The sequence below is a fragment of the Vicia villosa genome, linkage group LG4, assembly GCF_029867415.1.
Source record: "Vicia villosa cultivar HV-30 ecotype Madison, WI linkage group LG4, Vvil1.0, whole genome shotgun sequence".
NCBI lineage: Eukaryota > Viridiplantae > Streptophyta > Magnoliopsida > Fabales > Fabaceae > Vicia > Vicia villosa.
Window position 1 is genome coordinate 184,083,470 of NC_081183.1, and position 72,089 is coordinate 184,155,558.

The 72,089-nt window shown below is 32.8% G+C and overlaps 6 protein-coding genes, 1 long non-coding RNA gene, 1 other non-coding gene and 1 pseudogene across 14 annotated transcripts; 7 read left to right on the forward strand and 2 right to left on the reverse strand.

Moving 5' to 3' along the window:
- Positions 1-1,618, reverse strand: part of LOC131596317 (F-box/FBD/LRR-repeat protein At1g13570-like) — a 2,880-nt pseudogene extending 1,262 nt beyond the window's left edge.
- Positions 1,619-3,589: 1,971 nt separating this feature from the next.
- On the forward strand, positions 3,590-5,345 carry LOC131600503 (protein ENHANCED DISEASE RESISTANCE 2-like). The gene has a single exon (XM_058872654.1). It carries the CDS (start codon positions 3,861-3,863, stop codon positions 4,893-4,895), a length of 1,035 nt encoding a protein of 344 aa, XP_058728637.1. The 5' UTR covers positions 3,590-3,860; the 3' UTR covers positions 4,896-5,345.
- Positions 5,346-5,415: 70 nt separating this feature from the next.
- On the forward strand, positions 5,416-7,204 carry LOC131596321 (uncharacterized). 6 transcript variants are annotated; one of them, XR_009282278.1, is made up of 4 exons: positions 5,467-5,889; positions 5,977-6,172; positions 6,734-6,825; positions 6,948-7,204. It is a non-coding gene; the product is annotated as an uncharacterized LOC131596321 (long non-coding RNA). The 6 variants fall into 6 exon arrangements; XR_009282276.1 differs by having other exon boundaries at positions 5,420-5,559; positions 5,657-5,889; positions 5,977-7,204; XR_009282277.1 differs by having other exon boundaries at positions 5,461-5,889; positions 5,977-6,825.
- A 6,564-nt stretch (positions 7,205-13,768) lies between these two features.
- LOC131598492 (uncharacterized) lies at positions 13,769-15,224 on the forward strand. The gene is made up of 6 exons (XM_058871087.1): positions 13,769-13,896; positions 14,035-14,295; positions 14,376-14,642; positions 14,732-14,822; positions 14,906-15,033; positions 15,112-15,224. Exons 3-6 carry the CDS (start codon positions 14,432-14,434, stop codon positions 15,222-15,224), a joined length of 543 nt encoding a protein of 180 aa, XP_058727070.1. The 5' UTR covers positions 13,769-13,896; positions 14,035-14,295; positions 14,376-14,431.
- A 2,490-nt stretch (positions 15,225-17,714) lies between these two features.
- On the forward strand, positions 17,715-18,287 carry LOC131598493 (uncharacterized). The gene is made up of 2 exons (XM_058871088.1): positions 17,715-17,841; positions 17,953-18,287. The coding sequence occupies exons 1-2, from the start codon at positions 17,715-17,717 to the stop codon at positions 18,285-18,287; spliced, it is 462 nt and encodes a 153-aa protein (XP_058727071.1).
- A 7,388-nt stretch (positions 18,288-25,675) lies between these two features.
- LOC131600504 (uncharacterized) lies at positions 25,676-29,367 on the forward strand. 2 transcript variants are annotated; one of them, XM_058872657.1, is made up of 6 exons: positions 25,676-25,869; positions 25,950-26,045; positions 26,312-26,434; positions 27,642-27,681; positions 28,731-28,833; positions 28,954-29,367. In XM_058872657.1, exons 1-5 carry the CDS (start codon positions 25,747-25,749, stop codon positions 28,802-28,804), a joined length of 456 nt encoding a protein of 151 aa, XP_058728640.1. In that variant the 5' UTR covers positions 25,676-25,746; the 3' UTR covers positions 28,805-28,833; positions 28,954-29,367. The 2 variants fall into 2 exon arrangements, with proteins under 2 accessions (XP_058728640.1, XP_058728639.1); XM_058872656.1 differs by having other exon boundaries at positions 25,677-25,869; positions 28,731-29,367.
- A 7,761-nt stretch (positions 29,368-37,128) lies between these two features.
- On the forward strand, positions 37,129-43,032 carry LOC131596322 (probable monogalactosyldiacylglycerol synthase, chloroplastic). The gene is made up of 8 exons (XM_058868944.1): positions 37,129-37,900; positions 38,654-38,826; positions 39,942-40,103; positions 40,192-40,333; positions 41,913-42,131; positions 42,267-42,329; positions 42,415-42,489; positions 42,602-43,032. Exons 1-8 carry the CDS (start codon positions 37,355-37,357, stop codon positions 42,836-42,838), a joined length of 1,617 nt encoding a protein of 538 aa, XP_058724927.1. The 5' UTR covers positions 37,129-37,354; the 3' UTR covers positions 42,839-43,032.
- Positions 43,033-47,756: 4,724 nt separating this feature from the next.
- On the reverse strand, positions 47,757-47,829 carry TRNAR-ACG (transfer RNA arginine (anticodon ACG)). The gene has a single exon. It is a non-coding gene; the product is annotated as a tRNA-Arg (tRNA).
- Positions 47,830-64,209: 16,380 nt separating this feature from the next.
- On the forward strand, positions 64,210-69,265 carry LOC131596323 (uncharacterized). Its single transcript, XM_058868945.1, has 5 exons — positions 64,210-64,524; positions 64,627-64,780; positions 65,206-65,303; positions 65,676-65,741; positions 68,901-69,265. The coding sequence occupies exons 1-5, from the start codon at positions 64,345-64,347 to the stop codon at positions 68,937-68,939; spliced, it is 537 nt and encodes a 178-aa protein (XP_058724928.1). The 5' UTR covers positions 64,210-64,344; the 3' UTR covers positions 68,940-69,265.
- The last annotated feature ends 2,824 nt before the right edge of the window (positions 69,266-72,089 follow it).

The window sequence follows — 72,089 nt, forward strand, 5'->3', positions numbered from 1 at the left end:
AACAGTGTTAGGCAAGTCACTTCCACAGTCAAATTCAACTTTCAAATGCTCAATCATTATACCTTTAAGAAGTAGCCGTCAATATCCAAATGTTGAACGTGATGTAGATGAGCAAAAAAATTGAGCAAGTTGTTGGTGCTTCCATGCAATCTACTTTGATTGCTCTTAGAGTTCAAATACAAACTTAAATCAACAACTAGTTTAACTAATTGGAAAGTGTTGTCAAAGCTGATGTCCTCAAATTTACCGTCAATGTATAAATCCTTGAGATTTGGTGCGTGAATGTTGATTTGGGTGAAACCATCAAGTTCTATCAATGTCAATTTTTCAAGCATGGGGCAACCAGATATCAAGCTGTCAAAAGAATCTTGAGCCATTGTAACGCGATGCAATTCCAGACTTTTCAAGTTCTTAAAACCTTCTATCATTGATGGAGGTTTAAGCAAACAATGATTTAAATTTAAATGATGTAAACTTTGGCAAGAAAATAAGCACCAAGGTAACTTATAGCGCTGCCTTTCCGGGACTCCCAACGTAAGATCTTTAATAGACCTTTTAGTAACATGAAAAATCCACCTATCAAGAGCTCTCATACTCATAGTACTGATACCACAAAAACACAGCACAATCCTGTTGATTGGCCCAGAATGAAGTAAGAGTACAGATCAATAATTGTCAAAAGCTCTCTCTCGATAACTGAAGATTGTTCGGATGCAGTAGAGACACAATCTTTAGTAAACACAAGATTTGGCATTGTGGCCCATTTGTACCTCCATTTGTAGGATAACACACTTGTTCTCACAGCATCCCTAAGTGGCAAACAACTAATTCTATCCGGCTCCGCACCTATCACAGTTGGGCGAGTAGACTTTGATGATCTTGTTGCCTTTAGATAGATATATTGATATTCAAACAAAGGGAGCATACACGAATAAGAAAACAAACTAAGTCAGTGTATAAGCACTTATGTATACATAATTACATATACAAGAATTTTTGCTAGATCTACCGTATAGAGCCTTGAAACACAAATTACTCTTCCAAATTCAAATTACAAATCGGTGTGTGATTACATGGATCATATTACAGAGTTGTAACTTTGCATTAAAGCTAAACATTTTGCAAGCTAATAGGAAGAAACTGGAAAGTGATAGGGCCATATTAGAGACAGATAGACAGGAGATTAACATTTTTTAATTAAAAATTTGTTAATAAAATTATAATACTGATTTTTCTCCTTAAAGAGAGCAAAAAAACCTTAAACTAAGCTTTAAACAGCTGTGCATGCATCTATGTACTCTGTTACTACAATACAACATTTCAAACATACTATGGTACAAGACAAGATTTCAAACACAGAAGATGTTTCAGAAATTACCATGCCAAGCTACCGTAGTTCCAGAGAAAGAAGGTGATTTTGGAAAGTGATTACTTCAACAACAAAAATTAACTAATTATAGTAATGACTAATAAGATAGAAATAATAAAACAAAAAGGAAAAGATGCATAAAGACCATGGAAGAAAATAGTGGTTAATGATTGAAGTGTCGAAGCTGGAGATGAGGGAAAGTTAGGGTTTTTAAAATCTCAAATTTTGCTGGTTTGGGGATATGTGCTGAGAAGAGTGTGGTTATTTCCGACACTGGCTATGTTATGTCTCGTAAAAGGGGTCATAGATAGCCTAGCGGAGTTTTTTTGTACTATCATTTACTTATCTAATCTTTCAAATTAAATTTAAAATGTAGTGTAAAATTAATTGTTGAATTAATTATTTTTTTTACTAAAAAACAACATTCATTAATATGTAGTGTCAAATTCATTCAACAAAATTGCATCTAATAGATACTATTAATTTATCAATCTAAATTAAACTTAAACTACAATTAGATGGAAATTCAATATATGTTGCACCAAAACAATTCATGCAACGAATAATAAGAAATTGTAAATTTGTCATTCGGATGTCATCTCCACTATCAATGAAAACTATTAGCTCTAGATATTTCTAGGAATAGGTTTTGATTTTGTTGACTTTTGGAGGTATGAGCCTTTATATGGCAAAAAGTTGCTTCAGTCCAGGTTCATTTTCTCGAATAACTCCGAGTATATGATGTCACAGGAGTTGTCGTTGTTGATAAGGATCTAAGATACATCAACAATGATCACGAGGGGAAATTTTCGTTGGGAATGCTTCTAACTTTTTCTGAGTCACGAAATCCCACCAACGATCGAAGATTTTTGCCGACGTGTTACCCTCATTGCAGTAGACAACCATTATTTCTGCGATTTTTTTCTTCATGGTACCCTTGGATGGGAGGTTTTGCCCGCGATACTCCTTCAGTTATGTCTGCAATATATGAGAGCTTGCCTTGATTGTCTCCTTGCTTTCTCCGCTTGTCCCGGCCAACACAGTCTTTGAGGGAAACTTACCCTTAGGTAACTCTTCTCTATCTCGCTTGCGTCCGTTGACATTTTCATTTAGCTGACCCTTCTTGATTAACTCTTCAAAGGCATCATTCAATTGGATGCAATCGTTAGTGTGGTGGTTGTGGCTTCTATAGAAGCGGTAGTATTTTGATTATTCTGTTTCATATGTCTTTCTAACGGAGTAAAAAAGTTGAATTCCCGCTTTACGGAATTCGGTATTTGCTCAGTCTTGATAAATCTTCTCACAGGAGACAGTTAGTGGAGTATACTATTTGAATTTTCCTAGCATTACTCGGCCAGAATCATCTGTACGCCGGTGTGACTCCTTCCCGGGCGGGAGGCTGGAGTGAGAATCGGTGAAGACAAGATTATAAAAACGCATGGATAGTTTCTCTTTCACGATGATCATGTAAGGATTGACCAATGTTAACATTTCTTGAAGTGGTTTTACCTTTCTCTCTCCTAAACTTTGCATGAAAAGGTGGTCCCTCAGAAGATCATTCTCGAAGATCCAACACAGAAGTCCTTCTTGAGTTCCTTCTACATCAATAGAGACTTGTGTGAATCGGTCTATATATGACCGCAAACTTTGTCTTTTGTCCTGCATGATCCCGCTTAGAATAGCTTCAATTACATGTCGTTGCTTTCGAGTTGTGAACTATGAGAAAAAATTATTTATAGAATTCCGTCAAAGAATTAATACATTCGTCGGGAAGGCTATTAAACCATAATCGAACTGGCCCGGCCAGGGTTAACGCAAATAGCATGCATCGTCTGTACTGAAGTAACTCACTCGATCATCTACAAATTGCATATGCTCATCTGAATTTCCTTTCCCGCCATAATCGCTCAATTTGGGTGGTTTCTCCATAGACTTCTAGATCCTACTCTCTAGTATGCTTACTGACAGGTGTTCCAATTGTCATAATTATTTCTATAAATTATTTAATGTCGGACGAAATGCTCCTTCAATCAAATAGTTTTATTAGAGGTGGAGATATTGAGTAAATTACGATTGCAGTTATTATAAAATAAGTGTTTGACGATACGGACTCCAAATATAAGGAATATGAAATAGCTCCAACAAAATTACATTAAAATCATTCATAATTCTAAAATTACTAAAAATAATTAATTTTAATAATAATATCTATTTAAAAATTACACGTATGATTTTTTTTTTTGACATAAAGTTACTCGCATTTTGAACCTTTTCATTAAATTAAACTTAAGAAAACTTGCTTTATGGTCTCAGGTTCGAAACCCGCTAGGCACAAATTACTTATTAAAAAAAAAAAATTGTATAGTCGAGCATTAGCTGGCTTTGCCTTGCCAGTATAAAACATGGGCTCTCGATTATGGTTTCTCGAAGCAGTGTAGTACATTTTAGAATCAATCTTTTTCATTTTTGCACCTCCCTCCCCACCAGATAGATGGAGTTTAGTTCTGCACAGTGTGCACCCTCCCACAAACAAAAAATGTACCCGCCGACGACCACTCGCCGCAGCTCCGGCAACAACGCCGCCGAAATTAAACACGATTGGATCTCCGAAGCAGTAAACGGTGGTTCCCTCCGCCACGTGGACCTTAACACCGGAACAAACGGCTGGGCCTCACCTCCCGGCGACCTCTTCTCCCTCCGCTCCAACAATTACTTCACAAAAAGACAAAAATCCCCCGCTGGAGAATATCTCCTCACCCCCGCCGGCATGGACTGGCTCAAATCCACCACCAAACTCGACAACGTACTCGCACGCGCCGATAACCGTATCTCAAACGCGCTAAGAAAATCACAAGCTCAAAATCAATCCCTTAAGAGCTTCATCTTCGCGGTAAACCTTCAGATTCCCGGCGGGAAGGAGCATCACAGTGCAGTGTTCTACTTCGCAACAAACGAACCGATCCAAACCGGTTCACTCCTCTACAGATTCGTAAACGGCGACGACTCGTTCAGAAACCAACGGTTCAAGCTAGTGAACCGGATCGTGAAAGGACCGTGGATCGTGAAAAAAACCGTCGGTAACCATAGCGCGTGTTTGTTAGGAAAAGCATTAACATGCAATTACCATAGAGGATCGAATTACTTGGAAATTGACGTTGATATTGGAAGCAGCGCAATCGCAAACGCGATTCTTCACCTTGCGCTGGGTTATGTAACTTCTGTTACGATTGATATGGGGTTTGTTGTGGAAGCGCAGACGGAGGATGAGTTGCCGGAGCGTTTGATCGGTGCTGTTAGGGTTTGTCAAATGGAGATGTCGTCGGCTACAGTTGTTGTAGATTCGTTGCACGCACCGGTGTCAGTGGCGCGTGGAATTGGGTTGGCGAAGGTTAATCACCATAAGTCTGAAGACGACGACGAATCCAATCTACTTCTACTATCTACCCAATACTATAGTATTGGCCAAACTCCCCATTTTACCCTTCTACATAATTTACTTTACCCTTGCAAAAGGTTATTGAAGTAATTAACAAATTGAAAATTTGCACTTGCCATGTGTTGTTTGCTCATTCGTCTACTTTTACAATTGTCTACTTGCTTTTCTCACTCTTCATTTTCATTGTCCTCACTCTTTCTTTCTTAACTTTTCATTTCCAAGAACACAGAGCTCCTCCTTTGCTCTCAATTGCAGGTCTCCGTCCCCTCATTCTTCATTCTTTTCTCTCTTCCTCTCTCCCAATAATAAACCTACCCAGACATTCAAGAGCCAATCACCATTTTTATCGCACCAAAACTAGAAAAATGGAGAATCCCAAAAACACCTTCCAAGATTCATATACTTTACCCACAACTATCAAGACCCTCAAACAAAAATTCCAGATCTTCATCCTATTTCCAGATCTCCATCGCAACCAACCCAAATTATTGTTTGTATTATTGTTATTAACTTCTCTCAATCTATAATATATATATATATATATATATATATATATATATATATATATATATATATATATATATATATATATATATATATATATATATATATATATATATATATATATATATATATATATATATATATATATATATATATATATATATATATATATATATATTACATGTTTTTTTCCAGGAGTATTCATGATAGCTAGATATTTGGGTCGTTTACTTCAAAATTCAAATTTAAGGTGCACTATATTTTCCTCTCCATCTTTTAATTTAAAATTAATTTGAGTTATATATAATCTATGTATTTTATATGCAAATAAAAAAATGTATTTTCAGTAAACTTTTCAACTGTGATCTGTGAAAAGTCTCAATTTGATGGTGAGATACATGAAGTAAATAGTACCCATGCTCGATTGATTAACGTTTGTAGTACAATTTATCTTCCGACTGCCATGGCATACTATACCTTCATTGATAATTATGGTTTTCACCATAAATATGTATTTTCAAGAACTCCAATAAGTTCAAGGACAACTGTGGCTGAGAGATGAAGATTCTTTATCTTAGAGGTTAAAATTCACTTTCCCCATCTTTGAAGTTTTCTCTTGATTCATTGGTGTTTAGGATTTTAATATACAACTAATGTTTGTTTCCAGGTTGTCGTTTTTATAATGCATTTTGCAACAATTGTACAAGATATCAAGGTTGTCATGATTATGTTGATATGTTGTTTATATTTCTCATAAATTACATTATTTGTGTGGTGGCAGTCTGGCAGAATAAGATAACATAAGAAATGGAACATAACTTCACCTATGCAAACAATTGAACAATAACCGACATTGAACGTTAGTGAGTATTTTCTTTTTAGTTAAAATTATAATTTTAAGTTAAAAATTAGCAGCAATAAAAATACTTGTGGAAATATTTTATTTATTTATTATTTAGACTTATAGAAATTGGTTATTAATATTATAGAAGTCATGTGGTTATTAATATTATAGAAGCAAAGGAGTATGACACCGTTGGAATTTTCTTATTTGTCACAATTTGAAGACATTTTTGCCATTATCATTAGTAGTACAACCAAAGTCAAACTAGCAAAATAATGAGGGATTGTATAAAAAAAAATACTACTCTTTTATATCATTTATATTTTCTCTTCTGCAGTATTCTTTCCATATATTTACTGTTTATAGTTCATACATTATACATTATAGAGTTAAGTAATAAACCAAATACCTGTTGGAACATGTTTCTTTGCCTAACCCGTTCTTAGGAATTATAGAGTGACTAGCAATGTATTGTTTTATGATTTTTTTAATTTCCATAAGTTAGTACTTTTATATAAGTAAATTGAAGTTTTCATTGAGGACTGCATATTTTCCTAACCTGTTCCTTTCCCTGCTACAGATCAGTATTACCTTTTGACTTTGCCCAACATTTTGGGAAACACTTGAGTACAATGTCACTTCAACCTTAAATGCTATGGCGAGTTCCGCACGGTAAGCCCCTGCATTTCTTGCTTTCTCCAACAGTGCTGCCATACATTTTGTAATATTATTTGTACCTTTTCCATGAAACGTCAGAATTTTACATGGATTAATGTTATTTTTCTGATGCACAGCCGAGTAGCAGTGTTATTTAATAGAGCATACTGCTACTTTTAATTTGCTAGCAGTCTCTTTCCACGATTTTACTTTGGTCTGAAGTGACTGGATAACTTTGAATTACTATGCATTTTCTAAACATGAGTTGTATCGGGACTGTCAACTATATCTGTCAATTTATATAGAATCGTTGAAGAAGCTACTTAGACTTTTGGCCTAAGAGATATAATTTGCACCGAACGTCAAAACTATGGAATTCAAGTATTTTCTATTATTTTGTGGTTAATAAGACTCTGTATTTATTCTTAAATTTTTTTTTATTTCCCTTTGTTTTGTAATGTGTCTTGTGCCTGTCTCCAAACATTGAGACTTGAGACTGGCTAGAGTGATTTTCTTATTTTGTTATTCATGCTTTAGAACATTCTAAATAGATCTCTCTATTAACATAGCCTCAGACAAAAATAGTTTCTTCTTGAAAAATATAGAAGTATTTCTTAATAAAGTTGTCTTAATATTAAGAAAATATTCAGTGATTGTTAATTAGTTTTAATTAAAGTTTGCTTATATAGACTCTTATTAACAACAAAATAGTAGGATTTAGTAGTTGTTAATTAAAGTTTTATACAATTAACCTATATACAATTAACCTTGCATGCAGTTTTGACCTCCCGCAGTTTTGACATACATTTTAAAAAGTTATAGGTACCTTTTCCATGCACAGATTTTTACATTAAATAATGTTAATTTCCTTATGCATAGCACAGCCGAGTACCAATTTTATGAGGTAGAGCAGACTGCTTTTTTTTTTCTACCAGTCTGTCTCTTTCCACAATTTGTCTTTTTCCTGAAGTGACTTGATTACATCTTGAAGGACATTTACATTTTTTAGTTCAGTATACTATGAAAATGCAATTGTTAGCCTACTGACCTAAAGGAACTTAATTTTGCATTTTCTATTAAAGGAACTTAATTTATTTATATCACGGGTCACTATCAACACATTATCAAATTGAATTATTTTATTTACCTCATTAAGTAATTAATCTATTTTTTAACTTCAATAAAATTAAAATTGCATTTTATCTCATTGAATAATAATATATAGTCATCCACACAACTATCCAATTATTATTTTTATTTAAAGACAAAATTATTATTTTCAAATACACTTAAATCTTTATGATTATTGTTCAATTTACAATTAAGTAAATAATTTTATATTTTTCATTTATATTTTAAATTTTACATTTACATTTCTTATAATATTATTTCCTATAATATTATGAAATTAATATTCTATAAAAATTTATACTTTTTTATGTCTAATTAATTTATATAATAATTACAAAAATTGCTCATAGTGGCATTTAATATTGACTTTTATATCATTCAAAATATACTAAATCAAATAGACGAATACCCGTGCGGCAGCACGGGTCTCTTACTAGTTTCTAGTTATTATAACTGTTTATTGTTTATTTTTAATTTTTAATTTAATTACACATAAATCATTTTTTAAGTTTTAATTATTCTGCAAATAATTATTTTGCTTGGATTAATTTATTACACGATCTAAAACTGGTTTAAGATCTTAATTTGCACATTTAACTTTGAATTAGAAATTTAGTGTGATTAACTTAGAGTTAATTTAGAGGAATTTTTACGTGACTGGGAAGGGAAGAGAAGGATAACTGTAAAGTGAAGTTTGAGACTATTGTGTGGAAATTGGAATTCTTTGCTTAATACTATATTAATAAGGTTAGTAATTAATTTTGTTTTTTTAAGATAAGCATTCGTTAATTAGATTCATAAGCTGGCTAGTGTTCCTTAATTTTATGAGATTTGTTTAATTTGAACTTAATTAGCCAAACTGATTTATAAGTTGTAAGGAATCAATGCCAAAGCTAAAACAGATGTACAAGTGTAGTGGTTTGATTCTACCAGAGTGGGATTTTTATGTAACCATTATCAATAAAAAAATTAATTTGTTGATTGTTTCTCAATTTATACACTTGCTTTGTTGCAGAGGTTATTCAAACACAGCTATTATAATTTTTGTTTGTTTATCATAAGAAATTTGTTGAAATTACGATGAGGAATTCTAATTTTACAAAAGTATATATGAGAATGATATCAAGTATTCAAATATTTCATGGTTTGTTTGGCCAAAAAAAGTGTTCGGATGTAGGATGAATTCAAAACTTTTAGAACAAATCTTTTGGGTAATAAAAAGAACTTATTAACCAGCTCTAAGTTTTTGTTATAAATTCTCACAAATAAATAATCATATAAAATTTATATTATTAAATATATTTAAATAAGTTAATGTACACAAACTTTTAACTTCATTAATTTTATTGATTTTTTAATTAGTTTTTTCTTTTTTTGACAATTTTAATTAGTTGATCATAGCTGACAAGTATGTCAGTTATAAGAAAGATGAGGAGTGTGAATAAAAAAATCTAATTTATTAAGTTGAATAATTAATTATTTGTGAAAATAGATTAGATCGAATTAAATTTCTAAAAACTTAAATTTAGTCTTCTATGAAATCAAAAAGTAAGTTTAACAACATGTAATTTATCATTAACTTATTTTAATGATAGATTAATTGATTTATTAACTTGACTTAAAAATCTATTTCATTTTAAAATATATGAAAGTAAACAAGTCAATTGATATTAAAATTGATTAACAAATAAAAAACACAAGTAAACAATATCATCCTAATAGTCTCACCTACTTCAACATTGTTTGCAATGTTTATAGTGAGCTCTTTCATTTTAATCTTATAACCAAACAAAACTCTGCAAATAGATGTCTAGTTGGCCGTTATCTTTTAGGGGCCGCAGCAAAGTTGTTGAAATCATGAAAACAACACATGAAGTCACTATCTTCCTTTTTGCATTTAAAAACATCCATGCAGTGCTAGATTCCAAACAGGACAGTTAAGCTGGGTTTTTTAGTTGAAAATAAAATAAAGCTGGAAAATATGTTGATATAATTTCTTTTGGTGTATACCTCATACTACTCCTGTCACAAAAAAGAAACTAAGATTAGTTTACTAGTGCTAATTGAAGATTAAGCTAAAGATCAATGATAATCTGTTGCTATTTTTTATGTTGGAATCTTCTCTTCTTGATAATGGCTTAATGACAACCAAGTTCAGGTTGTTTCACCACAAAATAAATAAAGTTGATGGAACATTTTCATAATCAACATAAATAATAATTTATATTTTCTATGACAAATAATTCAATGTTGAAAGTGCTGAGGACAAATTGAAAATAAATAAAATCTAATAATTATTGTTAAATTTAATTAAATAAATTATTTATTTATTATGATTAAATTACGGAACTTTTAAAAATTTGACACAACCAAGATTATAATAAATTGAATTATTAAAGAATGATGAATTTAACTTGAAAAGATAGATTTTCACAATTTAATTAATAGAAGTTTGAAATCGAGCTAAGTTAAATATTCACATTTAATATTTAAAAGTGTCAGTCCAACACATAAGAAATTCTAAAACAAACTTACAATGACATTTTTGAAATCCCATAGTCATGTTTTTATAAAATTATAAGTTTCTGTTCTGACTTTTCTTGCATTGTAATCTTTAATTAAATAAAAATTATCTATTTTTCTTATTTTTTAAATAAATAATAAAATTAATCAATTAAATTTTTATGAGATAATATTAACTTTAAATTGAATTTTGTTAATTCTAATTTTTAAAACTGGAGAATACATTTTTTTGTAAATTTTAAAAAAAAAATCACTACAAGAAAACTCTTCCCTAGTCACATGAAGTTGTGACGTGATAATCATGTGGCTAAAAAAAACTGTTGCGACGTGATAATCACGTCACTAATTTTTTTTAATAAAATAATGAAAATAACGTTATATTTCTTGGGTGTTAGAATTTTATAAAAGAAAAAAATTTGCGATGTGGAAAATACGTCGCTATAATAAAATTAAAAATAAAAAATAATAAAGGCGCTATGTTCAGAGAGAGAGAGAATTTTGAATTTTTTTTTTTTAAATAGTTGTGATGTGGCAAACACGTCGCAATGTTTTAGAGGGAAAAAAGTCTTAGACAGAATTGACGTGGTGCAGACAGGGCAATAAAGTTTTTTACTGTTGGCGTGTGTTGCAACGTGAAATACACGTGGCAAAGTTGCGATGTGAATTTCACGTCGCTGATTGGTTTATATGAACACGCGTTCCTGACTTCGCAGTGAGAGAATCTTTATTTTACCGCTAGCGTGTGTTGCGACGCGGATTACATGTGGCAAAGTTGCGACGTGAAATTCACGTCGCTGATTGGTTTATATATTTACATGTTCTCTTTCTTCCTCCAGACCCATCGTCTTTCTCTCACCCTTCGGTATTTCTCTCTTCCATTCTTATACACATATTCATCACAAACCCATTTTCATATACCTTTTAATTTCAAATTTTTTCCACAAATTTCTTTTATTCTTGTGTTAAAGGTAAATTACATATATAAATTTTGATAATTTCATTTTTATAATTGCATTAATAGATTTTTATGTTTGTTAATTTATGTTTTAATATTTTTTTTAGGTTTTGAAAAAAAATTATATTTTAGTGACATGAAAATCACGTTGCAACTCAAGATTCTTTTCCCGCACCTAACCTGCTACACCTGCTCTGCCTGAAAGTGTGTGAATATCTGTTCCAAGGTTTGCGACATGATTTTCACTTCACTAAATAGTGAAGTGAAAATCACGTCACTACTGAGTTGCCACCTTCTCTCCTGCGGTGTAATTTTTCACGTTGCAAATTTTGGTTTGTGATGTGTTTTTTCACTTTGTGGCGTGATTTTCACGTCACTACTGAGTTGCCACCTTCTCTCCTGCGGTGAAATTTTTCACGTTGCAAATTTTGGTTTGTGATGTGCTTTTTCACTTTGTGGCGTGATTTTCACGTCACTACTGAACTTTTTTTTTTGTAGTGAATATAATTTGGAGCATGTTTGGTTCGTATGGAAAATTCAAAATTACATCAAAATTTTCACCTTAATGCTTCTAACTTCCTAAGATTAGAATATCCACATCCATTACACCCAGTTTGAGTTTTTAAATTGACTCCACTTAATTTTTTTTTATTATTACACACTTTCAATTATTTAAACACTTCATCTGCATTTTTTAAATATTCATACAACATTTAAAAAAATTCTAAAATAGGCCCCGCTAAACACTACATTACACTATATATTTAATTATCTATTATTTTTTAAACTAATTTAGATGAAAAGCACGTTGTGTTGTTTTCTATAGACATGATCTCAAACTAAAGCACGATCATGCTACCACAAATATCTAATAACTCCTGACACAACAGCTTTGACAGGAGTGTAGAAACGATGCAAAGAAGTCATAATGGTGCTCTTAGGGTCTGCGTCATAATGGTGTTCTTAGGGTCTGCTTGTTTCCAAAGAGATAGAGAGAAGTAAATTTGTGAAGAGAGAGTATGAGAAGAAGTGTCACATCACTATTGTTTGGTTTACAAAGAAATTGAGAGTACAAATAATTTGAAAGTATAGTTAAGTTGTTTAAATAATTTGAGAGTATAATATAATGTAAAAAAATTAAGCGGGATCTATTTAATAATGAGAATGATAAATGTAAATGCTATTATCTCACTTTTGCATTGGAATATGATACTTTATGTGGAAACATAGATCCAAACACATTGAGTTTCACTCCCAGCCTCTCTTCAAGTTCTTCTCTTTCATCTTCTCTCTCATCTTGCAGAAGCTTTCTGCCGCCGCCACAATTTCCTTCCCAAAATCCAAATCTTTGACTTTAGCATGTAGCTAAGTTATTGGTGGTGCGATGAGGTCCTTCCTCCGTGCCACCGTGTTTCTTGGGAGTTTTCCGTCGATGACTTTCAAGTGACCGCCATCTTGTGTTTTATCCTCATGGTTACTCTCTGTTCTATACCGCTAGAAAGTGGTTGTTTCACTATTCTCTCACACAACTAGCTTGTTCACGTCACCGGATTCTGGTTTCCTGAGTATGAGTACTGGTTTTTGGAGGTTGTAAAAGCTTGCATGCGTGATGAGTTGTTGTTTTCTTTCTGGATTTAAATCGTTTCTCGATTGCGGTTCTGTTTTCGTGGTTGGTGGTGGTGTGCCTCACTTTTGATTTCTGATTTGTTTTAAATTTGTTGAGATCTGCTGTTATGGAAGTGTTTGGGTTGATGCTACGACAAATGATTTTGTTCTGTTTCAGAACCTTGTCTTTGTAGTTCCTTGTTATGGTTCGATATGATATTGGTTTGTTTAGCTTGAAAGAGCTATTATGCTTGCTGTGATTTTTGCAGAGAGTTGTTGGTACGTAAATTGGTTCGTGTTGGCGGTCGATTCGTTCACCATTAATTAAAGTTCTGAAGATACACACAATACCTTTCTTTTGCTATCTAGTTTCGTTCTTGTACGCAGCTTTGCTAGATAGTGTATATTGTGTGTGTCTTTACTTCTTTTAGATCATTGTTGTAATAGTTGTATTCTGTTTAGAATGCTAACTACTTTTGATATGGTTTGACTGAGTCAGATTTTGCCCCCTCAGTGTATTTTGTACTATCTTTAATTTTCTTTATTAAAAAAAATAAATCCAAACGTAGTAGTACTAGTAATGGTTTAAGGCCACCTTTTGAGAAAAAAAATATTTTGTTACTTTTTCTTCTTTTTTGTCTTTCCAATTACTTTATCTTATGTCTTATTCGGGTAAATTTTTGTTTCAAAAATTAAAATCAGTCTTTGTTTTGAGTTTTAATTTTTTTTAAAAACTAAAATCAATTTAAATCTATAATATAAGAAAGTTCTATCTTTTTGAACTTTCTATGTGGTGCTGCCAAGTGGCTTAGTCTTAGAGCAGAATTTGTTTCTTCTTGATGCGCCATGTGTAATTTTGATGATTAATGAAGGTATGTTGTTCCATATTCCACCATTGATGTCTCATATCATTGGCATTAAGTTCGGTTTGTCCATGCAGCTTCTATGCTCCATTATTATATGTTACAAGCAGAACTTAATGAGGACTTTATATGCTTCTTTCCATTCAGCTTCAGCATCGGTTATGGTTATGTAATGAAGAGTGGAATGAAGAGTTTGTAACTCCTACATGGTTTTGTTATTTATAGTATTGGTTGGCTACACTTTTCTGCAGTATCATACCAGTGTTCAATATGGCAAGACCATTAGCAAAAATATGTGACATCAATGACAGCAAAGAACTTTGGAAAGTTTCTGTTCGTGTGCACCACAAATGGACAGTTGTTTCGAACAAGAGGGAGCATTTTGAGATGATTTTTGTTGATGTATCGGTAATGAAGTGAATTGTTTGGTTGTTTTTACATATATTGTTTTTGGTTTGTTGTATGTTTGATTTTAATGTTTTTTCCAGGGTGGTGACATACATGTTGCTGTTCCTGCACCGCATGTATCTCTTTTTTCTGAAAAATGGTCTTGGATCATAGTTACACTGTTTCCAATTTTAAGGTTCAGGCTAATGTTGCGGCTTTCAGACCTTCGTCTCATAAGTTTATGTTGAAGTTTACTGCTGGCACTACGGTTACGAATGATAACAACGCTGAAATACCTCCAAAGCCGTTGGTGTTTACTAAATTTACTGATATAATAAACGGCAACTTTAACAAGGATGTGCTAATAGGTAGAATATTTTATCTCTATTCTGTTTGACTGGATTTGTTTTTTATGTGTTGTTTCATTTTAAGGTTTTTTTGGCTGTATGTGTTTTAGATGTCATTGGTATGGTGGAAAGTATTGGGTATTCACAGACCACATCAGGTGCCCGGAAGCAGCAGATTAACATGATGCTGCGTGACGGGGGGTTTGTATTCATATTTATTGTATAGTTTATCAAACATATCTTATGTGACTATGTAGATGACATGGTTTGTATTATTTCTTCAGTGAGAATACTATCAATTGCACGCTTTGGGAATCCTATGCTGAACAATTCATGAAGTTCAAGCAGGAGCGCGGAGATGATTCTGGTCCTATTTTTGTCATGATCCAATATGCTAAAGTCAAGGAACAAGGTTAGTAATTGATCAAGTTTGGTGTTAGATATCCTTGTATTTTGATATAGATGGTTATGTAACATTCTATTTGAATAGGTAAGTTTCCACTGTCCGTGACAAACACGTTTAATGTTACCGTCCTTGGTCTGAATACTGATTTGCTGCCGATGAAAGGTATGCTCCTTGGATTTGCTCTTGTGTGGTTTTAATTTTTATGCAATGTGATTGTTACATTACTGTCTTCCCTTGACAGTTTTCCGAAGGATTCCATGATTACGTTGTCTGGCCAGGAGGGTTCCAATTCACAGCTTTCAGCACAGAACTCTGAAAATCAACAGATGACTCCTGTACAGAAATTGCTTTCAAAGGCTGTTGTAATGCCTATTGGGGATATTATAAAACTTAGAACTGTATGTTTGGAAGTTGTTGGCCATTTATTCTGATTTAGTATATATTGCCATTTTTCCGTTGCATTTGACTGTGTATCGTATTAACTTTTGGTTCCATAATTGCAGATTACATTTTGTGCGACTGTTGGAGAAACTAAAATGCTGGTTACCTCTCCGTATAGCTGGTATTATCGTGGTTGTCATGCTTGCTCATGTATTGCGCGTGGTGACAGAGCTCCGTTTGAGTGTGAGGCTGGACATTTCACTGAGGCAGAGATTTTTAGGTTAACATACTTGTCACATGTTTTATGTTATTTCATTTATATGTGTGATTGTCAAGGTACTGAACATGACCTTTTGGAGTGCTCTATGTATACTGCGAATGTAGGTATAAGATTGAGATTGAGGTTACTCATGTCGGGAATAGCTGTAACTTTCTATTTTGGAACCGAGAGTGTAAGTTACTTTTGGGATTGTCTGCTTCTCAGCTGCGTCATACAATGATTAAGGTATTTCCGTTTACATACTGTTGGAAAAACATAGACAATTATGCCAGAGTTAACTGATCTTTGTCTTGCAATCTCCTACAGGATGGCATTCATGATCCCTTGGAATTCCCACTGGCATTGGATCAGATGTTGGATTGCAAGATGGCTTTCAAAGTTAAGTGGCAACCACGTTGGAAGAATGCCTCTGTCGTTATGCTATTGAAGAATGACCATTTTGTGAAAGAGCTTGTTGATCAGTTTGACACAGATGAAGTATTTGAATTTAATCTTTGCATGTGTTATGCAACTTAAAATCATTGTAAACTGACTTTGCGCATATTATGATTTTGTACTATCTTTCGAATGATTTGTAGATGAAACAACCTGCTGTCGAAGCAATGACCACTGTTCGATCCGAACCTAATTTTGTCGTCGTAAGGACGTTTACTGTATTGAAATGTACTCCACTTTTAATGTACTGTTGAATATTAATTGTGTGATGTTTGTTCACTTATGTAACAGGATCTTGATGTGAGTTCAACGCACAGCACAGATCCAGTTACTCCTACTGGAAAAAGACACTTTCCAGGCGTATCAAGCGAGTCAACAACCTCGGATGCCACGTGTGATGGAGAACTTTCATCAAACAAGTTAAAGAAAATTATAAAAATAGAGAAGATAGATTAGTAGTTCCTGCATAATTTTATGTATGTTTTGGTGTGTTTTTGTTTTATGGTGTGGACATGTTTTATTTCCTTTCCACTTTATTTATTTTTTGTTTGTATTGCCACATAAACAAATCAGACTTGTAAGTCTGTTTCTTTTGGTCTGGTAACAACTATGTAATTTAATTTCTGTTATCTTAATATAAGACTTTTCTGTTTTTTCTTAATCATCTATTCAACTGCTATGATATACTTTGTTTTTTACTCATCTCCAATATCCAAACTAGCATTACATGCTATTGTAAAAACATATTGTCACAACTAATAACAACCACAATTTGCAATATTGGTTACGACTACACAGGTAAAAGACACTTAAACCTTATTCAAAAGTTACTCACGTGAAAATGAACTTGCATTTTTACTGAGAAGTCAACACAACTAGCATGCACCGACCAAAGGCTCCGTTGAATGTCATAAACGTATTAAAAAGTTCCTAACATGAAATTGAACTTGCAATTATGCTGAGAAATCAACACACCGAACATGCACCGACGAAATGCTCCGTTGAATGTTATAAATAATCAAAATTAATATAGTTGCGCATATGACATTGTATGTATTCTCTTTAATTTGTTGACATTTATCTGAGCACCTATGGCAATTGGATTGAATGAGATCACCTACTGAGTTAAATAAAGGTACACATGAGAGTTAGAAATATGTTAATGTCCATTCATGTTGTCATTAATAAGGACTGTTATAATTGGTAATATAAAGATTGTACATAACGTTTTGAAATTATAATGACAAGACCTTCCATTTGCATTGTATAAAGTATATAGCAGATAATGCTTCACTTATTGCCTCATCCCAATCAACTTTCCAACATACCCCATTAATATTATATCTGTTTGTTTCATAATAGCTGTTATCACTTGAGTAATGTGAATCCATACATTTTTATATTGTAGAATTCATACAGTTTAATATTGTAATTGGAATTGATATTATTACTTCCAGGAGGTAGAACTGCACATTCAAAGTTCAGGATACCAATACCAACCATGGACAATTCTACTTGCAAGGTTGAATTCAACGATGATGTTGCAGACATGTTACGACAGACAAAGCTTATAATATAGGATGAGGCACCAATGGCGCATAAGTATGCAATAGAATCGCTTGACAGAACTTTGAAAGATGTTATGAGTGCAAACAAAAATTCAACTGATGTATTTGGTGGAAAGGTTGTTGTTTTCGGTGGCCTCTACACTGGAGATTGTTGATCAGATCAATGACCATATACTTAACTTAATGCCAGGTTAAGCAACAAAAATATATAATTTAATGGATTATATTAATCGATTTTATGCTTTTACTAATTCTGTTCAGTCAACAATGCAGGAGAGATTCGTGACTACTACAACGCAAATTCAGTTGACAAGTCTGAGATTCATGACCCAGCAGTAGTTGATATCCTCATGCCAGAATTTCTAAGTTCCCTCCGAACATCAAGTTTGCCAAACCATCACTTAAAACTAAAGGTTGGGACACCTATAATGCTCATGAGAAATATAGATCAATCTGAAGGTTTGTGTAACGGCACAAGGCTGTGTATAACAAAGATGGCAGCCCATGTACTCGAGGCTTCAATAATGGGTGGTAAAGGTTTGGGAAATTTGGTTTACATACCTCGAATGGACATGTCACCATTCCAATCACCATGACCATTCAAACTGAATAGGAGACAATTCCCTATTATAGTTTCCTATTCTATGACAATCAACAAATCACAGGGACAATCATTGGATAACATTGGTTTGTACTTACCAAAAGATGTATTCACACATGGCCATATTTATGTCGCATTGTCAAGAGTAACAACAAAAAAGGGATTCAAAATACTGATACATGATGAAGAAAAGAAATTCAGGGGGAAAACTAGAAATGTTGTGTATAAAGAGGTTTTTAACAATGTCTAAGTTTAAAAAATTAATCACGGTAAATCTGTAACAGCAGTAATATATATTACTAACAGCATATTAGTAATCCAAGTAACAGCAGTAATATATATTACTAACAACATATTAGTAATGCAAGTAACAGAAGTAATATATTTATAGCATAACATCTAAATACCAAAATCATATATATTAATATAAAGGTGGAGCTAAGTCCACCAGGGAATTACAAAATGTTTAATAGATAGATACTTATAACAAACTTTTACATCATTTTTCAATTTTTCAACATTGTTACAAGTATCTCCTTGCTGACGGGATCCTTAATGCTGAAACCCATAGTGTCTCCATCAAGCAGGCACCTTTCCTTGGCAAATTTGTACCAACCACGCCCTAAGAACATCTGACCCTTTTCGGTATGATGAACTTCACATTCATACTTGACTTCTCTTTCCCAGTCAACCAAATCTACAAACCTTGCTCCATTGAGCCAGCGACTTGCCACAATATGCTCAGGAATTTCCTGCAATATTAATATAAAACAGCATTAGATTATCCCATTAACTGATAGGGAAAGACAATAAGCTTAAAACGAATAATAACTTACAAGAAGACATGACTGAGCCATCTTCCCATTGGCCACATCTTGCTTCCAGATACAATATCGTAACTTAGCAGGCTGCTCTGCATGGCAACTAACATCCTCACCATCCGGTTCATGGCATCTGAAACATAATACAAACAAACAACATGGTCAATAAATAAATGTGTTATCAAACATTCTAAATTCAAGCATAAAAACGTATACTCAACATAAGCTAATTCAAACATACACAGAGTTATCAGAAGTGACAGCTTTCCCCATAGCCATTTGGTTCACCGAGTTTTCTTCACCTGCATGCAACCATATATAACTTTTAAATTCAAAATGTAACAGAACAACCATTCAAATGATATGTTTACCTTTACCTCTCATTGCTTGATCAACTCTTCCTTCCATCTTTTCAGAAGTTCGCAGCTTAGACTATTGGTTGCAGAGTAATGATGACTGCTTCAGTTTTTAGTGCTTTCAAACTTCCTACACATTACTTATATAACACTCTAAATGGACTCTTCACATACCTGCAACTTTTCCACCGTCCAATAGAATTCAATGCAATTGTTCAATTAGTCTTCTTTGCATTTACATCACTTAAAAACAGTTTTCATTTTATTTATATTCCTCACGAAAAACATTAACTACCCATAACCCAATTGATCTTTCACATCCCAATATAATATAACACATTACAACTATTTTATAACCATTTAAGATTACCATACTACTCTTTAACATATACTATTAAATTGAATTTTCAACTATTCATAAGTCCATTGTTGTATGTTCACCATTTAGATTTAATAGCCTACCATTTACAGGACCCATACCCCTACTTATACCAACAATAATGAAATTAGGAACCCTATTCTGATCAATTTTAATAGAAATCCTGTTCAATACTTATAATAAGCAATACTTAATTTAAAAACAGATTGGTAATCAATTTTGCATATAAAACCATGGCAGATTTGGCACATTCGATGAAACTTAAAACCAAAATTGATAATATTTAATTTAAAACCATACATAGTACCATAATTGTTAATCTTTGTTCACATCCACCATTACAACAAAAAAACAAAACGATAATTCCCATACAAACCAAACTGCCAACAAACGGTCCTATACATCCACCACAAACATTGCCTAACCAACAGCTCTATCAACGATCACCACTGCGCTCCACTGTTACCATAATATCTAACACTGGCGGGTAATAAATCACAAAGTGCACTTTATCTCCTTCTTTCAATTCAGCTGCCCTTACATAATCAAACCATTCTCCATACAAATATGTTTCATTTTTTTTGGTCCTCTTCTTCACATTGCACTCATATGGGTACCCGTTGTCCACATCATTGAGGGTAATCTCTGACATTCCAGCAAGTCCACATTTGTCTACTATTTCTGCAGGAATATGCTGCACTCATTGACAGACAATATCAGTTACATTACTTCTGTGTATAACACCATTGTGCCAACAACTATAGACTTTGAACACTGCTTACCATAACATTTGAGCAAAACTTCTTTACATCATGAACTTCACGAGTCCAGTACGCTTCTTCCAGCTCCTCCTGTATAGGACTCATTTCCCTGAAATTAACACAACATTTACAACAAAGTGCCAACACAACAACATCAGTATACCTATAACTATAATATATTCCCTATCACTTATAAATAAACGTTACCTCTCACTATCAGAAGATATCATTATGTATTCATTCAAATCAACAATATCTGATAATCCCACAGAACTTCCTATCCCATCTCCATCATTCCTTCAACACAATAACATACAAACTATTCATTAAACTAAGTTGTAACACATTATTCGGGAAACACATTCAATTTTGTGGAGGTTAAATGGAATTCAATGCAAAAAATAAAATAAAACTATAAGATTACCCTTTATTTTCGACAACACTGGCAGCCTCTACAGAAACTTTACCAGCATCTTCGACACGATTCAATCTTTCATGTTGTTTCTTCCATTCCTCCATAACATCCTCATTCTCATGTGACCCACTCAGTATCCTCTCAACTGTGAGCCGCTTCCATGGTGTTTGCAACTCCAACCGATCGGGTGAACTGGAATCAAAACAACATTGCGACCTCTAAATGGATGAATATCTTCTAATAAACTCTGCAAACAACATAAACAGTAACACATGCACATACCTCATTTGGAGAGAATACCTTCTTGGCTGTGACATTTTGTTCTTCAAACTTATCACCAAACCTTGCGTTTCTTACAGCAACAATGCCAAACACAGACTTAAGAAGACACAACCTTTGATTGCCAACACGTTGAAGAGTTATGAAGTCCAACGTTTCTTTGATTTTAAATGCCAACGTTATGTAACAATAACAATAATAGGATTCTTTTGTGGGCCTATTAACATATTAGGTATAACAATTAAATTAGGTATTCTGCACCAAGGCTAACCATCTAAGGCCCAATAAACTTTAATGTCCTATTAACTTACATATATTAACCAACTATAAGGCCCAACATATATTTTTAACCTATTTAAATTATTTTACCTTATTATATTAACTTACACATATATATTTATTTTCCCTATTTTATTTAAGTGCCCTAAAACCTAACGCGCAAGACCGACGGGTACCCGTGCGAACGCACGGGTAAGACACTAGTTTTTACTTATGAAAGTTTTAAAAATAACAATCAATCTCAAATACAAACTTAAAAATAAATATTTATGATAAACACATTTTAATCTAAATAATTGTCTTTGTAAAAATAATTAAAATATTATAAATATATAATGTATATATCGGCAGATGCATGCCATTAGGGCTGGAAATGAGTCGATTCGAGTCGAACTCGTTTCAACTCAGTTCGACTCGTTAAAAATTATTCGAGTTCGAGTTCATCACAAACATTTTTTTCACCTCAAACTCGACTCGTTAAGAATTGGTCGAGTTTGAGTTTGAGTTCTAGTTCATCACAAACTTTTTTCAGCTCAAACTTGACTTGTTAGAAGTTCACGAACAACTCGGTTCAACTCGTTAGATTTAACTCGCTTGTTTCACGGATTTAAAAGTAATTTTTAAAGTTAAATAAAAATAAAATATATTAGAATAAAATTTATACGATGTTGATTTTATTTGTATAATTATTTGTATAAATATTTTGCTCACTTGAGAATATAAATTATCAATTAAAACCGTTAGACTAAAAGAAAATATGGGACTAAGATTTGGAGCATATAATCGAGAATATGATCGAGCTGACTCATGAACCTAATGAGTCGAACTATGTATAGTTCAAGTTCAGCTCATTTAGTTAACGAACTTAATTTTTAGCTCATATTCAACTCATCTGATTCATGAACCTAGTTCAACGATTTAATTTTTGAATCGAATTTTGAACTATTATCGAGTTGGTTCGGTTCATTGTCAGCCCTACATGTCACAGTGATTATCGTTGATCATTAGAGTGATGGTAACTGGTGGTTGTTGATGGTTTACGATGACTGATGATTTTAGTTGTGGTTATGTTGGGTTATAAATTTATTTTGACTCACATGATTAATAAAGTGTTATGTCTGTTTTAGTTTAGTGGTATAGGCTAAGAAAAATTCTAGAGATGTCTATTCTAAAGTGTTCTGTGCATATAATTTTATGCTTTTGTTTTTAAATTATCAAATTGTTAAGTGGCAATTTTTCATGACGCCTTTTGTTACTTCACTTGTTTAACTAAGGTTAAATTCATTTCGTATGCGAGGTATTATGTGGTTTTTTGTAGTAGTGTAAAGTGATATTTCGTCATTTATCCATTGATGCAAAGGAGTTAAGGAAAGCCCTAATCAACCAGATTTGGTATAGAAACAACTTATTGATAGTATTTCTAAGAAAATTGAAGTAAAATCCACCACATGCCGTGGAGATAAGCCAGGAAAAATTGGAGGAAAAAACCGTCACTACAAATCTTAAATTGAAACGGAAAAAAACAAGTTAAAAAATTATCATTAACTTTAATTTATATGATTTAAAATATTATTATATTAATATATTTTATTAATGAAGTTTATACAATTAAAATAATGTTTGCACAATTAAATATTAAAAAAATTATTTGTTATTGATGTCATTTCACAAATATATGTTGTAAATGTAAATAGGAGAAATATCGACCTTTAGTTGATAGGATAGTTGGAAAGATTAAGCATTGGACTGCGAAATTCTTGAGTTATGCAGGGAGGAAACAATTATCCGTAGTGTGTTGTTTGCAGTTACCTCATACTGGATGCAAGTATTTCCTTTGGCAAAGAGTGTCTTGAGACTTATAGAATCTATTTGCCCGAGCTATCTGTGGAGCAATACAGAGGAGATTACACGAAGAGCACCAGTTGCTTGGGATAATGTGTGCAATCCTTTGAGAATAGGTGGTCTAAACATTACTCCGCTACGGGAATGGAACACAACAACAATTGGGAAACTATTGTGGAACTTACAATCTAAGGCGGACAAGCTATGGGTCAAATGGGTCAAATGGGTAAATACATACTATTTCAAAGGTGCAGACGTCATGGAGTGGCAGCCAAACACTACAACATCCTGGATCTTGAAATCTATTGTCAATTGTAGGGATGATATGCGACATCTGAGATATTGGCAACAAGTTATACAGACGAGAAAGTATAAAACGACAAAAATGTATGCCTGTCGGATGGGATAAAAAGAGATTATGAATTGGAGACATATCCTCATTAGAAACTTAGCACGCCCACGGGCTATCTTCATAGTATGGTTGTTTTTTCTAGGCAGACTGAACACGAAGGATAGGCTAACACGGTTTGGAGTAGAAACTGATAATACATATGTGTTCTATGGAGACCCTGAGAATTTGGACCATCTATTCTTTGCGTGCCATGGTACCGGAGCAGTATGGAAGAACATTCTTGGCTGGATTGGGTATAATAGGCAACCAAAGTCGTGGTTGGATGAAAAAAGCTAGTTGATGCAGGAATTAAAGAGGAAAGGATGACGTAGAACTCTGCTCAAACTTGCCTTGACTGAAACAATCTATACTACTTGGATTGCAAGGAATGCAATTTATTTTGGGAAAGAAATACATACCAATATGGAGCAAGAGATTAAACACAACATAATGCATAGAGGTAGCCTCCATAGAGTAGTTAGCACCCATATTGACAGAACAAACATGCTTATAGGATAGGATAGTTGTTTTATGTTGGATGATTTTGATGTACCTGGATCCCAATGGGATCAGTTTGTAACCCAATGCTTTTTGGTTTAATAAAGTATCATTATTAAAAAAAAAAGGGAGAAATATATATATATATATATATATATATATATATATATATATATATATATATATATATATATATATATATATATATATCCACGGGAAAAAAATGTATTACTTATTCAATTGTAATATATTACTATTATTTATAGTCAAATTCTATTAGTATCACATTTTATTGATTCAGATATTTTTGTAAATGATATATAAACAAAAATAATATTTGTATAATAGAAAAAAACTAATTATTGTTCTAAATATATTTATTTACGAAAAATTGTATTTATGATCCAAAAAAAAATTATTCAAAAAAGGTATACGGGAAAAATTATTATTGATCTAAATATTTTTATGTAAACGATACCTAAATATAAATAATATTTGTATATGGAAAAAATCTATTAATGATCTAAATATTTTTATATATGAAAAATGATATTTATGATCCAAAAAATTTTTATTCAAAAAAGGTATACGGGAAAAAAAACTATTATTGATCTAAATATTTTTAAATACGAAAATTTACAATTGATTCAGATAATTTTGTAAACGATACCTAAACATAAATAATATTTGTATATGGGAAAAATTTATTAATGATCTAAATATTTTTATATATGAAAAATGGTATTTGTGATCCAAAAATTTTTGATTCAAAAATAGTATACGAGAAAAAAAACTATTATTAATTTAAATATTTTTATATACGAAAATTTACTATTGATCTAGATATTTTTTAAATGATACCTAAACATAAAAAATACTTGTATACGGAAAAAAATCTATTATTAATTTAAATATTTTTATATACAAAAAATGATATTTATGATTTAAAAGATTTGATTCAAATTTTATTTTTAATTTAAAATAAATATATTATATAAACAAATGCGCGTACCAAACCAACCGTGCGTATGCACGGGTTTGTTACTAGTTGAAAAAAAAAAGTTAAATTTTATACAAACCGAATTTGACTTCTCGCTACCAAAAACATGTGGATTAGTTAGAAATAGAATAAGTAACACTCCTATATTTGTTTACTTGCTCAAATATGATATGAAAAATATAATTTTACTAAAGTATTTTAATAAGAAACACACTTAAAAAATCTTTAAAATCTTGCGTGCGTGAATAGAAATAAAGACAAATAAAATCTTAAAAATTTTTTTACTCAAAAAATAAAGTTTCTTTAATGATTAATCAAACTTTTTAAATAAATAAATTGCCTCCAAAAAGAAGCATTTCATTTTTGGAAAATTTGAATTTAATCTCCACATAGCACAAAGCGCAATTTGAATTTCCAATCGAGAGAAAAACAAATGGGAAATGAATACAGTGATGCAACCCATGAACTTGTGAAACTCTTCAGAAAATCAAACCAAGATCTTGATTTTGTTCACCACCGTCTCGAAAACGAGTTTCAACACCTTTACCCTAACAATGTAAGTATCAACCCTAATTACATCTTTATCCATTTTTTTTTTGTTTGTGATTAAAACTGAATTAGGGTTTTTTTTTGCAGGCAAATCCTATGAAGCTTGCATCTAGGGTCAAAAAGGTACAGGAAGATGTTTCATCTTTGAAGGAAAAGTACCCCGAGCTTCTTGCTGCTAAGCAGGTGATTGTTTGTTGTTTCTGTAGAATTGGATTTGAATTGGATTTTGATTTAAAATATTTCATATGTTCGATGTATGCCGAATGTTTATGTTTAATCACCTTCATTTTCGTATATTAGTACCGGTGTCAGTGTCAGTATCATGTTTGGTGTCTCTGGGACATAGTTACAAAGTGTTTTTATCAAGTTTAGTGGCGGTAATAATAATATAGACCCGTGCATGTGAGATTAGAGGTTTTGAAATGGTGTTTGATTGTTGATTTGTGCAGGATTTGATTGATAAAGCTCAGAGAGTTTTGGTTGAGAGTAGGAATTTATTGAAGCGTATGAAATCGTCTGTTGGTATCCCCTTTACCTATGAAGATGAGGATGCATTCACTAACTTCAAACAGGTTATTGTGTGTCTGTGTGTGTTTGTTTGGCTGTGTTTGTTTTTTATTTTTCAGAGGTCTGTGATTTTAGAAATATGTGTTATGTTTGTGTCTATTTAAGAATTTTCACTTTAAACAGATTGAAGGATAATTTTCTATAACTGAAGTGTGTGATTTCACGGTGTGTTTTTTTTGTGGCATTTCAGTGCCTTTGCTCATACATGTATGCATGATAATTGATGTTGATTATATCAAAATATTCTTTTAATACTTTAAACAAACAAGACTCCTCTTGGGAGTTTATGTATAAGTTATTTGTATGATGGAAGAAAGATTCTGAGTAAACTCTATAAGACCTTTATAAGCTGTGTCTAATTTATAAGTTATTTGGGGAGCTTATGTGAATAAATTTAAAATGCATAAGCTGCAAAAAGTGAGGTGATACATGTCTTATGGTTAGCTGTTATGCGAAAAAGTGAGGTGAGACATGTCTTATGGAGTACCCTTATACTCTCCCTATTGTAAAGTTTTGCTTAAAAAAGAAAAGTTGAAACTAACTTGTGAATTTTGTTAATTAGTATGAACAATTATGCAAGCTCTTCCAAAATCCTCGTTAGTATTTGTGCTAGATTTTGAATTCACAAGAGAAAAAAATTTTAACATTCAAACTCAAAGCCTCTTCTCTATTATGGAGAATAGCCAAGTGAAGAGTGGTGTTAATTTATACATGAATCTTTTTCTATTCTCAATGGTTGCAAGAGAAGAGAAGAGCCTATCTATGAATAGACCCATTGGACAACCCACTATCCAACTACTCAGGTCACGCTAAAGATCTTCGTCCTGAGCATTAGGGGGTGTGGTATGAGTTCCTCATTGGGTGACATATAACCTAAAAATATGTTTATAAGTAGGGAACTATCCCTCATTTACAAGCCGCCGGTTTTGTAGGGCTGAGTTAAATCCAACTCAAATTTTAAGAGATCCTATTGGTTTTTCTTTGCGAGAAAGTGGGAAGAGAGAGGTAGAATACAGAGCATGCATTATAACATTATCAACTAATGAAATGGCTCAAAGTGGAAAAGAATATATTTTGTTTTTCATAATCTCATAATTCTGTCATACCAAGCATCTATAAAGAGATTTTCGTCCCAAATTTTGAACTCTCACAATTTACACAGTCAACTAAGTAATTGTAATGGCTTTGACACAACTTTAACTGATTGTGCAGGTGATTGATGAATGGACAGATCAAACAAGATCAAAAACAGGTGAGCAGTTTCAATGACTTTTTCCTCTGCCAATTTTCCATTCACGTACAGTACATTTGACACCCCTATTTAATTGATACTAGCATGTAAATCATCCTTCCTGGATTAGCAAAATACATCTGTCATGTTTAGTACAAAGTGTTGTCAAATAGGGCTATTGCTCTGGAGCACAATAGAATTTGAGCAAATCGCTTTTTCCATAATACATTATTTGATACAAGTTGTTGTCAGATATCTGCTATAGCTGTACAACTTAAACAAGCAACTATTTTCTGCTATCCGGGATTAACAACACTGGTACACAATGTAGTAAAAAATTAGTGTTGGGTCGTAAGATCTTACGTGCTGGGGTGGTATTTTAGTGCTAGGATCTGGGAAAGATCGTTTTTGGTTGTCGCCGTAGTCAAGATCGAGTTTTTTTGAGTAAGATCGTAAAAAAATAGTGCTGGGCCTTTTTTTTGTTTAGGCTGTCTAACCGGGTCGGGTTTTTTTAAGTGAAAAACTGATTTTTATTTAAATTGATCTTTTGAGCTTATTAAATTATGGAATATGGTTATGTATTATTAATTAAATTAGTTGAATGTTGTGATTTATAGGTTATTTTCATGTATTATAATTCTCGTGTTTTTGTCCATGTGAATTTACCATTTTGCCCTTCGGTAAGATTTTAAGTGCCGTGCTATGATCCTAGTTTTACGGTTTTTCATAGGCCGTCCAATCCTACTTAAGATCCCGTGCTTGACTACCTTGCTGGTACACAATTAGGTTAAAGCTAGCTACTAGGCATTAGCATCATTGCCTACTAGGCAATGATGCTAACCATGCTGTCTTAGTCATTTCCCAGCATGGTGTCTGTCTCTCTTCATTTCTCCTTCTATAGCTGCTGCATTTGTATTGAAAGGAAGGGCTTTCTTAGAATGAGGATTGAAGAGCAACTAGCAACCATTCTAATTTTTGAAAATATGATCTTAGATAATTACCATATATAGCATTTCAAGATTTCAGAAATGGGGTGAACAACTAACTGTCTTTGAATGTGTTTGATGCAGGAATTGAACCACATGATTCAGATTCTAGTGATCTCAACAAACTACTCTTCTCTGCCATAGTTCAAAGTGATTGAACTGCTATCCCAGATAACCAAAATATCATGTATGTTGCAATTTAAGTCCAGTTCCTTGGGTTTTCACATATAGATAGATACTGTACACTTGTAATGTAATACAAAATAGAACTTTTCTGCCAATTTGTTATTCTTCTTATAAGATGCAGTGAGTGTTTGGATCAGTGCTGGAAAGCAAACAAACACGCAATAATATTGAAGCTATGCATTGTCGCACTGTAGCTTTCAAGGCGAAAAACATTTGGGCGTGGTTTCTATTGTTTCAAACATGCTGCTGGTAGCTGTTTTGGGTTCTCTAACTTTGTGCTTCTTTGTGGTATTACTAGCAGAAAACAAAATTGATTTTACTTTAAATGTAAGGAAATGAAATTGTGTACACAAAGAAACAACATGGTAGGAACAAAAATAGCATCAACCAGTATGGTGAGCAAGATGGAACATCCACAATCTGTGATTCTGTGTAATAGATTGAAAACTGAATGTTATGAAAATATACATACATGACAAAAAGAACCTTAAGTAAGAACTACATATATATCAGTGCTAATTGGTTTATCCTTGGCTACACCTTTGCACTGAAAAAAACTTTGCTGTTTGAAATTTTTTAACATTGCTACATGTTTTGTGAATTAATAAGACAAGTACATGTAAAATATATGTCAGCGTTTTTCAAATTTCAAAATTAGTGTTGATCAACGAACTTTTATAATAACTGATTATATGTCATAATTTTGGTTTTGTCTATTACATATCTCTTGCATTATAACTAATTTGCAGTCTATAAAAAGTTTCTAAAACTAACTCACAAAACTAATTTTGCAGTTTGTAATTAAATTTTAATTTTTTTAAATATTTTGTTGTTAAAGTAAGGGAGAGTGATTTGCAGTTTGTAAATAAGTTTTTTTTTAAAGTAATTTATTTTAATGTTTTCTTTTATATTCGTTGTTAAATTGAGTGAGAGAGATTTAAATAAAATATTTAAGATTTTTTTGCGATTTTCCAAAAATGTTAATTTGATTTATATTTTGAATATTTTATTATAACCATATTAATAATATATTTAAAATATAAATTTGATTAAAACTACATTAATAATTAATCATTAAAAAATAATTGAATTTGAATATAAATATGATAATTTATTAATTTGAACTCTATTACTACATCCGTCCCAAACTATAAAAAGTTTTGAGCATTCAACCAAATTAAAAAGAAATATGAAAAAGGAAGAGTAATAAATGATAGAGATTATATTGGAAAAAATTATATTAATTATATAGTGACTTATAATTTGCGATAAATGTCTTATTATTTGGGATGAAAGAAATAACTCCTTCCATTTCATAAATAACTAAAATTAAAATTACACGTATCCGTCTGTTGCTGAATACAGGATGTTCTACTAGATGTTCTAACATTCCGGATGTTGAGGTCTATGAAGATCCTTGGCTACTATGCTTTGAGTTATGATTGCTGCTTTTGTTGCATGTTCTTCTAATATGGTGAACTTGGATAGTTCAGGTCTGAGTATAGGTTGGTTTTCCCAAACTTCGGTATAATTAACTGAGGAGGAGAAGCAATTCTCTATGACAAGAAGTGGTTCTAAAATACAGAGGAATTATTTGTGTTTGATGTAATCCTTGAAATAGGATTCTAATTTTTTGTACAAGCTATTAAGTTGTGTTAAAGATAATATATGGTTGTACAAGTTATTAAGCTGTGTTAATGATGATTTAATTATATGATTATAGAATTTACAAAGTTTACATGTTCTTTGTGAAAACTTGTGTTGGTTTGATTGTGGTTTTATTCTAATTTGGGGAAGAAGAAGATAACAATAATAATTAAAATCCAGAAATAATTTTTAGCGTCGACTTTTCCAACGCTAACTCCGTCACAAGAGTTGGTCAAATCTAGTTGTTACTGTCACGTAGATACTTAACAGACTTTGACTAACGGAGTAGACGGAAGTGACTCATATGCATCTATTAAAAAGTTAAAGAACCAATTTGACACGAAAAAAGTTAAGGGATCAAACTGAACTTAGGGGTATAGTTAAGGGACCAAAATGGGTATTTTGTATTAATATTTAGGGAAAATACGCTTTTCTGTCCCTTAACTTTGCCTCGGGGGTCCATTATGGTCCCTTAACTTTTAAAAAGTTCAAATTATTCCCTGAAGTCTTAAAAACATAGCATGTTTGTCCTCCCGTTTGTCTCCGTTAATGAGGATTTCGAATGACTGTACATGTGGCATGGTTGATGTGGTACGTGGCATTTACATGCTATATCTTTAACTTTTATGAACAAATACCTCTTTTAGAAAGTGAAGTTCTTCGTGTAGAGAGAGAACCTTGAAGGCATCAACATCGTGCAGTGAAAAACAATGAAGGCGAATCATTGTTTCTGAAAAAGCGAGGACGATCAAGCAAACGTTTTAAAGCATCGTTGCAAATAGGTTACAAACTTGATGATCTGTATGATTTGCATGATTTCAGTATGATAAATTAAGTTTTTTTGCTAAATCTTTCAAATGTATGTTTTTCAATGTGAGAAATTAGGGTTTTCTTGTAAATAGTTTGTTTGCATGTTTTTCAATCTGAGAAATTATGGTTTTGCATGTTTTTAATATGAGTAATTAGGGCATAGTAGAAATTAGGAACAAAGTTGATAAAACAAGTACTTTCATAAATTCATGGATTGTGAGGTATGTCTTATGCTTTGTATTTTGTATCTTAAACATATGCTTTGAGTTATGTCTTATACTATTGTTATTATGTAGGATGTCTGCTGAACACATATTTGAGGTACATCATGTAGAAAACCCTGCAGATATGTTTGATGTGAATTTGAAAGAAGGTGTGTGCTCTTGTAGAAGGTGGGAGTTAACTAGACTGCCCCGTGTTCATGCATTGTCTAGCATTAAAAGTAGGAACTTCAAGATTGAGGATTACATCCCTATTTATTTTAGGAATTCAATGTACATGAAGGTATATTCATATGTTATTTATCCTGTGAATGGATCTAATATCTAGGTCAGAACTGAATATCGAGATGTCCAACCTCCTAAGTATAGAAGGATGCTTGGAAGACCAAAGAAAAGAAAAAATCTTGAGCAAGGGGAGCTAGATGGGTTTGAAAAAAAATGAAAAGAATATGTTTTGCAGTTAGGTGTTCTAGGTGCAAGCATGCAAGGCACAACAAATCAACCTGTAAGGTGACTCTAGCTACTCAAGGTACTCAACAAAGTGAAAAGGGTTCTTAATATGTTGTCAACCTAACTCAAACTACTCCAACTACTCAAGGTACTCAACAAAGTGCACATGGTTCTCAACAAGCTATCAACCTTACTCAACCAACTCCAGCTACTCAAGGGTCTCCACATGTTGTCAACCTTGACCAACTACATAAGGGTCCAAGAAAGCTACTCAGGGTTCCAAGAAGTCAATATCAAGTGCTATTGAAAAACAAGGAAGTCATGCAACATCAACACTAAGAAGGCCAAGTAAGCTGGGCGTTAGGAGGCCATCAACACCTTTTGTTCCTCCTGGACCAACTACAAGACTAATTATTGTCAAGAATGTGATTGACCCAACTACAAGGAGGACAAATCCAACTAAAAGGACAACACTCAAGAAAGAAACTTAGAACTATTTAGGATGTCATTTTGAATTGCTGTCATTTTGTGTAATGGTCTTAACTGATATTTGGAACCATCTACTGTAATTTTGTGTTATGCTTATGTATGCCATTTTGTGTAATGGATATAAATGTAATTTTGAACAAGTTTATGTTAATGACAATTATGTGTTATGTTGAAATTCTGTTAATCACAAGTGTATGTGTTAATGCATAATTGAATAATGTTACAATGAACAACTGAACTGATATAATTGAACAATTGATAAATGTTACAATAATCAACTGTAGATAACAGAAGCATTTTAATACAACTTAAACATTCAAAAAATCATAATTTAAACATTTCAACATGAATAAAACCAGAGCTTAAACATTCCAATACAACTTAACCATTTCAATTCATCATGAACAAAACCAGAATTGTTGCACCTAAAATAACAAATATCATCCAACATTTTTTCAACTTTAGAATCTTGTTTATCTCTTTCCTTAATTCTTCATTTGTAACCTTAACTTTTTCAATCTCCATTGTTGCATCATCCAATTTATTTATTAACTTTTCCAATCTAGCCATTATAATTTACCCTTTGTCATCTTGAGCTTCCTCATAAAACCATTAAAAAAGCACACATCCATGTTGCCTTGTTCCCTGCATTTTACAATGGATTATTCAAATTGTAACAATGGAGATAAAAAGCTTGTACATATCACAAACATACCTTAAAATGAGAACAACTGCAAATATATTTTCCATAGCTCTTTGCCGTTGAAGACTTACAAAGAATAGTCGTGTCTCCACAGTGACAACTCGGTTTTCATGGAAAATTCGAGCTTCTGACACATTGGAGTTCATACTTTCTTGGCTTATCTATTTCATGGGGGATGAAGCATAACCTGATTTCATGGAGGATGAACCCTAGTCTTAAATTGTTTGAAATCAAAATCAACTTAAGCCTAGATAGTGGATACAACCGTATAAGACGATGTTGGTGATATAGACAAGGGAAAAAAAGAAGATAAGCCATGTCATCTGCCACGTCTGCAGACCCAAACGTCTGTTTGGAGAAAATAGACGGAAATGACTTACGTGCTCCGTTTCTAAGACTTAAGGGATTGATTTGAACTTTTTAAAAGTTAAGGGACCATAATGGACCCCAAGGTAAAGCTAAGGGACGAAAAAGAATATTTTCCCTGATTTTTACATGGATCCTTCTAATCCTTCTCACATCGCAAAAATATTCATGAATTATATGAATGGTGATATGGATGAAGAACCTTTGAAATTTTTCTTTATAAGTAAGTCACAAGAAGAATTCACAAGTTATTGTAGGTTCATACTTCAAAGAAGGAACATATAGAGAAATCACATAGTGGCCGAGAAAGTACCATGTGATGGCATTGCCATCGCGTAAGGCTGAATATATAGCAAGATCCTATGTTGCATGTCAAGCAATTTGGATCAGATATGTGCTAGAAGATATTGAGGTCGAAGTGAAGAAAACTTTGGTGTTGTAGATCGACAACAAGTCAGTCATTAATCTTGCAAAGAATATAATTCTGCATGGAAGAAGTAAACACATCAAAGCTAGATTTCACTTCTTAAGAGAGAGAAGGTAAATCAAGGTGAACTTGAAGTAAGACATTGTTAAGTGAAACACAGTTGGCCGATATTTTCACCAAAGGATTGAAGATCGTCAAATTCTTGAATTTGACAAAGAAATTTGTAATAATTCAAATTGACTATGATTAAAGTATGTTCGACAACTTGAATTATAAGAGGGTATATTGTGATATAATCCAAATAAAGTAATCCAAGCTCAAACCCAAGTTAATTAAGTTTTGTTAGTTACTTAGTGTACAAGTCATAGATGTATAAATAGGAAAATACTTATATACAATTCTTTTATGTGTGGTTTGTATTATTTTCCAAGGAAAACATGACAAGTGTATAATTTCTTCTTACACATATGCAATTTTCTTCTATTTCCACTCCTTAAACGATTTTAAAGTACGATTGTCATATTTTCGTTGATAAATATCATAAATCACACCTAAGAAATAGTTTATGATTTAGTTTGCACAATTCAATAGTAACACTCTTTATTTCTTTATTATCTCTCTTTCTCTCTTCACTAAAAATTTCTCAGATACTAATAAATAATTCGTGTGTTTGTCATATATTTTGTCCATAGATAAATTTCTGTATCAAACAAAATAAAAAAAAAATTGTTCTATTCAATTCCTATTCTGTTAAACAACTCATTCACACCCATAATAAATAAGTATATATTTATAAAATAACATTAGAAGAATTTCTAGTACGACTATAATGGACGGTAGTACAAACTCGTTGAATGGACTAGTGCTGGTTCAAATCAAGAAGCCAGTGCACAAGTTGGGAATATCCTTATATATATGCTTTACATTCTTTTTCGTAAAATGAATTTAAGTTGTGGTGTGAACTTGCATAATAATTGGGTGTACTGTTTCAACTTCCAATTCCAACATCAAAATTAACTTCTTTTTTGGCCGGCAATTTCATCAACAATTATATGCTTTTTTTCTCGGTGCTATAACATGCAGTCAAAATATACATCATGCAAATCACATGGACATGGTGGTACCAAATTAAATTAGTACTATCTTCTTTCTAAAGTGTACAGTATTAGAATTTAGAGCGCGCTTAGTTGGACGGAACATGGAAAAACATAACCAATAATAACATAACACATTCATAAACCTTATAGTAAATAATTTATATTGTATAATTATATAGTGGACTTCTTAAACCTAGTCTCACAAATTTCTAATTGACTTATAGTATTGTATAATTATATAGTGGACTTCTTAAACCTAGTCTCACAAATTTCTAATTGACTTATATTATGGTGGGGATTTTAATTTTATTTTGATTTTATTATAATAAATTTTTGTTACAAACCGGGTCGCTATTCTTTTTTAGATAACAAAATCAATTCTCTTAAAAATCAAAGATCTAAGAGTACAAAATTGCTATTCATAAGTTTTAAAATTCCTCTAAAAAATTAACGGCTTCTGGTACTATGAAACCAAAAGACAAATAGTATAAAAACATAGTGATTGTTGGAACACATTTTTTCATGTTTGACCACTATATTTAAAGCAACTTTGAGAGTTGTCTGTCTCAGACCATTTACAATGGGGTGTTGAAAAAATTATTCAATAGTTGAATGTCTACAATGGTTTGTTGAATGAGGTGTTTAATGTGATGTGGATTAATTGGTGTTGAAAAGATTCAACATGTTGAATGAGAAAAAAGTGGGGCCACATGCAACACTTTACACAATTTTATTGGTTGTTGTGATTATTTAGATTTTATTTTCTTTTAATCATTTAAAATTAATTATTTCATAGTAAATAAATTTTTTATTTATTTTTATTTTTATCAAAATTCATTATTTTTTTCCTCTATAAATAGAGACTTGGTTCATTTGATTTGGACTCATAAAAAAAAATTCACTTTTTTCTCTCAATTTTTTTTCTATTTAGCCTTAAAAAAATCATTGTTTGTAGCTCTAAACATCCTTGTAGTGAAATGGATCCCAACAATAACCCTTTTAACACCCAAAATTTTACTAATTATCCTTGTTTGTGAGCCGAGTCTATTGTACTAATTAAATTATGTGTGTTTCATTTTTTGTGTGTTTCTTTTTTAGTGTGTTGTGTGTTTAGTGTATTTATTGCATTTTTAAGTTTTTTTATAATTTTATTTTTTTAAAAAATAACTATTTTTACATCTCTTATTTATTACTTGCAAGAAAAAAAATTAAGAATAGAAAATTAGAAAAAATAAATAAATTATTAAATTTAAAAAAAAAAGTTTAAATATTAATTATTTTAATTTAATTTTAATTGATAATAGATATTAATATATAATCATAAAAACAAAACTTTAAAAGAAAATAAGAATATGATGTGGGGTAGGGTGTTGAATTTTATTAAACAAAACCATTGTAGTGAAAAAAAATTGAATAGGTGTTGAATTATTAGGTGGAAGAGAGAGAAGATGATGTGGAAGATAAAAAGTGAAAAAGTAGGGTGTTGAATAATGTAACCATTGTACATAGTCTCACAGTAAAACCACCAACTCTCAATCTCACAAATGGAGAAATTCCAAACAAGCTCACAGAAACATGTTTTCCTTCTACTTATCTATATATCAAAATATCTGTGACCTAAGTGTCGATCTCTTCTCATATGGATCAATAAAAAACTTCACAAATATCTATTTTTTCTGAAATACTTCAGCACATAGCTGCAAAATCTGCTTATGATATTTATGAATAGCTATTAACTGAATTAGTTTAATGTACAAAATATAAATTTATAATATTTGTTTTATTTATTGAAATATCATAAATATTACTACTAGCATTAAAATAATTCACCAATAAACCTCGTACTTAGTCTTGTTGAAGAAAGTACTCCCTATTCAAACTTCAAAACTTAAATCAAATCAACTTAAAAAGCCTTGAAGTCATTCATTCATTCATTCCAATTTTCATTCTTTTTACACATACGACGTGGCAAGAATTCATTTGATTCGTCGACCTGAACCGGGTCGGTAGTGGGACCCACCCCTTGGCCGGTAACGAAGTCAAGTTAGTCATAACAAAAAAAACCCCAATCCACTTAAAACCCAACCCAACAAACACAACAACAACAACAAACAACAAACACTCTTCTCTTCAATTTCCTTCTACTCTATTCTCCTCGTCGCTTCAACTTCTGTAACAAACAAAAACACGACAACCTCTTTTTCTCCGATGAGCTCACTTTGATCTCTTCTACTTCGTTACTCACTAAAATAACAAACTAATTATTTACATATTTTCATTTACATTTTAATAAAAATTGAGTTATCATCATTATGTATAACTCAACCACGCGTGTTACGAAAGAACCCTTAGGTTCACAAATTGGGCGTTTCACACTCAATACGCCGTCGTTTCTCAACTTAACCTCCGAAGCATGTTCTCCATCACTCATCTCAAATTTCTTGTACTTCAACACCGTACCGCGTGGAGCAAAACGCACCGTTTCGCTGAGCTTAAACGTTGGTGGCGGTGGTGCTGGTAATGGTGGATACAGGTTCCGGGACATTCTTTACGATTTTAACAGAGCTGTTAGGTTTCACTGTGAGAGGATTCCGCTTGGGTTTGCTTCGTTGCAAGTTGGTGATGGTAACGGTGACGGTGGTAATGCTGGTGCTGGTAATGGTGAGGGTGATGGGAATGGCGTTGGAGGGATTGGGAATGAGACTGTTGTGAAAGATGATGGGTTGGAATTGAAGGGAGAGGGTCGTGGGAAACCTAAAAAAGTTTTGATTTTGATGAGTGATACTGGTGGTGGTCATCGAGCTTCTGCGGAAGCGATTAAAGCTGCTTTTTATCAAGAATATGGCGATGAATACCAGGTTCTTTTTTATTTATTGAGTTAATTAGTTTTTTTTTTTTTTTGTGTAATTAGAAGAATAAATTGTACTACTTTTAGTTTAAAGCAAAGGTTTTTTTAGGCAAACTACTTAAGGTGATGTTAATTTAAGAACTGATCACATAAGCGTTTATACATCGAGCAATGTGCTTAAATTATTTCTGTTTAAGCTATCTAGGAGAGTTTAATAGAATCAACTAAAAGGTAAAAATAGCTTATTTTCACATACTCTCAAAAGTGCTAATACAAGTTCATAAGTGATAAGGTAATTTAAACTGAAATGTTGATAAACTCTTTCAGATGTACTCCTCTTCAATAAGCTGCTTCTAAGTGCTCACTTACTTGCACTATATAAGCTGCTTTTACTGGGAAGATGGTAAACTATGCATAAGCTTGTAGAATGTAAAAATAAGCTATCTAAAGTTGGTTATCAAAATAATCTGTTGACAACATATAGGCAAATTATACCATTTGTAGGAAAATTAATTCTGATTATTATTTGATAGTTTAGCTAGTTATTTCATTTGTAAAACTTGTATCCAAAAGGGACTAGCTTGGTACTAGTTTTTTAGTTTTGTAAATTTGATGATTAGTTTATGCCTGGGAATAAATTTATGGATAATTTGAAAGTAAATGGTAATTTTAGGACTGCGGTGTTTGAATGCACTACGTAGGAAATAAATATATGTATTTTTCTGTTTGGTTTTGTTTACAATTTGGAGTTCATGCTATGCAGGTGTTTGTTACCGATTTGTGGTCTGAGCACACACCATGGCCATTTAATCAACTTCCCAAGAGCTATAGCTTTTTGGTGAAACATGGCCCATTGTGGAAGATGACCTACTATGGAACTGCCCCACGACTAGTTCATCAGTCTAATTTCGCTGCAACTTCAACATTCATAGCTCGGTGAGATTTTGGTTTCACCTTTTTACATACCAGTTTGTACTGTTTTTTCCTTGTCAAATAACTTCAATGAGAAAAAAATAAAGAGTTAATATCTGTTGTGGCCGATAACTACTACGTTTATGAAGTGACACATACATGACAGTCAAATCATTAACTGGTCTAGAGGTAGAGGAAGTCCTAAAAAAATTATAAGAGAAGTTTTTAAGGAAGATCTCGTGATTAACGATTTTGATAGAAGCATGGTCCTGGATAGAACATTCTGGCGGGAGTTGATCCATGTACCCGACCCCACTTTGTGGAATAAGTCTAGATTGTTGTTGTTGTTGTTGTATTTAAGTTTTTAGTTATCTTTAGATCAATCAAACAATAAAAAATGTTAGTGTATCAGAATAGTTTCATTATTGTTATGGACTGGATTTCTTAGTGGTGGAGATACATTATTTTCAATTATCCGATACAATCATGCATTTTTGTTCATTTTCAAAATACATAGATTTTGGGTTTAAACCATAATTATACAATACATGGTTCTTCAATACAATAAAATGACAGCATGGTAATTTGCCGATATATCAGTAGGGTTCTGATTTGGTATCTGACCACATCCAATATAAAAGTGCATGTCGTTCTCAAACAATTGCCCTCTGATTGCCTGCAGTTGTAACATGTTTCCGCATTGGATTAGATTAGGCCAAACCCAAATTCTAAGATTGTATTAGAGCCTATCCAAAATCTATTGGGCCACAATCTCTGGAGTCTCCCGCTACCGGGCCACACTCCATATGCCCAATCCTTGCATGAGGGGAGTATGTTAAGAATCCCGCATTAGTTGAGAAAAGTCTTTAAAGTAACTTCACAAGTAGGAAGCATTTCTAACCTTATAAGCTAGTTTTGTTGGGTTGAGTTAGGCCGAAACCAAATTCTAGGATAATGTTTATGGTGCATTATGTTAATAGTAATTATTATTTGACAGTAGTTATTGAAATTTGCTGATGTTGGACTTGGTGCAGATATTGTTAGTTCTAGAAATTAATTTTATTTATGCTTGATCTTTTCTGATAAAGTATGATAATATCACATGTCAGTGGTTAAGTGTATACTATTTGTTTTTACAGTGAGGTTGCTAAAGGGTTAATGAAGTATCAGCCTGATATAATAATCAGCGTGCATCCACTTATGCAACACGTACCACTTCGCGTTTTGAGAACAAGGGGTCTTTTAGATAAAATTGTTTTTACGACAGTTATTACAGATTTGAGCACGTGCCATCCAACATGGTAAGTTTAGTTCTGGATTTTTAGTATTTTCTTTACCAAAATATTACCAATAGTCCGATTTTGACATTTTATTTCTTGTATTTTTTAGGTTTCACAAGCTTGTAACTAGATGTTATTGTCCAACTACAGATGTTGCGAAAAGAGCAATGAAAGCTGGACTCCAGCAAACCCAAATAAAGATTTATGGCCTACCTGTTAGACCTTCCTTTGTTAAGCCTGTTCGGCCAAAGGTATGTCACGCTTTTATCTTCTTATAGCTATGGGTTAATTGTCGATTAGTAGTTAACCTACAATTCTGAAATTGGAATGTAATATGAAGTGGTAGTATATGAGAGCAGGAGAGATTGTTTTATACAGTGAGATAGGATAATAGAAATTATCAAGTCTCAGTTAGTTGTTTAGTTATTCAAGTTGTTTGCTTTTTTGAATTACCGCTTAATATCTATTTATGCCACCATTGCGCAAAAGGCTTAAGAGTAGGCATGTATTGTCAATTACAATCTTGGCCATGATTTTACTGATAATTTTAGTATAGACCATCTCCACCAATATCATGTATCAATCTGTGATTTTATTATTATTTTGTGGGTCTTTTATATTTCCGAAATTACTAGAAATTGTTGTCTCTCTCAAATACACTCTTCTCTTTACTGCTCCCTTGCATATATCTTATTCTGTCAATTGCTTGCAACATACACTACCCTTGGTTATCTTCAAACTAACAGCACTTACCAAACACTGCAGCTCCATATATGCAATCAACGTGTTTGCTCTATCCTTGTTGTTATCAACCCCTGCTACCATGTTACTGATGCCCTCAAGATTCTCTTATCATTATTCTTGATGGACTTGGTGCTGGTGTTCCAGAAACCATCTTTTTGTTATGTTTTGGGTCGTTATTTTTGACGGGGTAGTTGGGGCTGGTGTTCTAGATAGCTCAATTCTCCTTTAGGCCCTTCTTCTATCTCATGCCTTGAAAAGAAATTTAATTCCACATTACAATTCTTACGAGTCTTAGAAAACAGATCCCTGGTCAGTAACTGAACTCTGACTTTATTAAACGACACCTATGTTCTTTGTTCATTTCTTCAGTTCAAAACAAAAACCAAGTTTGTTTGGGTTTTGCACATAGGCACATAGCTGTCTACGTCTACAGGTTGTCATAACTCATAATAGGCTTTTGATTTCGTTCTTTTGTACCATATTGCCAGCAATGAGGGGCCAACGTCATTGGTGGAAGAAGAGAGAGACAGAGTGAGAGGAGGTAGGCGGGGGAGTGAGAGAAAATGGGGGGCAGGGTCTGTTTGCAAATTTTGGTGGAAGAAGAGAGAGATAGAGTGAGTAAGAGGCAGGCAGGGTAGTGAGGGAAAATGGGGGGCGGGGTCTGTTTGCAAATTTTGTTTTTAATCTTAACCATTCAATAAAATAATTCTATAACTATTTTCTCAATTATCAACTTTTGAATGGTTCATTACAACATTCAATTACTTTGTTGTTTATTATGGATTCCGATTCTTTTAACTAAGGACTGTAGTAAAATATTGTAATTTTAGGTTAGTATACATGATGGCAGAAATGTAACAGTAGTTTCACTATTTTTCCTTTTGATCAAACCTTCATGATCAATAATTCACTGTATATGCTTTGATTTGTATCTGCTTTTGCTGGTTGACTGTTAACTATCACATGCAACCCTCCTCTTTTCTTCCAACACGGGACCACCTATGCACATAACTATTTCATGTTTTTGCATTTGATTTTCTTTAACATATGTTCACTTGGTTTATCTTCTGTAATTTTCTTGCACAGGAAGAACTGAGGAGAGATTTAGGGATGGATGAGGATCTTCCTGCTGTATTATTGATTGGAGGAGGAGAAGGTATGGGTCCCATTGAGGCTACTGCTCGGGCACTTGGAGATTTATTAAACGAGGATGGGATTCCGACTGGTCAGATCCTTGTGATCTGTGGTCGCAATAAGAAGCTTGCAAACAAACTCAGTGCTATTAAGTGGAAAATTCCTGTAAAGGTATTGAAACACTAAAGCTGTTTTCGGACAGTGCTTGTGATTTTACTTAAACTAGTGTATGCATGTTCTATACTATACATGATGGACTTTCCATGTGGGAGCCCCTAAATGATTTTGTTTATACTTATGTTTTAGGTCAAGGGGTTTGTTACTAAAATGGAGGAATGCATGGGAGCTTGTGATTGCATTATTACAAAGGTTTGATTTCATTGTTGCGGCTGTTTATTTCTCACATTGTTATGACAGCTATTGATGTTTTTTTTTTTTTTTAATGTTTATGTAGGCTGGCCCAGGGACAATTGCAGAGGCCATGATTCGGGGCCTCCCTATTATTTTAAATGATTACATTGCCGGGCAGGTAATGTGGTTCTCATAATTTCTATTTTTCATATCCTGTTGCACAACCGTGCTTTAGCTCTGTCAAGTTATTGAACATGGTGGCGAACATAACATAATTTTTTTGATTTCAGGAAGCTGGCAATGTTCCCTATGTAGTTGAAAATGGATGTGGAAAGTACTCCAAATCTCCTAAGAAAATAGCGAAGATTGTTGCAGACTGGTTTGGTCCAAAAGCAGACGAACTAGAAGCAATGTCACAAAATGCATTGAAGCTAGCAAGGCCAGATTCTGTGTTCAAGATTGTCCATGACATGCACGAGCTAGTAAAGCAAAGAAGCTTATTAAAAGAGTATTCTTGTACAGCGTAATCGACACTGCGGTTTTTTTTTTTTGAATGAGTATTTTTGTGTGAAAATGCAGAAGGCAGCAAAGTTGGTGTATTTCTAGCAAAAATGGGTATATGTTTTTGCACCATTTTCATGTTAATGTCTAGTTGCACATTTGAAATAAATAGTGATAGTAACAGTAATAATGATAATAATAGTATTAGTCTTGGCTGTTATCTTGTTTGTGTCATTTGTTCCCTTCAAATTTTTAGTTCATGTTCCTAGAGAAGGTGTTCAGTAATCTTTACTCATAATTATATACTTGAAAAAAAAAATTTACATGCAAATTTTTGTCATGACCAAACTCAAAATATTAAAGAATTTATTGCTAATGTATTTTTGAATTAAATTTGAAAATATTTTAGATATATGTTTAAGAAAGTGACTAAATCAAAATTTGAAAAAGGATTTAATGGAATTGGGCTAAAAATATGAATGACAGGATTCCGATTTCTCAACAAGTGATAATTGCAAATAAAAATAACACACAAACTCTTTGATGAGTAGACTAATAGACACATCTAATTTAGGGAATTTAGGATGAAAATAGGCTAGACCGACGGGACCTATGACCTAACTTATTTAAGGTCAGGTCAGATCAGACTTATTTAACAAAGGCTAAGCAGGTCGGCTTGAATATAGGCCGACTTATAAAGATTCTTAATTAATTTTGATATTGATTAATTGAAAATCTTAATGAGAAACAAACTTTTAAATAGACTTTCAGACTAGATCAGACTTTTAAAAATGTCAGGTCAAGCATAAAAATGAGCCTAGAATAGGCCACCGGACATACTTGGAACTTTTAAATTTATCGTAAATCAGACCTTATAAAATCTAACCTAGCCTATTTTCATCCCTAATCTCATTGATCGCATATTGGTGACATCAAGGATACATGATATCAATACTATGAAATATAAAAGATATATGCCACATCATAAATATTTAGTATTAAATCAGCCCACATGTATATTAGATTGATCAACTATAAAATTGTTGCATAATATTTATTTTAGTGTCATGGTGACCATAGTTGGTACTTCTTTGACTAAATATCTAGAACTTCTCCATGTAGGAGTTGAAGGCCTTAAAGCTATCCAACATTATGCTGTAACAGGATGATCATAAATGTTGTTTTTAAACATCAATACAAATCCAAGCATCTACCCTAAGAATAAATATTAGAAGTTCTCTATTTTTATGCAATCACTTATACTTCCCAAAGATCTTAAAAATATTACTCCTTGCCCAACCAAATGTTTTTTTGTTGTTGTTGGAATCCTATTGTTGACAGTTTCTACGCAAACGTAAATATTTTGAGCAACATAATTTTGTTGTAGATGAGCTCCTAGGTTGGTACATATGCTGCTTTATGTCCGACGGTAGATTGAATTCTTGTCTTCCAGCACCTGAACAACTTATTACCCCCTAATGCGTCCACCTACTAACCCACATCACCCAAAAAAAAAAATACTTTAATAGATATATAATATAAGAAATAAGACCTACCGGAGTTAAGGAAAAGAAGGAAAAAAAGTAAACGGATAGAAAAATCAAAACATGTTAGATGAAGACAAACCGACCGTCTATGGACATTTTTTACTATTCCAACTCGATAACATTTTTTAATTATATCCAACAACTGTTTTTACAATGAAAAATAACATGAATTACCCTTACGAGCCGTAGCAAAGCCAGAAAAGTTATAAAATCTAGACAAAAATTTAAATACCACAAATTTATTGTATATAATATATAAATAGTCATCAACAAAATAAAAGAGATGAAAGGTAACCTTACAATAGGATGTTAAATAAAATCACGAGGCAAATGTCATTTTCGAGACTTCTTTACGGTGAATGTTTGAATAATATCAATATCATCAAGTGACTTGAATATTTCCCGCTCAGTGTAACATATCATCAAATCATTGAACCACACATTGTTGATCTTATTGCACAATTTAGAGTTGATAATCTTCATTGCTGAAAAGGCTCTTTCAACGGATGCTGTCGACATCGGTAATATCAAAGCTAACTCAATAAGTTTGTAGACCAATGGAAATACCAAATGCTTCTCAGTTTGAACCATCATCATAGCCAAACTTTGAACATCTTCACAAGTAAAAAAATGAAGCATTTCTTTTCACTTGAAGAACATAAGTTTCAAGTTGATCCCTTATTGTTCCACGGGCATCATCAGAAAAGTCTTCATGATAAATATCAGCAAGATGGGCAAGCTTATCAACATCAATCTTGGAGAAGAAGTTCTTGGGGTCAAGACTTGAGAAGCAATCAAGGATAATGTTACTTCCTTCACTAAAGCGGTGATTCATCTCAACACATATTTTGTCAATAGCTACATAAAAAATCTCTGCACGGTAATGATGAAGATTAGTGATAGTCCTCCCTTTTGCCCTTGACCGACCCCGAACTGGTATTTCATCATCCATATTAGGCATCAGAATACATTTAGCAACACAAAATTTCTGTACATGCAAATAAATTATCCCAACTACTATCTCTCATTGTGGCCAACCGAGCTTTGACAACATCAACTAATTCCATGACATTCACAATATTAATATCTTTTCTTTGCAAGACAATTGAAAGCTCGTCTGTGATACCAAACAACTTTAACATTAACTTCAAAATAAAAGAAAATTTAAAACTCTCCATTTTTCTATCAAACCTGCTGCTTGAGATACTACACGTCCATCTCCATCAACCATACTAAGTACCTTTAACACAGATGACCATATTTGATCCAAACTAAGCAATGTAGTATGATGTGTACCAATTAAGTGGAATAATTTCCGGCACAATATTTCTATTGTGGAATAATTTCTCAAATGACATGATGAATGCAAGAAGAAAAAGTAACTCCCATGGGTCCTATTTTTCATCAATTAAGTGTCTATCCTATTTTTCTATTTGATAACTTTGTTTCAAATTTTTCATTGCTCCTCACATGTTTTCAAGAATAAAGGTGTGGCCATATTATTATAATCTACCTAGCTAGCAACACACGAAGGTATAACATAAATAATTCTTCATTGCTCCTCATATGGTTTCAAGAATAAACTAGCTTATGTGTATAACATAAATTATCTCTTAAACTATAAACTAGCTTATAGATATAAGTTATTTTTTTAGCATATAGCTTATGTAATCTCATCTTTTCTTTTGCTTCTCCAATCTTTCATCCATTCTTCATCTTCTCATAATATCCTTCTTCTCAAACACATCTTCATCTCCACAACAACACCATCATCACAAAATTATTCAACCTCTCTTTCAATTTCATTTCAAAATTATTCAAATCATACACAAAAAAATAAAACTTTGATAAAACCATCAAACATTCTCCATTTTCTAAATTCAAATCAAATCTTTCTCTCAAATCAAAAGCCAAATCCATTTCAAACAGGAAAAAATTTCATGAATCTTGCAAACTAGCAAATCAGAACATTAATGGAGAAGGAAGGTTACCGAATCGGCGAAGGTTGGGGGTCGGCGGTGGAGGTGGCGGTGCTGGTGGGTAGTTGTCGTCCGAAATACTATGTCGGCGGAGGTGGCGGTACTTGTGGGTAGTTGTCGTCCGAAATACTGTGTCGGTGGTGGTGGGTCGCAATGTCGTCTTTCTGTCTCTTTTTTTTCTTCTTGTTTTAGTTTCTCACTTTTTTTTTCTTATTTGTTTTTTTAATTTAATATTTACTTTTTTTTCACTCCAGCTCAAAAAAAAATTGGGCCACAGCCTGAGCAGTGGCCCACCCTCGCCGGGCCCAAGCTTCGCCTATGCTTACGAGCAAACCAATAAAGAGAAACGAAGTTTGACCTATTTTACAATATAACACAACAAAAGCCTTTACAAACCACAAGTTGATACTTTAAGACTAACAAAAAAAAATCTTGTGAAAATTAACTTTCAAACCCGAAATCATTTGGAAAAGGATTAGAACCTCCTTCATAGATATATTATTCTTCCAGTTCATCTTCCACACGCTTAAGGTATCGTCGGCGATCTGCAAGTAAGAAATTTTGTGAACATGATTCCTATCAATATTGTAACATGTAAAAAGGTTGACTATAATACATTTATCATAATATTTAGACATTCTACCTTTATAAGGAACTAGAATATGGATAAAGGGTAATCCCACCTCAAGCCTATCACCATTACATTTTCTTCCATTGAACTATGGTTAACGAAGAAAAATGTTATAGTTGTTTGAACAAACTTCATAATCAATATCTTCTTATTGAAAATATTTTGTAAAGAGGGTAAACAATTTTAAAAACTCATATTAAACTTTTTGATGGCATCGTAGAATCGTTCATGCAATAAAGTTGTTTATGAAAGTTATTGGTTGAATGTATACTCCACTCTTTTTGTTGGTTGTTACAATTGTTTTTGGGTTGTTGGAGTTATGGTTGCTAATGGTTTATATGGAGATTCTGCATTTTTTTTTTTTTATGATTGCGAACTCATAGTTGTGAACTTTCATTTGTGGGATCATATATCCTTTGCCTATTATACATTGTTGCGAGCTCTTAGATCTTCTTTTTTCGCAAGCCCTTTTTTTATTTAAAATAAGCCCTTTTTTTTTTATTTATATAGTTTAAGAAATAAAAGTATTAATTTTAATAAAGGATAAGTCTAAAAATTTGTAAAACAGACTAAAGATTGAAAACATATAGAAACTTTTCATTTACCATTGGAAATGAACACATAAATAAAGTTAGGAAGATTAATTGCTTCTTTAAAATTTATTCGAAGGATAACTTTTATTTATATGTTTTATTTATACTTTTTAAACATTTTTTATAGAAAAAATTACAAACGACTAGATATATCTTTAGTTATATATTTTAAAATCTGGATAAAAATAAAAATTCGACTCTGCTGGGGATCAAACCCAGAATCTCTGGTTCCGTAGACCAGCGCCTTATCCATTGGGCCACAGGGTCTTCATGTTGGTTGCATTTTTTACTTACAATTATTAAACAACAAAATTTAACGATCAGGAGAATAATGATTTCTATGGAATCTATTTCTTTTGGTAATTTTTATAAGCATATTTTCATGAAAAACCTCTTAAAAGCTTATAAAATTTTAAGTAACTTTGTTAACTTTAACCCTACTTTTTTCTTCCATTTCTCGCTTAATCCTTTTAGCTTTGTGTGAGCATTAAATTTGTGATGCAACTTTTAACTGCAATGCAACCCATTCACACATAACGAGGAACGTTTAGTATTTTGAATTTTAAACACATGCATCCCAATGCCTAAAAAGTGACGTATTTTCAAATATGACCTTATTTAAATTTTGTATTAAATAAGACACAATGCATTTACTTATTTGTTTATTTCTAATGTTTTGATGCAATTAATGTTACACCATTAAATGAATTATGAGCGGACTTCACATAGAGTTTGTTGGATTCACGTGTATCTCTTTCGTTCATGCATTTCAATCATTTTTAAGGTATTTCATTATTTTTTTAATAAATTAATTATTGGAATTCAAGTTAATTTTTAAAAAATCTCATCTACCAATTTTAATTCCTATGTGCACTCATGATACACTATTTTGAGTTTACGTGTGGCTTCAATTGATACATCCACGTCGAGGATGGAAGAATATTGTCTCATTTCTGTACTTGATATTATGTGAATTTTGCTTGTAAATTTCTCTTTGAAAGTCCTTTCATGTATTATGTTGTTTTTTATTTCTCATCTTATTTAAGTATTTGTTGTATATATTTTATTTTAGTTAGATTTAAGTTAATTGTGATTTATGTATGAGAATTGAGGTTTTTTATATTAGTTGGAATATCAAGCAAATGGGAATTGATTCAATTTGTAAGAGGTGGAAGAGATGTAACATTGAACCCCACTATATCATTGACTCACACATTAGGGTTGCACTTAAGGTTACATCACGCATTGATGCGTGAGTTAAAGATATAGTTGGAAGAAGAGAAAGATAGGAAGGAGAAATAATAAGATAAAACTTGGAGAATCCATGGAATACCATCATCATCTTCATCATCACCATCATTTCATATCAATTTCTCCATCATCTCATCTCTAGAGGTGAGTTCCTAGTTAGTTTCATCATTAGGTAGAAATCTTATGAATAAGGAAGTTAGGGTTTTGGTGTTTGTTTACGATCATATAAGCTAATGATGATGAGTGTTCTTGGTTGTGATTCTATGTTGGTGTTGTTGTGTTGGTACCATGATTGCTTTGGTTTGTGTTGGAATAATCGAATATTTTGATTGTCTTTGTTGTTTTGGCTATGGAAATTGTCATGAACAAATGTTAATTACTATGGGTTTTGAAGTATGGTTGTTGTTGCTATGATCTTGTGAAAATTTAGATGATTTGGATTGGTTATATTTGAGTTATAATAGAGTTATTATAAGTATTTTTAGAAAACATATCAAATGCAATTGATTAGTTTGGCACATCAATCGATTTATCCTTCACAAAATGGCAAAAAATGTAAATAGAGAGGCTGAACAATCTATTGGTCCCTCCAATCAATTGATTGGTTCTATGAAATATTGAGAAAAACACAATAGAAGCCACATGTAATCGATTGTATCTATTGACCAATCGATTGCATCATGTCCATTTTCCAATTTTCACTTGTTTAGACTATGCAATTGTATTCTACAAGTCTTCTAACTTCTATCATGATTTATATGAATTGGATTAAGATTGTTTGAGTGAGTTGAATAAAATATAATGTGATATAACCTAGAGATATAATTAGGTTAAGATGACCATGAAGGATGCTTCATAAGAATGGTATGAATCAATTCTTGTTTCCACCATAAAATGACAATCGTACCTCTGATTGTTGTGAAGTTGAATACATTGGAAAGTGAATCCAATTTCTCATTAAGTGACAAGAAGAAGCCATGGGATTCAATGAATATTGTGAGTTTTGGTTAGGGATATTTATGAACTATGTTGTGAATTATTGTTGTCGTGTTAATTATGTATTGTGTTCCGTGAATTATAATATGACTTGTTGGTTATATTCGTTGCATAATAACATGACTAAAACTAATGAGTGAGGTAAACCTAGGAGAATACTAGATAAATGCTTTAGAAAGATAACTTAGGTCGTGAAATGATCTAGATAATGATGCTTGGACGTAATCCTACTGCGGTGTGTACAACAGACAAGTAGTCACGCGAAAGATACATTAATAGTCTTTGTATGGAATATGTGTTATTTATGTAATGAGAATGGATCATGATATGACATCATGAGAATTGGTAAAATAGACCACCTAGTGATTGATGAGAGCAATCACGATGTTGTTAACATAATCACATATTCATATAATTACCTTTGTTTGTGCACATACCAGTTAAGATACTTATGTAAAGTAAAGGCTGAGGATGTGGCACCAATGATTCGTGCCTCAATTGGGTTTGAGTCCTAACCATGGTGGGAATGGGGGAAAGGTAGACGCCTAATTAGGTTCGAGTCCTATACGATGAAAGATAATCATAGTGGGTTCGAGTCCCACGGGAAACCCAATATCCACATGAAAGTTGAATGAGACGAGCATGCATGAAGCGAGCTTGACCTAGACGTAGGCTCGGGGCGGGGATCGATGTTTCGTGAATCCGAATAGTGATTTATTGAGTTATGAGAACTCAAGTGACATGTTTCCATATAATGCGAATACCCCTTAGTTGTTCAAGTCCTAGTTTCTTTGTGTGAGTAATGCACAAGTAACAAAAGATGAATACTTGAGTTGGAAATCATATAGAAACCCTGTAGAGCTAAGTGAACCATAAGATATGGGGACTCACTGAGATTATCATCTCACCCCATTATTGTTGTTATTTTTTAAGGTTAAGAACATGAGGAGATGTTGATGATGTTTCGATGATTTTGAGCATTTGTGATCTTTCGTTGTGCTTCCAGTACAATAGAAGGAATTATACCTAGATCTTAGTTTTTATTTGTGTACATTTTTTATGTCAAGTGCCATATAGATGTAGATTTAGTTTATGGACACGTGTATAAAATTGCCAATAGGCACTTATGTTGTATTAGTACCAAAATTTAACACTTGTATGATATTATTTATGATATATATTATACAGGTTGTTACATAATTGCTACTGAAGTCAGGAAAATGTTATATGACATGACAAAACCTTTTCATGATAATGATTATGTGTATAATTACTCTTTCCCCTCATGTTTATATTAAACACAAGACATATACACTGTCACTCTTGTCTAGTTTAATATTGTGACCTTATACATGTATATTATTATGTAGGATGAACAAATTCCATCTAGGTCAGTCATGTCATTTAACATGGTTCGTAGAGTACCCATCGACCATCTTAATGTCATCCTTATATAGAAAACATTTGATTGACAGTAAAGTATTCGACTTCACATCTATGGTCCATAGTGGTTTCAGGTTTAAAAGTGGTATACACCACTTTCACCATGATAATAACCCATGACACTTTGATAATATCCTTTGTAGTATTCTTATGGCGGGTCAATCCAGTATACATATTACTCCTAAAATTTATACTTATATGAATATTTGGTAAATCTTTATCCATGATCCGTGAGATGTGATCGTTGGTCTATCCACATAATAGTCTGAATGTTTTAATATTATTCCACTTGTTAATAATATTAGACTATGGATACTTTAAGAATAATGTCTTTGTGTTTAATGAGATATCATGATTAAGTCACACTTAATGTTTCATTAAACACACTATTTATTTTGGAAAAATAAATATAATGAAAAATGTATTATTATTATTATTATTATTATTATTATTAACATATTATTAGATACAAGTACCAAGTTCAATATCAAATTATTGGCCTCTGAGACTTAAACTAACAGGATCTCCATCTAACGGGGACACTTTTGAGAATATTCTTTACATGATATTTCATAGAGTAACTCTTGTCTAGGATCATGAATACATAAACTACATATTGAATTCCTTATTATTATTTAATTTATCACGTGTTTTAATCTAACTAAGAAAGCAAATAGAGAAAATAGATAACTATCCATACATGGTTTCGTAAGTGGCTCTAATACTAGTGAAGGGAAATTACGACACAAAACCCAACGAAAAATAAAAAATCCCTTAGCCTATCCTTACGAATGAGCATGATTGGTATAGATTTGTTATCTCTTCTGACAAATACAATGTACTGCGTTATACTTAAGTGCACTATACCTTTTAGTGTTCGTATTCCATTTAAACGCACCATACCTTGCCGTGTGCTGTAGCTCACCATACCTTACGAATTCCATATTCCATTTAAGCTCACCATACATTACAATATTTTGTAATTCACTTAAGTTTATTGTACCTTGTGGTGTATAACGTTTCTCTAATTAATGCTAGTAATTCATAAAATCAAATAAGCTTCACTTATTCGTTGTATCTTTCATTGATCTGTCCTTATGTTTGCGAGCTTGTAGATTCTCTTGACGTTGACAATTATATTACACTACAACGCGGAAGGGCTTTAAAAGCGCTTTTTTTGGGCTTTAAGAGCGCTTAAAAGCGCTGCCAAAGCCAGCGCTGCCGTAGGCTACGAGAGCGCTTTTGAAAGCGCTCTGGTAGACCCCCCTATAGCAGCGCATTTTCCAGAAAAGCGCTCTGGTAGGCCCCCCTATAGCAGCGCTTTTTCTAGAAAAGCGCTCTCGTAGCTTGCCCTATAAGAGCGCTTTTTCAGAAGCGCTTTCGTAGGTTGCGTTTTTTTTTAATGCTTTTTATTATATTAAACAAATAAAAATTAAAAAAAATTTAATAAGAAACATTTTATGAAATGAATATATAAGTATTGCATATATTTATTATCAAAATACAAATAAAACATCACTAATTTTATAAGTGCTCTAGAAGCTAAGTTTACAATCAAATTCTCAAAACACAAAATACAATACAAATATATATATATATATATATATATATATATATATATATATATATATATATATATATATATATATATTGATTTGCTCTCTAAGAAAACTAGTTCTCTCCAGTCGAACGTGACTCCTAGATGGTCATAATTGACTTTCCAACAATGCGCAAATCAACTTCTAATTTATCTTCAATTGTCCACGCATGCTAAACCTACATCAGCAAGGGTAAATCAAGTCATAACAGAAAAATTGGAGAGTTTAATTATAGACGAAATAGAGAAAAGGGCTACATTTGATTTTACATAACACATAATTGCATAATCAATATTTCATAACTAGCTAATTTACATATAGTGTGCATCTTGATACCGACATTATACATACAATGAGACAAAACACAATTAACACCAAAAGATTTCATAAACTATTAGCTAATAAACCATCTTTACTTTGAATTAGAAAACTAACCGTCAAAAGACTACAAAGATATAAGATTAGGAATTGACACTCCATTCCATGTACATTCTAGTTTTTACAAAGATGGCAATTACATGTATATTCTAGTTTCTAAAAGGATACAATTTACAACAATAACAACAACAACAATAGCTTATATTTTCTCATAGTGAAACAAAGATACATGGTTTCTTGTGCATTACCTTTAGGAAGTCAATGTGCTCATATATGAAGGTAATTGGTAGCCATCATTAACTCAAGAGTAGATTTAGGCGCAATGTGAAACTATGTCCTTTCTCCTGGAAAATTCCAGATGCCTATTAAAATATTGTTAAATCTTCTCAAGAATGGTAGAACTAATTCCAGCAAAAGTTACTTTTCCATGCTGAATTTCACAAAAGAAAAATCAAATAAACAAAAGAAAAATCACTAATTGCAATTCCGAACAAATAAAAATAAACACAAAGCAAAGGGAGATAAAGAGAGACTGTGCTTTTAGAGAATGCAAATGGGTGAGATTTTGTTGAAATCCTTGAAATAAATGGCTTAAGAACACATAACGCTATCTAAAAAATCTAACCAATCAATTTAAATCTACTAATACAAGGAAGAAAAAAAATTAGATATTTTAGTAAGTCATAAACAAAATCATCAAGAACCCTGCATATTTACCTCGTCAACAAGTTCAGCATTTTCTGCCATCAATTTCTCCACTAACATATAGGCCTCTTCAATTTGAGATTTTAACTTTTCATTTTCAGAAGCACCGTCCTGTCCATCATTAAGCAAAGTATTTTTAGAGGCAACATAAAGGCAAGGAAAGAAAGGTTCTTCTTCCTCCCTGCTTCAGTCATGAACACACTTGACAAATAATAATTAAAAAAATCCCTTTCTGATCATGTAAAACTATCTACGATTTCCTTATTTCAAGGATTTCAAGAAAATGCAATTTTCTATGAATGAATGTATTGCAACGAACAAAAAACCAGAAAGATCTCACCGTAAAATCATCGGACAAAAACGCAGCAACCACAAATGTTCAACATCACAACAACAATCTTCAACCCACGCAACAGTTTCATTATCGACGTTCAGCTTTCAAACCCAGCAACATCATCTCCACGAATTCGGAGAAAGCTTCGAATCAGAGAGAAGAGGAGGACGAACGGAGATTCACGTCAGAGAAAGAGAACAGAATCGAAAAAGGGTTTGAGTCACCGGTGATTGATCGGAGAAGAAGAGGAAGACGATCAGAGGAAGAGAGAAGCCACTGCAGTTTTGTTGAAGATGAAGGGCGCCGTTCTTGTGTTGAGGAGGAAAAGAAAAGAACGTGTTTTGACCAACACAAACCCTAATCCTTTTCCTATTTATTCTTCTTTTTATTATTATTTTTTTTATTCTGTTAGTTAATTAAATTTGTTTTAAAAATTTTAATTTTAAATTAGCTACGAGAGCGCTTTTCAAAAGCGCCTTTGTAACCAGCCTATACCAGCGCTTTTTAGAATAAAAGTGCTTTCGTATCCTACCCTTATAGCAGCGCTTTTAAAAGCGCTTTCATAACTTACCTATAGCAGCACTTTTATAAAAGCGCTTTCTTAAGGTAGCCTATAGCAGTGCTTTTCAAAAGCGCTTTCGTAGGATCACCTATACCAGCGCTTTTTTCCCTTGTTTTTTAGTTTTGTTTTAGGCGAAACCTATAGCAGCGCTTTTTCCTAAAAGCGCTTTCGTAGCTGTGCTGCTAAAAACCAAATTTGGCGTAGTGTTAAATCACACATTTAATATAATACAAAGTGAATGGTATCTAACAATAACAATACATCACTGCTACCTAATTCACAAAAATATTATGTGACCTGACAAAACTTTTTCGTGACAATGATTATATGTATAATTAGCCTTTTTCTCTCATGTTTATATTCACCATAAGACATAGACAATGTCACTCTTGTCGTGTTTAATATTGGGCTCTTAGACATAAATCCTATTATGCCGGGTGAGCAAATTCCATCTAGATCACTCATGTCACTCAACATGATTTGTAGAGTACCCATCAACCATTTGTGGTCATCCTTATATAAAAAACATTTGATTAGCAATAAAGTACTCGATTTATTTATAATATTTAAATTGAAAACATGGTTGTAAGAATATTTAGATTTTTTTATATTGTAATGATTTGTTGCTTTCATTAAATGTTTTATTTTTATTTTATAAAATTCAATTTTTCCAATTTTTTTTTTTGTTAAACCTAAAGAAGAAATATTCAATTATAAAAAATATAACATTTCTGTAGTTGATCAACGTCCATTAAAAATATTAATATTAATAATAATAAAAATCTTAAATTAAAAAATAAAAATAAATACTAAAATTAATAATAAAATATTTAAAATTTCAAATATAACCATACTATGTCAATTTTCTCCTTAAAATTATAACTCTACCATTTATATCATTTAAAAAACTTATGACTTTATTTTTCGCTATTTATTGTCATTGATTATCTTAAATGCAAATTTTAACTCAATCAAAGAATGTTAAATAATATATATTGAGTTATTGTTATTATTCAATATTTATCCAACAAATTTACTCAATTGTTAGAAAATTTATTAAACTAACAAATCATTATTATTTTTTTAAAATATTATATTTTAAAAAAAATGTTTAACCAAAGAAGTACATTCATGAATTTACTCAATTGTTTAAAAATTTATGATTTTTTAAACTAACAAATTATTATTATTTTTTAAAATATTGTATTTTTATTTAAAAATATCTTCAAATAAAAATCATATTTATTATAATATTACTATCATAAAATTTTAAATTTTTATAATATTGATTCATTATAATTCAAAGATTGTGTAGCACTTGCATCACTTTTTGTGTTGTATTATAATATAATAGAAATTGTGTTTTTGCTTTTAATCCTGAGGACAAAGAAACATGTAGCAGTTCAAAGGTGAGTTGAACAAGTGATGGAAAGTAGCAGTTTAAATGTGAGCTGAGTAAGTGATGGAAAGTAGCGCCAAGACGTGTTAAAATGGGTTACATCATAGATAAAATATAATAAAATAGTGTCATATGATGTAGAGTCATAAAGCAGAGTGTATGAAGGTTTGTCTCAATTTTGCTTCGATAAAAATGTTGCTGCAGAGCATTGATAGTCACAGTTGGTTTTGTAGCAGAGAGTAGGATCATGATTCCATAAAGCATTCATCTTATTTTAGAGCAATAAATGCATGGGTCCGTGATTATAAAATGGACAACATATGATAAGATATGAGTGAGTTAGAAACGATTATGCTTCTATTTAGGTTGAACAATGATAAACCAAAACTATTAAGTTATAATATTTACCTATCAACTTATAATAACCTCTCTGTCACAGTTGGTTTTGTAGCAGAGAGTAGGATCATGATTCCATAAAGCATTCATCTTACTTTAGAGCAATAAATGCATGGGTCCGTGATTATAAAATGGACAACATATGATAAGATATGAGTGAGTTAGAAACGATTATGCTTCTATTTAGGTTGAACAATGATAAACCAAAACTATTAAGTTATAATATTTACCTATCAACTTATAATAACCTCTCTGTCATCTTCCTAAGCTTTCTTCAAACTCTCCATATTCCACACCATAAAAACCCTACATCATCAATACTTTATTTCACTCCAAGACTCAAAGTTTTTGGTGCAACAAGTCAAAGGGAGCAAGAGGAGTCTGAATTCCAGGTAAATATCCATCTTCAACTACTACATTGTTCACATTATGCAACTAATTTCTCTGAAAAAAGTTACGCTGCTTCCATAGATGCATCTACGAAACTTGTTGAGGAAAAACACTTCCGTAGGTGCATCTACGGAACAATCCCTGACCTGAGTTATTTTTTCTAGCAGTTATGTAATTCTGTGTTATTTTGGCAATTGTTTGCAAATAGGTATGGTGCACCCCGATAATATTTCAAGAGAATTAGCTCCTTTAGTCGATGTTTGTACGAGTGTTAATGTTGATGGGGTAGTCGCAAATATGGTAGATGTCGGAGGTGACTTTAGTAGCTAACAAGACTTTGATGATTGGGAAAGCATGCTAACATAGATTCGTAGGAATGCAACTAACCTTGGTTTTAGTGTGGGAATAGGAAGATCGGATAATGGTACGACAAGAAGAAACCTGTTTGTAACAATGATGTGCCAAAGAAGCGGGAAATACCATCCTCCTCTAAATAATTTTAAAAGAGACGACACAAGTACTAGAAAATGCGAGTGTCCATATAAGATATGTTGTTACATGTTGGCTAGAAAGAAGTGGAGATGTTCTGTTATTTGTGGTTTGCATAACCATGATTTATGCGCAAAATTTCCAGGACATCCTAGTGTTTATCGGCTCAATCCGGAAGAGAAAACATCTATTAAAGACATGTCCTTGAATCTTGTCCATCCGAAAAGTATACTTGTCACATTGAAAAGGAAGGAACCCGACAATGTATCGAATATAAGGCAAGTGTATAATCAACGGTACCGCAATAATAAGGCGGTTATGGGTGATAGGAGTGAGATGCAACAATTGTTGAAAATGTTGGATGCTAACAAATACGTGTCGCAGTACAGAATTTGCGATGACAAGGTTATGGTCCGAGATATTTTTTGGACTCATTCGGATTTGATAAAGTTGTTCAACACTTTCCCGACAGTGCTCATCCTCGATTCTACCTACAAGACCAACAAGTATCGACTCCCATTATTTGAGATGGTCGCTGTTACATCCACCGAGAAGACATTTGCCGTTGGTTTTGCTTTTTTGGAGTGTGAAAAAGAAAATACTTTTAGGTGGGCATTAGGTGTGTCGCTCACTTTTGAAGAAACAAGTCGATATGCCTAAGGCGATTGTTACGAACCGCGACCCTGCTTTGATGAATGCGGTTGCAAAGGTATTTCCTTCTTCTGATGCTTTACTTTGTCGATATCACATATCATGTAATGTAAAAAGTAAGGTTAAACCTGTTGTGGGGATGAAACAAATCAAGACCGAAGGTGGGAAATCGGTGAAGCCCGAAGTGATGATTGACCAAATAATGGATGCATGGGTTCGTATTGCAAGTTTGTCAATAAAAGAATTGTATGCTGATATCGTATTGCAATTTTGGAAAATATGTGAAAAATATCCCAATTTATTGAAATACGTTGAAAGCACCATTCTTGACAAGGTGAAGAAGAAGTTTGTTTGTGCGTGGACTGATAAGGTCCGACACCTTGGGAATACAACCACCAATAGAGTTGAGTCGACACATGCTACTTTGAAAAATTGGTTGTGTAATAGCAAGATTATTTTTGTCGAGGTTGGGATACCATAAATCTCATGATTTCGAACCAACACAACGAGCTACAAACCTCAATTGATCGGCAATGTGTCTCAGGCCAGATTGAATTATATCTTTCACGAGGCTAAACGCGGTGAAACTTTTGGTGACGATAACGTAAAGTATGGTTGCACTATTACTACCACGTATGGTCTCCCGTGTGCTTGTGTTATTGCTAAAAAGTGAGATTAGGTGAGCCAATAAGAGTGGATGAAGTCACTCCTCATTTGAAGAGACTTAGTTTTGATGATGATGGTTGCATCGAAGAAGAATCGAATATCTCTATTACTTCCGAATTGGAGGCGATACAAGAGAGGTTTTCGAAGGGCGATGACAACATGAAACTATATATCAAAGAAAAATTCCAGAAGATTGGATTTCCATAAACAACTGACATGAAACCGTCGTCTAAACCAGTTAAAACAAAGGGTGCTCCGAAGAAAGTGAAGCCTACGCCGAATGACAACTCGACTACACGGTCTCCTTCATATTGTGAGCATGTCGACAAACTCTTTCCCGACTCACCTACTACTAAATCTCAAAAAAGTTCTAACAAAGGAGCTCGCATTAGCAAACCGCCTCCGACACCTATTGCTCCAACGTTTCGACTCCGACACCTATTGCCATAAAAATTCCATCAATCGAAAAGGTACATATTGCTCCAAAAATTCCATTCATCAATGAGATGCCGGTTTTTATGCACAAATACATAGACCGAATCGTCAATATGGCGGGGGACGGTACTTGCAGATTCTGGGCCGTATCGACTTTACTTGATAAGAGATAGGATGACCATAAGCTTGTCCGTCATGAACTTATCGAAGAGTTGATGAACCATAAAGACTCGTACACTCGAGTATTTGGAGACGAAGCTAAATTTGAATCGATTAACGAAGCTATTTTTCCGTGGTTGGGCGCTTACGCACCGACTTCAAAATGGATGAAATTCCCAAAAATGGGACATCTTATTGCATGTGCATATGACATGGTATGTATTGACTTGACGCGTTATGGTTTTTCGGAAACCTTTTTTCCGCTCCGACCACCTCCTACAAATCCAAATGATCGTATTATGTGTGTTGGATGACTCGCAAAATCGCAACATTTTGTGCAAGTTTACTTGAAACCGGGATGCCCCATACCACCTACCTCACCAGAATGGGCGCTTCATCATACTGAAGCTGCCGAGACGTGGCCGAATCGTTTGTGGATAGGATGCACAATTTCTAAAGGTTGATGATAACACAAAAATGTATCACATATTTGGCTTGATTTACATAGACTATTTCCCTATTTTATTTTAATTAAGTTGCTTTATGTTGGTATTATGTTGGTATTTTAATGTGTTTCAGGAATTTAACGTTTACAAGGCTCGCTTGAGAAAAGGAGTAAAAATGAGAAGAAATGAAGTAAAAAAGATAGGAAGTATAGAAGAAAATAAGGGGGTGAAGAAAGAAGCATATGTACAAAGTCCAAAGGCCCAATTGGCCCGCGACGAGGGGCACTCTCCATCCCCTGCCGGTCGGCACACTCCCCCCTGCCGGTCGACACACTCTCCCTCCTGCCGGTCGACACCCTTTGCTGTTTTAGCGTGAGATGTTAGTCACACACTAAGACGCGCTCGTCACGTCCTAACTTCCTCCTATTTTCCAGCCTTCCTCATTTCTCTCCAGAACCAAGTCTGAGACGGATCCACCTAAATTTCCTCCATTATTTTCTCAACCCATAGGCGGAAGCATCAATATAAATACGGAGCATTCCATCAGTAGCGATATATCTCTTCTTTTCGGCATAACTTTTCTTTGTTTAGTTTTTAGGCAGATTTTCTACCATGTAAAAGTGGTAGTTTCTCACATCGAGGAACTACCACACCATTAAATTTAGTTTTTGTTTCCTTTCATTACGCGAAGATAATTTCAGAAGTTAATTCCAGTTTCTTTTATTTCATCATTTACAGGTTTCATTTTATGCCTTCTTATTTATTCTCATTTATCTTGTTAATTAGTTAATTTAATTGTCATATTCTTCTTAATTTCAATCCGCATGTTTAATTTGTTTACGCTTAATTCTATGTCCGGCTAAATTATTTTGAGTCCGGTATGTGAGGACCGTCGTCTCCGACGGGACTCGGTAATTATTTTGTTGGCTTAAATTATTATTATTAAATTCTGTTTTGGCTTTAGTTTTTATTCTTAATTTAGGTAACCTTGTCACGAGAGTGAGAGGTTACTTACCACGATTTCGTCACGAGAGTGAGAAATCTATTAAGGTTCGAACCGGCACTGCGAGAGCGTGGGGATCGAACCAGATAGTAAAAACTAGGCATTAATCTTAAACACAGCGAGAGCACTTTAGGATTAATTAGGACTTATTTAGTTTTCAAAACGCGTTCTTTGATATAAGTGGGCGAGCGAGAGCAGAATCCTACGGTTAAGGAGCGTGACTTTATTCAAGACCACGAGAGTGTGAGGTTTAGTCTCTAAGCTGATATTTTCTACTAAATATGTTTTTGACATTTTTAATAAGCCAATGAATTACAGAGTTCCCGAAGTACGCGGAATCACATTCCGGTCTCTCTTCTCTTATATTTATCTTAATCTTAGTTTTATTTCAGTTTTAGTTCTTAGGTTCCCCTTAATCAAACATTCATTACCCTCAGCTTTACAAAGTAACAATAGATTACAGTAGGTTGACATTGGTCTCTGTGGTTCGACAATCTTTTATATTACTTCGATATATCCGTGCACTTGCGGACGCATCAGTTGAACAACATCGAAAATAAATCAAATGCCAACAAGTTAAGATTAGAACCTCCAATAATTACATTTGGCATCAGAGCAAGAGTTGTGTAACTTGCTCCTAGATGTAACATCCCGATTTTTATTAATATTTTTATTTATATTAGTAATTATATAATTTGGTGTTTTTAATAATTACTTATTTATTTAGTTATTATGTGATATAATAATTATTTAAGTATTTAATTATGTGAGTGTTTATGTTGTTTGACTTAATTAAGTTATTAGAGAGATATAACTAAATGGGCCTAAGTGATAGAAACATAATGGATGGATTGGTGGGTTAAGCCCAATTGACATAAGAGTAGAAAGTTAGGGTTTGTTTGGTTCAAATGATGGGGAGGGGAGGGATTTTAATGAAGGGGAGGGAAGGGGAGGGGATGTGAGGGGTTTTTTTTAATCAGATAGGTGTTTGGTTCAAACGAGGGGAGGGGAGGGGAGGGGAAGAATTTTAATTAAAAATATGTTTGGTTCAGGAGGAGAGGGGAGAAGTTTTATTAATAATTTACATTTTTATCCTTATTATCTTATATAAGTGATACAATATGATATTCAAATATGAAAAATTTATACATATTTTTTTTGTTGGTAAAATTTCTAATATTGAGTGACTAAAAAGTTATAATTTACTATATAATGTTAAAAAAGAAATTAAACTATATGTTAATAACAACTTTTAAATCGTAATGAATTATTTAACACATCAAATACATAAAATAATTTATTATTAAATATAAATGATTTAAATGTTTTATTAAAATAAATAAATAAATTAAAATGAAAGATTTAAAGTTTGATATGAAAGAAAATATGATATGATACATAACAAAATTAGAAAAAAATATAAATAAACATAAAAGAGTTATAAAAAAAATCAATAAAGTACAATGATTATGATTTATATTAAGGACAAAAATTTTAAAATAATTTGAAGGTGGAGAATATATTTATAAGAAATTGATAGAAGCGATCGGGAAAAATTACACAGAAGAGAGCAGTAATACAAAAGAAAATGAATAATTTTGAAATATTAAAATAAAACTGAGAATATGGCGGGGGACGGTAGTTGCAGATTCCAGGCTGTATCGACTTTACTTGGTAAGAGATAGGATGACCATAAGCTTGTCTGTCATGAACTTATCGAAGAGTTGATGAACCATAAAGACTCGTACACTCGGGTATTTGGAGACGAAGCTAAATTTGAATCGATTAACGAAGCTATTTTTCCGTGGTTGGGCGCTTACGCACCGACTTCAAAATGGATGAAATTCCCAAAAATGGGACATCTTATTGCATGCGCATATGACATGGTATGCATTGACTTGACGCGTTATGGTTTTTCGGAAACCTTTTTTCCGCTCCGACCACCTCCTACAAATCCAAATGATCGTATTATGTGTGTTGGATGGATCGCAAAATCGCAACATTTTGTGCAAGTTTACTTGAAATCGGGATGCCCCATACTACCTACCTCACCAGAATGTGCGCTTCATCATACCGAAGCTGCCGAGACGTGGCCGGATCGTTTGTGGATAGGATGCACAATTTCTAAAGGTTGAACAACATCGAAAATAAATCAAATGCCAAAAAGTTAAGATTAGAACCTCCAATAGATTAGCCGGCGACAATTTTTTTTGATGTATTTTCTAGTTTCAAAGTGTAATATATGTACTCTATAACATTGCAATATAATCCTTTTTTGTTAAGTATTAGTTTGTATGTTTATGTGTTTGTTTCTTTTTCATTCTACTAATACCATTGCTGCTACTATATTCTGTTATGTTAAAAAACTAATTGGGAAACTTCTGTAGATCTATCTACGGAAGGGTATGATTTTGAAAATTATGGGTGTTTACCGTAGATGCATCTACGAAATGGAGAAATCCATGACCCTTCCGTGGATATATCAAAGGAACGTTCCGTGACAGAATTTTTGTGGTCCATAATTACCAAAGGCTTCTATAAAGTTGGGGTTTCTAGGGTTGCATTATTACACACAAACACAAACACAAACACAAAAATGGCTCACATATGACCTTGTTCATGGCAGCGAACATCATCCAAGCGTCCCGATCTTGAACCGGTTTATCGCAGAAGGGATGTGCATGTTATTTTCTCTTCCGTCAAACCCTCATGCCGGTTAAATTTTGGAACATCCATTCCTTCGACCAACTCAAAAGGACTCTCATGTCTTTTTTAGAGGAGGAGTACAGACCCGACGAAGTCATCAGAAGGATCCAGAGGCTTAGAACAAGGACCTCGTTTGAGACCGAAGAAAAGGAACGTTGATGGGATGAAGTGGAAGGCGACGTTGATTCCATTCTAATGATGCATGGATCAAATGACATTGTTTTAACTGTTGTAATTTCTTAGATCTCTTAGTTTTCTTAATTTTCTATTTGAAATTTTGATGTATCTTTTAATCAATGCTGATTTTAATCAATGAATGGATCTTTTATCGTTACAAATGTTGTTGTTTGGATTTTCTGATTCTGGGTTAGTTCCGTAACTACATCTACGGAAGAGTTCCGTAAGTGCAACTACTGAATAAAACAACGTTAAATAAAAAAAGTGCTTCCGAAAGTACATCTACAAAAGCATGAAGACAAATTAATCATTCTGAACCGGTTTATGGCCGAAGGGATAAGTATGTTATTAGGTGAATCAGAAATAAAAAAAAATTAATAATAAATAACTTTTCACTTTTTAGAATGGACAAATTTATAAAAAATTTGTTTTTAAAAAAAAAAAATAGACAACCAAAACAATGAAACGACATTAGTATAGTAGTTTCGCAACCGTGAATTCCGCGATCCAAATAAACCCTTATTGAGATTCTCTTCGCTAGTAGCAGCGACACACACAAAGAGAAAATCAAAATCAGAGCTTTCTTCAATTCAATTCAATGGAGAAAGGAAAGGCTGCGATCGGATCATCCGGAAGAAGGTGGGCCGTTGATTTCTCCGATAATTCCACTACTCGCGATATTCTCGATCCTCCCGGCTTCTCACGCGCTTCCCTCGATCAAGACGATTCAACTCTTAGTCGCCAAAAGAAGGATGCTGAATCCAGTTGGAAATCTCAGGTTGAAGCTTTTTTTCATTCAATTGTGTGGTTCTTGTTCAAAACCCTAAATTAGTTATTAATGCAGTTTGTTTTTTAATTATTGTTGTGTTTTTGGAAACAGAAAGCCTGGGAAGTTGCACAAGCCCCTTTTAAGAATTTGTTGATGATGGGGTTCATGATGTGGATGGCTGGTAACACTGTTCACTTGTTTAGCATTGGGATTACTTTCTCGGCTCTTTGGCAACCCATCAGTGCCTTACAAACTGTTGGAAAGAGTATGCTCTCTCTCTACATCTACTTCGTAACTTGGTGCCATAGTCAGTTTAACCCTGGCAACATTAATAGAGACCCTATTTAACCACTGTTAAATAGTGAACAATATTTTATGAGGACTTATTTAGTCAAGGTTTACTAGTGATAAATTTTGAACCTTGTGCGGTATTGCACACCTTCATTTGTATGCCGTTTCAGGAATTGTGACACAACTGCGATCACAGTTTAAAACCTTAATCAAAAGCTTTTATGTTTTATGACCTTAAGTGCGTTCGAAGAGAAAAAGAAGCAGTTCTCTCTCCCGGTCCAAAAAAAAGCCTTGTCAAACATGCTATTAGTTTTCGATTATCTTGTAGTCTTGTTCATTCTTCATGTTTCAGTTTGTTCTGTGATCATTTATGCATGCTTTTTATAATTTTTTTTGCAGTGTTTGAACCTTATAAAGACGCCAAAGTGGATCTTCTTGGGCCTAAGTTGTTATTCATTGCCCTTAATTTGGGAGGCATGGCTCTAGGTGTTTGGAAGGTAATATTTGTATTCATATTATGCCTTGACACAAAAATGAGTTAAATGGCTTGTTAACTCTTTTGGTTCTTTTTGTAAGTCTGTGAGTTAAATTGCTTAACTTTGAAAAAACTGGTAAACTCTTGATTTTAGCGGTGAATTTACAATCCTAAGTATATACATGGTTTTTTGTTTACCTCAAAGTTTACAATTTTGGTTAATCTTGTTGGATAGTTTGGGTTTGGTTAAATTGCTTATGTTCTACAACATATTTTTAGTTTAGGAAGCTAATTTTTTGTTGCCATAAGTTTATCTAGATTTTCAAGTTTGACAATCTTGGTGCCATTTACTTGTTATTTTCCCCCTTATTTATGTGTCTGTCCTCTTCTGCAGCTCAATTCATTGGGACTGCTTCCAACTCACACATCAGATTGGGTGTCGTCCCTAGCACCTGCTCAGGTTGGAACTTTTTTATATATAAATATATTAAGTGCATGATAAATTTTCTTTTTTAATAAATTGACACATTATCTTGCCGGCTTCAAGGTATTATGACAAAACCCTGAAGCATTTTCTAGCTCCTCTTGATTAAATAAATTACTTCAACACTTTGTTGCTTTATTCTATTGAGTTGCGGCTACATGCTTTATAAGCCTGAATTCAATTTGATAAATAGTTGTCATCTTATCACTATCTCATCTTGTAAAATTGATGGTGGAAGATTAATAGGAACCTGTACCGACAAACTGGAAATTGATAATGATCTAGAGAGATGAAGAAGGGGTTCATTATTTCTCTTATGCTGATATATAAGGAGATGATTTAAGTTAATTGACTACTATCCCAACAGTCTCTATTTTTGATTACTCCAACTCCTAACTAATCAATGCTGCAAGAAATTGTTTTGACTATTACCCACTTGCTGTCGCAGTATTCCTTGATTCGTGTATTCATCTCCCTAACCTTATTTTGTTGCTGAAGCCTATTCCTACTAGCAATACGTCTGTTAAAAATCCAATCTTTGTGCTCAAGGTTAAGGTCTTGAAACTGGTCATAAATACCAAATCTGTCCTCCAAAGTAGCGATTTGTTTGCCAGGCCTTTCCTGCCATTGCATGTTAATCCACAACTATGAAAGGCAAACAATTAGGAAATAATAACAATATACATGAAATTTAGGGTGGGTATGAGCTTGTGTAGGTAACTAGAGTTGGAAAGCACTTCGTCCCACTTATCTGAGAACCAAATAGGGATAATAATAAAAGGCAATTTCTTTTCCCACTGTTTGAGTGTGGCTCACACCTTTGAAAATCCGAAATTGCCCTTAGGTTTTTTTGGAGATGCATCTTCGAACGCACCTTATATCACCTCATCCTTTGTAAATCAAGCAGCCACCCTATTCTTGCCAAAAAATTAATTCGGAGATGCATCTTCAAAAACATTTCCGAGTGCATATCTAACTATTTAAACACAACCACCCCATTTTTGCCAAAAATTAATTCGGACATGCTTCTCCGAAAACATTCCTGAGTGCATTTTTAGCTATTTTAACACAACCACCCCATTTTGCCAAAAATTAATTCAGAGATGCATCTCCGAAAACATTCCTGAGTGCATTTTTAGCTATTTAAATGTCTGTATTATCGGGTGTTTTCGGAGATGCATCTCCGAATATACCCCATAAAAATTTCGCTCACCCATTTGTGCTTATTTTGTGGGAAAATGGTGCGTCCGGAGATGCATCTCCGAAAATTGGGGACATTTTTAACTTTTCGCCAAGGGTTTGGGGGAACCTATAAGGGTGGGAAAAGATGACTAGGTTTGTTCCTTGCAGTGGGCCTTATTTTCATCTAGGCCCAATCTTGTTGAAAACTAGAGGGTTTCATGTGAGCATTAGCCTAATGGGTCAGATGGGATTGAGCTCTGTCAAGATGGAACTTGATCTGCCTTGCGGTTTCATTTCTATTCATCCAATCCCGGGCCATTGCATCTTTTAATATTCCTTCTGATTTGAACTTTGACAGTGATGGTGGAGGGCATCCAATGCCACTTCAATGAGACAGCAGTTTACTGCACTCTTGTAACTGGTTGTACTGGCAATTGCCCCAATGTAGAACCTCATACCAGGCCCTCGGTTGTTCTTCAATTAAGTAACACAGTCAAGTTTCCTCCAGGGTACAGTTTAGAACTTTTGTCTGGCTTTCCATTTAAGGATGGTAGGTAATGCCCATCTGCACCAAGCAACATAGTATCTTTCAACCTAAGAAGGTTCTGCCAAAAATATCTCAAGAAGGTGGGGTCCCTATCACATACAATAGAAATGATGATGGTATGTTTGCAAAACATCTTCAAGTAAAAGCATCTGCAGTGGAGCGTGTTGATTATAGGTGCTTGGGGGAGTATAGTGAGTAATTTTCTGAGCATGTCAGCATACACTGAAATTGCATTATACCCTTTATACCTACAAAGTGCTACGATAAAATCAATGTTGAGTTCCTCCTAAATGGCCTTAGGAAAAGGTGGCACCTGATGTAATGGCTTTACTTATTTGGGCACTGGCTACTATATGACTCAACCAACCTTCTTGGCATCCTCTTAATAGTATGGAGTTGACCGTGTTTTAGTGGTTAAGACATGGTTGTCAAACTCTCAAGTTGGCACATAGAATTGAACTAGCCTATATTGAGCTTAACTCTCAAAGTTAACACATAGAATTGAACTAGTCTATATTGAGCTTAACTCACTTACTGTAAACTCAGGTAGACTCACATGGAGTTGACTCATTAGGGTTAGAACATTTGAAAACTCTGATTGTTGTAGACTCCTTTATCTTAAAGGAGGCTACAAAGCATTTCAAAATAATTGAACGACAGGAATCCACAGTGCAGAGCCCATTAAACTTAGTTGTGGCACTTGACTCAACAGATGCGAACCCATCTGCAAAGGAGGTGAATGATATTGTATCAGTCTCAATCATATAGCTCCCAACATATACGTAGTCCTGAACAAGTAAACATGAGCAAACACATGATTGCAAGGTTGCAATGAACCCATTAAGCCAATGTGGTGAGTGAATTCACCTCTAATGCAACATTCTCCCTTCTTTAGTAATACTGAGCCATGTTTATTGTCATTTTTAATATTATCTTGTCTAGTCTTATCATACATCCAGTCCAACGCAACATCCTCAACTCTGTTACACTTAGTTTATTTGTTGGTTCTTTATAATCCAACATTCTGTCTTGCACAACATCGTCAATCTTGTAGTTGTCAAATAAAATTTTCCCTTCAGTTTGAACGGTATTTTTCTTATCACATAAAACACTTGAGACCCTCCTCTATTTCAACCACCCACAGAATTATTGCAATGCTGTCACAAACTCTTACACATGTTGTTTACGGCTTTACGCTATAAAATAAACTTGTGACCACTTTTTAATTTCATAAATGAATGCTTGATTTCAAAATCAATTCCATAACTAGTTTAATCCACCTAAAAAAATTTATAACTCGTTAGCATCTCTCTTACTTTATCCTTTTGTAATTTTCATGAGCTGCACAGTGCCTTTGGTTTCTCTGTTTTATGTACTCATGACCTTTACATTTTATGTTTCTTCAGGAGGTGGAATACTCAGGTGGTGGTTTAAATTTTGGTTGATGCTCTAGTTCTTACTTTTTTGGTGGCTTCACTTGAGGAAATTAAGGATTCAACGCTGTTAGAATGTTGTAACGGTCTCAAAGGACCTCATGAGGCATGACTTGTTTCTTAATTATGATAAATGTTACGAATGCGTGCTGTCACCAATATTAGACCGGGTTTGTAGTGGACTAAAGTGCTTTGAATAACATTTCTATTTGTATTTAGTATTATAGTATTTGCACATTATATATCTCTATATCTCTTCTGCAAATCTGATGTAAAGGAAAATGGCATACTAGAATCTCCCTTGCAATGAAGCATCTAAACTTTTGATTTCTTTTAAATGCTTCTTTTGTAGACAAATATTAGCTATTAAATTATTAGGGGAGGAAATACTCTTAGCATCCTTCTTTCAAATGCTTATCTTGATTCACCTTTAACTGCCGATTGTGAAGTAGGTTGGCATTGCATAGTGTGGTTTAAACTAATGATTGACCATTTAGTGTGTATATCTTCAATTCTGAATCTCAATGTTGTCAGCCTAATAGGTTGATTCTACTATCACTCTCTCCTCATTCTAAGGATTGTGTTTGTTCTTGATTCCTATTTTTTAGATGGGGATAATTAGGATTACTGGAATTGAGTTATGTCTATGACATTATTGACCGTGAACAAAATTGGATTTGTTGACCATTTAGTCATGGTATTCCATGACTATAACATGATGATTTGCAATTGCTTCTAGCATGATTTTGAATCTGAATTTATAAGTTTATCTTGATTGATTTGCCAACCATATAAATAATAATCTACATTCTGTCTCCATGCAATTGTATGAGATATCCAATGTATTTTGATTTCTCATCTTAATGTCCAAATAGACAAGGATATCCTTTTTAGAAGGTCTTATATTGTCTAATTTTACTACACATATTATATAAGAAAATAATTAAAGGTCCATTTTTAGTTTAAAACAAGTTATATTATATCCAATGAAATAAATAACATACTTTGAAATGAAGATTCCTTAATTTGATTTACTCTTAAGAAAAATAATTTTTTTTATATAAATTATGACAACTTTGTCCCAATTTAATCTCCTTCATAAAATTATTGTCATAAATTAGTTTCTTATATTTGCTAATAAAAAAAATACCGTAGGAGAAATACTTACTTTTTTTTAGTTTTAATTATAAGTTACATTGTTTTTTCTAAATTATAAATTGTTTTATATTATTAATTATTAATACTACATTAATAATTTTTTATTAATGAGAACAATTTCTAAAGTTATATGTAATTCTTTGTTTTTATACAAAATTAATCACATGTTTTTTCAAAATAGGAAGCTGTTAAGGTCAATTACATATTTTTTTAAATAGTTTGAAATAATCAAAATATCATATAATTTGAGAGAAATAAAGTATCATTATATCATTACTTTTTCTTTTAATTTATATTCTCTAATTCTTACTATAAATATTGAAGAAGATATTTTTTTAGAAAGGACAATACATTTCACCGACATACAAATCTAATCAATGGATATTAAGTTGTCATGGTTTATATTTTTGATTATTAAATTTTGTTTTTATTTTTTAACAACTAAATATGTTTCAGCATTTGTTATGGGGGACCACTTAGCAGTGTCAATTATTTAGTAGACAAAAAAATTATAAAATAAGATTTCTTGCACCCATAACTAGTGCATTAGAAATATTTGCATTGTTGAATAAAGCTTTGAATTTATAGATAAAACATTAATTTTTTTTTGTTAAAATAAAAAATATTAAAATTAAAATTTTGACCCTTAATTTTAATATAAGATCAAGTATATGAAACACTGGCACGTCAAATTTAATTTTAACTTGAACACAAAAACATAAGTGTTGGTGCAAGTATCTGATACCGATCCAAACACACGAAAATATATTTTTTCAGAAGTATCGGTGTTATGTAGAGATCAAGTATATATCAAACCGAATAAGTGAATATGAGAAATTTGTTACTGAATGTGATAGTGGTCCCAAAATTATGTAAACAAAGTTTGAAGCATGATTGAACCAATTTTGCATCACAAACATTGTTGCAGATTCAGTTGATCTATCACTAAATGCTTGAAAATAATTAAACTTGGATGTACCATTTCTGCAACAAAAATCAGTTTGACTAATGCACAAGATAAAAACATATCTTCGCGGCATCAGAAACATTTAATGACACTGCACAAGTTGTCTTCCCCACAGCATAGAACCACGTACATGTTCTACGTACAAGGATTGGAAGTTAGAACACCAATCTCAATAAGCAAAAATACATTGTCCTTTAAATCATGTTACCTTATCCTGAAAATTAAACACGTTAAGTAAACAATTATTGACTAATAATAATAATAATAATAATAATAATAATAATAATAATAATAATAATAATAATAATAATAATAATAATAATAATAATAATAATAATAATAATAATAATTAATTATTATGAATTATTATCAATATAAATCAGGGTAAATTATTATTAAACATTAATATTGGAAATTGAAAGAGAAATTAACTTGAAATTGGTAAGAAATACGAAGCAGAAGTGTGAGATAGTAGTGTGTAAAATTGAAAAAAAGTTACTTTAATCAACATTGGTGTTTATATAATGAAGGGTGACCCCAAAGGATATGCAATTTTTGGTAAAAGGAGAATGCACCGCGATAAACCATCACACGTGTGCCCGTGAGTGTCCGTCCGTATGGCTCAAGTTTAAGGAAATCATATTCTATAATGAACTCCGTTGATTTTTATTTGTTGAATTTTTATTTACCCAATTCAAAAAGTTAGGTAAAATTACATTCAGTGTAAAATATATTGAAATCAACAAACAATTTTATGATTTAATAAATAATTAAATATGTTAAAATTAAATAGTATTTTGTAATTAGTTGAATGTACCTTACTCAATTTTTTGTGATGGGTAAAGAAATTAAAGATTCACGTAGAGAAAGAGAAGACAAAGTGACTAAGATTTAATTAAGAATGACGAAAAATGTTTCAATACAAAGCAATAGCAATAGAAAAGTATATATACAAAAGTATCAAAATACTAAACTATTCTTCATATAATATATTATCTAACATTTCTCTGCAAAATCATGATGTATTACCAACAATG

Coding starts and splice junctions, on each gene's coding strand:
- LOC131600503 (XM_058872654.1), top strand. CDS start 3,861: ATGGAGTTTAGTTCTGCACAGTGTGCACCCTCCCACAAACAAAAAATG.
- LOC131598492 (XM_058871087.1), top strand. CDS start 14,432: ATGGTCTTGGATCATAGTTACACTGTTTCCAATTTTAAGGTTCAGGCT. Junction 14,643..14,731: donor TAACAAGGATGTGCTAATAG/GTAGAATATTTT, acceptor TATGTGTTTTAG/ATGTCATTGGTATGGTGGAA. Junction 15,034..15,111: donor TGCTAAAGTCAAGGAACAAG/GTTAGTAATTGA, acceptor CTATTTGAATAG/GTAAGTTTCCACTGTCCGTG.
- LOC131598493 (XM_058871088.1), top strand. CDS start 17,715: ATGGCGCATAAGTATGCAATAGAATCGCTTGACAGAACTTTGAAAGAT. Junction 17,842..17,952: donor TGGCCTCTACACTGGAGATT/GTTGATCAGATC, acceptor AATTCTGTTCAG/TCAACAATGCAGGAGAGATT.
- LOC131600504 (XM_058872657.1), top strand. CDS start 25,747: ATGGGAAATGAATACAGTGATGCAACCCATGAACTTGTGAAACTCTTC. Junction 25,870..25,949: donor AACACCTTTACCCTAACAAT/GTAAGTATCAAC, acceptor TTTTTTTTGCAG/GCAAATCCTATGAAGCTTGC. Junction 27,682..28,730: donor TCAAACAAGATCAAAAACAG/GTGAGCAGTTTC, acceptor TGTTTGATGCAG/GAATTGAACCACATGATTCA.
- LOC131596322 (XM_058868944.1), top strand. CDS start 37,355: ATGTATAACTCAACCACGCGTGTTACGAAAGAACCCTTAGGTTCACAA. Junction 40,334..41,912: donor TTAAGCCTGTTCGGCCAAAG/GTATGTCACGCT, acceptor TTTCTTGCACAG/GAAGAACTGAGGAGAGATTT. Junction 42,490..42,601: donor ATGATTACATTGCCGGGCAG/GTAATGTGGTTC, acceptor TTTTGATTTCAG/GAAGCTGGCAATGTTCCCTA.
- LOC131596323 (XM_058868945.1), top strand. CDS start 64,345: ATGGAGAAAGGAAAGGCTGCGATCGGATCATCCGGAAGAAGGTGGGCC. Junction 64,525..64,626: donor AATCCAGTTGGAAATCTCAG/GTTGAAGCTTTT, acceptor TTTTGGAAACAG/AAAGCCTGGGAAGTTGCACA. Junction 65,304..65,675: donor TGGCTCTAGGTGTTTGGAAG/GTAATATTTGTA, acceptor CCTCTTCTGCAG/CTCAATTCATTGGGACTGCT.